Source organism: Amblyomma mixtum, chromosome 4 (assembly GCF_055824585.1).
Source record: "Amblyomma mixtum isolate Tamu chromosome 4, ASM5582458v1, whole genome shotgun sequence".
NCBI classification, from domain to species: domain Eukaryota; kingdom Metazoa; phylum Arthropoda; class Arachnida; order Ixodida; family Ixodidae; genus Amblyomma; species Amblyomma mixtum.
The window spans coordinates 92,148,369-92,220,457 of NC_143015.1; the positions used below are offsets into that span (position 1 = coordinate 92,148,369).

The window sequence follows — 72,089 nt, forward strand, 5'->3', positions numbered from 1 at the left end:
CGATTGAAAGAAGAGAAAAAGAGGTGCCTGGTGGAAGTGTCCAAAATAATTTCGACCGCCTGGGGATCTTTAACGTGCCCTGACGTGGCACAGCACATTGGCGGCGGCCGCGTTCGAACCCGGTAACTCCGGCTCAGTAGCCGATATCGCCATAAAACTGTCGCCTCAGTACGAATGCTTATATTACTGTAAAACTACGACCGACGCATTCTTGCCCAGGCGAGAAAAACTGCGAAGCGAGGGCACCGCAGGTGAGCAGTGATGGCGCATTCTCCGTCGTACCTATACAGATCCGACTAGTGTAGTGTGCAGAGTCGAGAAGAGGGCAGTTTTAAAAATATAATTTGAAAGTCTTCTTACCGAAGACTTCAGAAGACTTCCGAATTTCCGAAGCGCATCATGTTTGCCCAAACAGATTTTCGCCTAATGTTTAACTGAGCTTTAGCACCTTCACGCTTTACACGGAGCTGTGGGAAACGCGCGAAGGTTTTACAATCTCCACGAAGACGTAAAAAGCTGCTGTTCCAATTATAAAACCTGCGTTAACGGCAATGTTGCCATTGGGGACGATGAAGTGCAGCTTTCTTGGACTTTACTTTAAATTGTGCTAGGAAAATGTGAAATATTGTATGGTACTGTTTTGAACACATTACTGGGATTGGCCTAACCTTCCTGCGCAAAGCAAAATCTTGCTTTCAAAGTTTGCCCTCCACTCGGACCTGGTTGTCAAGTCTGCCATAAAAAAAAATCAATACAGTGCGTTTTCGGCAGTAACTATGAGGCACCTGTGGAAAATTGTAAGATTTGATGTTGTGGCATGGGACTCCTGGAAAAACAACGTACGCGTTCGCAATGATATGGAGAATATGAATATGAACTATTTAGCTTCAGCACCAAGTGTTCGAAATGAAAATAGACTGGCGCAATTGACATAATTACTGAGATTTTTACTCAGTTTCAACTACGACGAGAAATAAAGCACTGAACAAAAAAAAAATAATTGCCTACAATTGGCTGCTTTTGCTACCGTTCTGGCTACTTTCCTGAACTGCTCAACAGGAACACGTTTGACTCCAGTACCGGCTAACGTATCCCCTGGCAGCATACATGATGACGCCGCCGGACGCTAACACTCAATGATTCGTGCGGCGTTGTGGTATGACAACATATCAACAACTGTCACCAGTTATCCTAGCGTATCGCTGTTACTCTAATTTCCGATTGATCATCATCATCATCAGCCTGACTAGGCCCACTGCAGGGCAAAGGCCTCTCCCGTGTCTCTCCAATTAACCCTGTCCTTCGCCAGTTGCTGCCACTGTATTTCCGCAAATTTCTTAATCTCATCTGCCCCCCTAACTTTCTGCCGTCCCCTGCTACGTTTGCTTTCTCTTGGAATCCACTCCGTTACCCTTAAGGACCAGCGATTATCTTGCCTTCGCATTACATGCCCTGCCCAAGCCCACTTCTTCCTCTTGATTTCTACTAGGATGTCATTAACCCGCGTTTGTTACCTCACCCACTCCGCCCGCTTTCGATCTCTTAACGTTACACCTATCATTTTCCTTTCCATAGCTCGCTGCGTTGTTCTTAACTTAAGCTGAACCCTCTTTGTTAGCCTCCACGTTTCTGCCCCATAGGTGAGTACCGGTAGGATACAGCTGTTGTATACTTTTCTCTTCAGGGATATTGGTAAGCCACCATTCATGATCTGAGAGAACCTGCCGTATGCGCTCCACCCCATTCATATTCTTCTAGTTATTTCCCTCTCATGATCCGGATCTGCGGTCACTACCTGCCCTAAGTAGACATATTCTCTTACTACTTCCAGTACCTCGCTACCAATGGCGAACTGCTGTTCCCTTGCTAGGCTGTTGAACATTACTTTGGTTTTCTGCATGTTAATTCTTAGCCCCACCGTTCTGCTCTGCCCGTCTAACTGATTGATCATGTTTTGCAGTTCTTGTCCTGAGTGGCTTAGCAAGGCAATGTCATCAGCTGATATTCCGATTGATATTTAAGAACATTTTCAGTTTATCTAAGTTGTCCAGTCTTCTTTACATTGGTAAAGTGAATACAGGGTGGAGGTCATTCGCGGTGCGTCCTGGTGTTTTTTATTCGTTTCACCAAAAGGACCACCGATGCAAGTCAATATGATTCTTTGAAGCACATTTTGTGGTCGTTTTTGCTATCTGCCCAATGTATACAGGTGTTACTCTTCTGTAGCTCCCTTAGTTTTCAAGGTCTCAATGTCAGGTCAAAAAACTCTGAAGGTTCTTTTTGCCTCGCTTTTCTGCTTCCAGTGAGTGATTTTACGTTTGCTGATATTACAAAGTCGGCAAGATAATCAAATTTACATTTCGTCCTTAGCCCCAAGTTTTTACCAAAACCTGCAGTTTAAGGATATTTGAAATTCCTTATTTTCAGCTGATACACATGGAAGAAAACTTTTTTCGACAGACAGGAAAATGCTCAACATTCTCGGGCAAAAGATTTTAAAACTGGAAAGTTGTAATATACTGTGAGAAAAATATTGAAAGTATTGGTTCGTTCTTCGATATGTAGCAAAATCTTTCATTTAAAGTGTTTCCATCGACCAGTTCTAACAGTTAAGACTGCCAGAGAAAACCAATGGGGAATGCTTTTCACGATAGCAAAATAATAATACAAATGAAAATCCAAAACTGATGTCGAGTGGCCTGTGGATATATTGATTGTTATAGAGGACTGTTACATCCTATGAAAAAAATGGCGTTCATAAACACTTTCCCGCTCAAAAATGCTTTTGTCCATAATTTTTGGGTATCAATAAAAACGGGCTCTGGACTGCCCGCTCCGTTCAGTGCGGTTGAGAATGCGAGCATGCTGGAGCGTTTCTTTACCTATTGCGACTATAGCCGACTACAGCATTTACAGCATTTTTCTCAAACCATGTACAAGTGCGTAAGAAGCTGTGGTCATCAGCAAAGTTTTTTGTCAGTCTGCTTCCTTGAAACCCCGTAGGTTACATTGCTTGTGTTCGCTCCAAGATTGTTATAAGCCAAAGTCTGTTTTCTTGGAAGGTTGGACAGCACGTTCTTCTTGTTTCGCCTGTCGCACCTTTAGAACAGCTTTTTTTGCAATTGCGCAACCATTGTGATCGCAGTGCTCATAAGTGCAGTGACTGGTACGCCTTTTGTTATAGCATAATGCTACTGCTGCGCAGTATGTGGAAAACTACTGCACGCACTGAACGCATCAAGGATAAATATGGTATGCGTTCTAGGTTGGTCTAAAGTCGATGCCTTCACCTGAATCACTCATCGTACTAAGGTTTCCTGCTTACGTCAGATGATTTACCAAAGAGGGAACCTACGCATAACACTTATTTGTAACTTCTTCAGCTTCAAAGCCTTATGTTTTTTGTTGTGCGCGAATTTCATTGTTTTATGCACCTTCTGACAGATTTGTGCCTCGAAGTAAATCATACACTTTTTATTGTCCTTTAGTTTAACTCTTTTCTAATATGTTTGCAACTTCCTCAAAACTTCCAGCTGCAATTTTCATATGAGACTTCAGCTTTCATATTCTGCGTTCGTTATAGTTATGATGCACTTATTTGATTCACCCAAGCAAGGGCCTGTTAAAAAGAGATGAGTATTCAGAAAACAGGTATCGGCTTAGAGTTGACGCAATGACGCGTTTATTCGAATGCATTTTTGACTCTCTCTGGAGCTACTTGAGCTGCTTGAGCTACTTGTTCATTGCAAATGTGTACTTCATTTTTAAAAAAGCTGTATCCATCTTTGGCATCGATTTAGTGCATAGTTTTAACATGTGTTCAAGTAACAGTAAAAGCAAAGGTTTCTTTCCTCATTAACAGCTATTCAACAAAGAAGCACGTAATATTTACGTACACCACTTCTCCAGTTTTACCAGTAATTCTATCTCGTTTCGCGTTTGTTTCAGACGCGTATGTCGTCTCATACGTAGCGCCTGTTAAAATATAGGCTATGAATAGACTGTACCTTTTATTTGTGCGATTGGGGCGGAAATCAATGCTTGCACTTTGTAAGGGAAAACAAGTGGTGAGTTATCATGTTGGATATTTCAGAGTCGTGCACAGTCTTGTTGATTTTCGTTTCCAGAATGTCGAGTAAAGGCGGCACAATAAAAATAATGAAAGCCTCTATCTGGAGTATGCAACCCTAATCCTGGACAGAAAAGGGAGCTGTGTTTAAAAGACACAAATCATTAAAACTGAATGTGTCTCAATCCTGAAGACATACGAAAGAACAACAAATCTCATGTGTCATTTTCAAACCTCTCTGCCGATAAATATGGGCCAAAAATGCTTCGTAATCAACAATGATTTATTGCGTGGCTTCAATTCCAAATGACGGCTTCAGTGCAGGTAACTAACACTCCTGGCAATAGCTAGGCAGTGTGCCAAAGAGTTCTACTGGAAGTGCACCATGGCGTATGAGTAGTGGGTTCGAATGGAGCGGAAGAAATGTAGAATTTAAATATTTACGTACTACAGCTACAGTCTTCGATTTCAGCAAACCCTTGGTATACTGTACTAGATTACGTCTGACCTTCTGAGGCTGTGCAACGTCCGGCAACATTTCATTGCACGAACGCTTTCAAAGTCACCTGTACCGAGCCCGGCTCCAAACAGGAAACTCGCGATTAGCAGCCGACACCTGTAGTCGCGGACACAACTCAGCAGGTCTAAGCACCGCTACCTATGGTATTTGCATCCTTTTATGAACAAAGAGTTAATACTTTGTTTTGTGCTTGCCAGCTTCACCCATCTTCAGTATGGAAATTCAGCCGCCGTGGTGGCTCAGAGGTTATGGTGCTCGGCTGCTGACCCAAAAGACGCGGGTTCGATCCCGGCCGCGGCGGACGAATTTCGATGGAGGCGAAATTCTAGAGGCCCGTGTACTGTGCGATGTCAGTGCACGATAAAGAACCCGAGGTGGTCGGAATTTCCGGAGCCCTTCACAACGGCGTCCCTCATAGCCTGAGTCGCTTTGGGACGTTGAACCAAAATAAACCAGCATCGAAATTCATAGCGTAATCAATCCCGGCCTCGCCAACCATTGCGACGTGAGCCACCGCACGAGGATTACGCAACTACCACATGCACATAGCACGTGCCTCTCGTCGCGCGCTAACAATTCCAAAACATCATGTAGTCGTCATACGCTAATGCGTGACAAATTCAAAAATCGCGAAGTCACAAAGACGAACCAATAACCGGTATATCGCCACAATGGGTCTTTCGCTGGTCAATCTTTCATTATCTGTCACTGGAATGCACGTACCGCATCAAAGCTCACTCACTGACTTCATTAAATAGCCAAAGCTTTTTTTTTTTCATTTATTTAACCACCCTTCGTTCATTTTTCACTACATATCCAATTTATACCGTAAGGCAAATAAACAGCGCCGAAAAAAAAACATGTGCCACCAATCATCGACATTACCATGTGGGAGTCCCTAACATTATCGTTGTTGTTGCGATGTAACACAACATTTAAATACAATAAGCCGCCGCGGTTGCTCAGTGGTTATGGTGCTCGGCTGCTGACCCGAAAGACGCGGGTTCGATCTCGGCCGAGGCGGTTTAATTTCTTTGGAGGAGAATTTCTAGAGGCCCGTGTACTGTGCGATGTCAGTGCACGTTAAAGAACCCCAGGCGGTCGAAATTTCCGGAGCCCTCCACTACGGCGTCTCTCATAGCCTTAGTCGTTTTGGGACGTTAACCCTCAACAAACCAATAAAAAAATTTTGACTACAGCTATACCGCATCTTTCGACGCCAGGGGGAATTTTATCAAGAACCGGGTTCTGAAGCAATGATATCATTAGCATCAAATGAGAGCATGTTGAAGCTGTGTTTCATATTTCTAGAAAATAAGTTGATTACAAAAGTTTCTGAGCGCTCATGAACCTTTGATGCCGGCGCGAGGTGTGGTTTTGTAGCGATAGCTACACTACGCCAGCCGCTTCGCGAGGTCAGCGTGGCTGCGCGCTGAGCCGTGGCACCACCGCTCCGCCAGCTGTGCGCATGCGCGGAATGACGTCATAGCCCGCAGCTGGTGTGCGCGCCGCGCACCGCGCCGCTGCGCCAATGGCGGAGCAGGCGCCGCCAGTCTCGTCAGTGTTCGCATGCGCGGAGTGTCGTCAGAGCACGCAACTGGTGTGGGCCCCGCGCGCCTACATTACGCTAGCATTTCGAGCCTTCAGCGTGGCGGCGCCGTGGCGGGTCACGTGGTTGGTCACGTGGTGCGCAGCAGCTGCCGGCGGCACGGCGCGCCGGCGAAACCGAGTGGGGAAGGAGTGGAGAGAGGGAGAGAGTGAATCCACGTCCAGGGACGAAGATGAAGGAACGTCCAGCGAAACGGAGCGGCGAAAGGATGACTGCATTCGGTTTGGTTTGGTATATTGGGGTTTAACGTCCCAAAGCAACCCAGGCTATGAGGGACGCCGTAGTGAAGGGCTCCGGAAATTTCGACCACCTGGGGTTCTTTAACGTGCACTGACATCGCACATTAGAATTTCGCCTTCATCAAAATTCAGCCGCCGCGGCCGGGATCGAACCCGCGTCTTTCGGCTCAGCAGCCGAGCGCCGTAACCACTGAGCCACCGCGGCGGGGTGACTGCATTCGACTGAGCGAGTTCCACTCGGCCAGCTGTAGCTATCGTGTCACTCCAGGTTTTAACAGAGCTAAACCACAGCCAATTTTTTTCATTATGGTGAAGCGCTGGTAGAGCGAAAAACAATGGCTAAGGGACACCTGCTCGGGATGTAGCATGTAGTACATATCTACCCTCCAGGTTAGCTATTTATATGCACACACAAGCCTACATGTAGAGGAGGCGTTGCAAGTTTAGTTACAGATGTTCTATTCCTTGTACCACTGCCGGATGTTGACGGTATACAGGCACTCTGGTGCACGATAACGCTCGATCAAGCCGACTTCTTTGCTGACACTTTGTTCTGTCGGCCTAGCACAGGCTTAGGTACTCTGAACTTGTTAGCTCATTACATAGAACGCCATTTTTCCGCATCTATGAAAACTATTCCACCTGGTGACAACAAATTTCCCGGCATATCGTGGAAAACGTATGATAGTGCACCTACAGACATGGATAGCAAAGCAGCACTTCTTCTCTTGATATTTGGTTTCCTGTTCAACGAAAGCATATATGAACCCGCAAATGTTGCTCCAGCAATCCACAAAATCAACGGTCTGACGTTCATAAGTGATACTAATCTGTCAGGGAGCATTTCCTGCAAAATTGGTAAAGATATTTGGGGCTAGCTTGCTGTACTCCTACAATCAAATCAGTCACGAATACTAATATATGATTATATCGAAGCATAGCTCTGAACAGCACATTTAACTTCAATCTGCACATAACTAAATTAGCCGGTAAGCTAAGGTATCCCTTTTTTGTCCTATTAAAAGCCGGAAAGTTATTTACACTTCGGACACTAAAACTCTAATATTGCCTTTTCCGCAGCCAAATGATTTACTGTGTTTAATCTTGGAAATTCACTTTACTGTGCACTAACCAAATACTCACGTTACAGAAAAGAGCCATTATAGTATCATAAAACATAGCAAACCCTTTGATACATCCGCTCCTCTTTTGCTAGATTTAAATATTATGTCGTTATGTGCTGCCTGAAGTTATAAAATTCTCGATCATAAATTCCAATACCCTGTTCTGTCTTTATACATATATCTCGTCCAACGCGGAATCATTTCAACTCCTGTTTTAACCTTCCGATTTTTCATAACGCCTACGATAAAAGAACCGGTTTTCCCCTTTCTTTCTTTTATACGGCCTTGAACCTTCCTGCCCTCTGGACACTATCGTTCCTTACAACCCCGACAGTTCTGAATGCACCTTCTTCTCCGATGCTGCCAGCTGGCTCGCTCCTTGACGTCCGCCACTCAAGGCCTCCGCAAATATGAGTCAGACCAAGGCAAGCCCACCTATGACTTTCCCACTGACTCGCTCGTCTGGCTGTCAGTGCCGGCTACATCCAAATTTGAGGCTAAGTACCTTGGTCCCTACCGTGTCGTGCAGCGCACGTCTCCTGCGGCCTACACAGCCGAACCGGTAACGCCCTCCTCGGACCACCGCCGTCGCGGCCGCGAGATTGTTCACGTGAGCCGGCTAAAACCGCACTACGACCCCATCGTCATCTGCTGGCCTTGAGTCGCGAGAATGGATTGCTGTTTTCGCAGGGGTAGTTGCAATGAAGAAGACAGTGCGCCAGCACCAAGGAGGACGAAGTGATTTGTACGGCCTCAGACACTGGCGGCCGCGCGCGTCGAGAGCTCCAGCTCGCTCTTGGTTTCGTCCTGGTGCCGCCGCTACTCGATCAGCCTCTGCCACCGTTCCACTGCCAGCCCTTCCAGCTGATCAATAAACCCCTCTTCACCATCATCTTTGCTGCTACCCTAATATGGAACAACCTTCCAGTAGACTTAAAAACAGGACACATCTCTGTCGCCGAACTAAAAAATTTCTACCACTGTGACCAAAGGAGACGCCAAGAACTAAGCACCACTAGAATCTCTCCACGAGTGGAGGAAAACTTCTAAGGTTCCCTCTAGGCGCGTTTGAGCAGTGCGAACTTAGTGACTTCCTTGCTTGTCGCCTCAGGTTACGTTCTGACATTCCCAAAAGTAACCGGTCAAAAGTGGTTTGTGAATCTGTGTAAAGCAAGGTATACAATTTTCCTCACGTTTTAACACCTTTCAGTTTTGAGAGGTGCCGTAATGGTTCCGTTACACGGATGAGATGCAGAAACCTGTTGCTCGGTTACTTTTTGCAAAGGGGGTGGGTTTTCAGAAGCTAACCGGACTTGCCTAGCGAGCTCGTGGATTCATTCGTTCCACGGAAGGGATATTCAGGGTTGGTGCAAGGCATGGCTTTTCTTGAGCGTTAACATTTGCGGCTCCTGCAGCTTTCTTTGAAACCACAAACGGCGTTTGCTTGTGGACAGCGAAATTCTGCAGTTCGGCCATGTACGTTTTAATGCGCTCCGTAGGACCAGACTAGTTTTCAATGCTCGCCTCCATGGACAGGAGGAATTCCCAGTCTCGAATAGAAGTCAGCAGGTTCCACACCTCCAGTAGCATATGTAATCGGCTCAATAATGGTAATGTATTGTCAAAACTGGTCCTACAGAGAACCGGAGTTAAACCACTCCTTTCCAATGTTGGGCCAATTACCTGTGACGCTTGTACCATTTATGAATGCTCTACGTCAGGTCATGCGTGCGTATACTTTATGCCACAGGTGGCGACCGTCACCAGACAAGCGCTTCCGGTCGTTTTTCACTGCCGCTTCGTTTATGTAGGATGAAAAACATGTTTTTAGGCTGTGAACGACAATGTTCCCCGTAAATGTTGTTCAAAAGGCTCGACGGGACAAAATTCGAGTCTTCCATATAGCTGAACGCAGCTTTCCACCCAATTTTTCGTAAAACTCTAGTTTGGGCGAGTTGGCTCATGTTGAAAGAAAAAACTGATAATGGCTCAAGAAACGAGGACACAGAAGGCTCACGGAAGGCGTCAGTCCTGTCTTTTGTGTGTCTTCCGCGTCCTCGTTTCTTGCGCCATTACCAGTTTTTTCTTTCAATTTTTCGTGTGACTTTCGTCTCCACTCACAATTCGCGCTTGCTGGAGAAAGGCGCAGTGGAGGAAGATTTCTCGAGGCGCCCTCGTTCGAGGAAACGCCGAGGGACATTCATGAGTCCCTAATGATCATAGAGTGGAGGAGGGGCTGTTTCTTCCCTCGAAGTAGCGTAGGTAAAGCTCGTCCAATACATACGTAATTGTGCATTCGGGCATGAATAACCAAAGCATTTAGGGGAATTCCCTAAGGTGGAGTAGGCTTTGAATGAAACAGCAATTGCCCACTGTCATCCACCCAAGTGTTTGACCTGGATGCGAACGTGTAATAACTTTCCTACTTAAGATCTTGCTACACCTCAAGAGATTCCCCCAACACTTTCAACTAGACCCACTCCCACTTCGAGTTGTTAATCTTGCAATCTCCTAGAGATTCCGGTTAGCGGAGTTCGTAGATCTCCTGTCTTGGGCAGGCGGTTGTCCAGAGTTTGAACCCTGGTTCCGGAACTAATATTTTTCCAACTGCGAAGTTTTCCGAGTGAGCTTTATATTTTCTGTTGTAAACCATTAGGCTACTTATGGGTGGGTGCTAAAGAGTAATTATCCTCTTAGTCTAGGACCGGAGTGTGCATCACTAGACATGTTTTCTAAATGTACGAAACTTGTTTAATAATCTGTACAGCAGTACATTTCGAGTTAATCAATGAAAAAGAGCAAATATACCCGTGTTCCTATCTGCCCGTTTTTAGAGCACGACAGACTTCTTTGTTTTTAATTTTATGAAAAATTACACCTTCTCAGCCAAGCTAAAATAAAAACTGCGAAAATAAAGCTGCTAAATAAAGCCCCCCCCCCCCCCCTCACTTTGCAACTTGGTAGATGGATTCCGGATGCGGTTGTCTTGTTAAATCACTGCATGTGTGGGCACCAAACAATCCTTCCTGAGTAACCCCGACGTAAGGGGCATATATTTGAGAGCAAACCAAAAGCTGTCAGTTGAAATATTCTGCACTCTGACAGCGCACCGTTATTATCAGGTAAACTTCCAGCGCACTTTCAAGGCATGTGTTAATGGCAGAGTAGCTTTTATTGCTGCCGTGTACAGCCCATCAGTCAGGCTCCGTGGCGCCTTATTCTAGGGAAGTCTTGGGTAGCTGCGTCGGCAGTCCCACTCCAGTAGCCTTTTTCCTCCGATACTCATAGTGGAAACTATGAACATCACTGAAGGCAACCAAGTGAAAGTGGTAGCCGAAGTTCCATGCTCTTTCCAGTATCTTCAGAAGGTTTAGGTGCGTTGCAGTAACACTGTATTTACAGTTCTAGTTCAACGTTAGCCTCTAGTTGAAGATTTCAATTATACACTGCTGTTGGATTCAACCGTCATGAGGGCCGCAGACTCCGCATAGAAGTTTTCGTTCTTTTCAGTGCAGTTGTTTTTCTTTGCATTCTGGAAAACATGTAACAGAAAAGTATGTTCCACCTTAGTGATAATTCGCTACATTGGCAGTTACGCATGAAAGGATCACTCACCACTTGCTTTACTTTGCGGGGTTGTGACCTTAATTTCGCCCATGTTCGCAGGAGAACATCGCTGCAGAGTCCAGGTTGTCGCTTTTTGCTGCTTATTTCACCTGGAACCAAAAGGAAACTATGATCGAAGGAGCCAGTATTCATAGATATCAGTAGTTTTGCCTACAAAGGTGTCGACAAAAGTAAGAATACTGTGCTTGCAAAACACGACAGCTTCGTATTACCGCAGTCATGCACATATCACATAAAGTAGTTTTTTACCTTGTCGACTTTGATATCGTGTACTTATGCACAGAAAAAAATTTCCTGTCGATTTGTGTACTTAGGCCAAATGCCAAGTATGTACGCTTGCAATTTGTTGTTCACTTCGCGGATGGAAGTTCTTTAGACAGCAATAATGAGTTAATGCCCAGATATGTGCCATTGGTCATTCTCTACTTTACATTCATATGGTGCTCATGTTATGATGCTCAGGTGGTCATGATGTTCCGCCAATGGCCCACAAAACGCAGGTTCGATCCCGGGCGCGTGAACTGCATTTCGGTAGAGGCAAATTCTAGAGGCCCGTGTACTGTGCGATGTCAGTGCACGTTAAAGAACCCCAGGTGGTCGAAATTGTCCGCTACCCTCCACTACGGCGCGCCTCATAGTCTGAGTCCCTTTAAGATGTCAAACCCCATAAAAAAACACCCCGTACTGTTCCACTTATGGCACAACTGAGACTTTGGAGAATGTACTAGTGGTGTGCCCAGTATATGCGCGCGAAAGACTAACGTTGCCCGAATTTTTGAACTGTTTTCATTGCAGGCCACTCTTACTGCTAGACGCATGGCCGGAGAGTTTGAAAGCTCTTTGGGCAGAGCCGGCGTTTTCACGCTTTTTGAGCCACACGGGCCTCGACTGACGATTCCAATAGCAAAAAATCTCCCTGTATATATTTGCATCTCTCTTCCAACCACATCTTCATACATCAATAGCCTCTTCTCTTCACCAGTGCAGAGTAGCAGGCTAGATAGTCATGGTTCCGGCCGACCACACTCCCTTTCCAATCAGTACACTTTCATACATGTGAGCGCGTGCGTGCGTGCGTGCGCGTGTGTGTGTGCGTGTGCGTTTGCGTGTGCGTGTGCGCGTGTGCGTGTGCGTGTGTGTGTGTGTGTGTGTGTGTGTGTGTGTGTGTGTGTGTGTGTGTGTGTGTGTGTGTGTGTGTGTGTGTGTGTGTGTGTGCGTGCGTGCGTGCGTGCGTGAACACAGAAGTGAGCATGATGACAGCCTACCAAGAGGTGACAAGCTCCTGCAATTGCCGCAAAACGGGCGTTCAGCTTAGTAATATCAAAGGCAGCAATCGGCATAAATCTCATGCTTCCTCCTCAAATTATTCTGATAAACGCTAGCGACTTTATCTGAAATACTCAAATGGAAGGGATGCAATCAATGCAGTGTAAATTTGAAATGCATGCATGGATTACCAGTGACTGCACTAATTAGTACTCCGATCAGAATAGTTGCAAATATGCAGAAGAAGCTGGTCCATAGGTGCGACAGGCGGAACATGAAGAACGTTGCTTCTGACCTGCAAAATGAAGAAACATGGAAATTCAGCATGATCTTTAACGTCCCCAGCTTCCTAAACCGTTCTTGGCTGGCAGTCACCATTCCAGCGCCAACAATGACGTTCACATAGACTCAGGGGCGACATGAACTAAGGTGTCCTCGAACGGGAATGGCTCCTCGCTCGCACACCGACGAAGACCGGCCGACCCCATCTTACTAACGGTCTCCTCAGCTTCACTCCCCGCCCAATTCTATAACTGAGCGTAAGAAACGAACGCCATCAGCAGCAGCATCAGTGGCATGTACAAGTATCAGCTCCCCCACTGAAGCAGCGCCTCTATCTGAACCGTCTCAGGAAAAACATTTATGGTTTTAACAGGGTTAACATGCAGTTTTATGTGCAGGTTAACCCTGGCTTTTGTATAACATCTCAATATCTTTTTTTGATTAATTTACTTCACCTCTTATTTTTGTAAATCTGTGATAAAATGTAACCGTAATAAAATGTGTGTGACCGTGTGCAATAGCAACTGATATCTTGTGTATAATTTTTTTTGTACCGCTGTCACTGGTGTCTGTCGCCGGCTTCCAGGCCTCGTCAAGCTGTTACTATAGCTTTTTTCCTGTGAGACCGTCAACATTGTAAAAATGTTGAAAATAAAGGTGAATTGAATTCAATTCACCCCTATTTTTACCTTTATATATATATATATATATATATATATATATATATATATATATATATATATATATATATATATATATATATATATATATATATATATATATATATATATATATATATATATATATATATATATATATATATATATATCAAACAAGGGAAGGGGAATGAGGGGCTCGTTATAAATATGAGAGAAGCCAACACCCACAGAAACCAAAGGACAGAGGGGATTTTTAATTTGTTTATTTATTTTGTGCTGTTCGACTTAGAATATTACTGAATGTGTTATCGCTTAAAGCTAATTGATTAGAAAAGCAGAAGAAAAAACAACCACATCCTGCCGGTGGGATCCGAACCCACGACCTCCGAATTAATTAGCTTTAAGGGATCACACATTCAGTAATATTCTAAATCGAACAACAGCACAACATAAATAAACAAATTAAAAATCCCTTCTGTCCTTTGGTTTCTGCGGCTGTTGGCTGCTCTCATATATATATATATATATATATATATATATTTGTTTGTTTGTTTTGTTTTTGTGGGGTTTAACGTCCCAAAGCGACTAAGGCTATGAGAGACGCCGTAGTGAAGGGCTCCGGAAATTTCGACCACCTGGGGTTCTTTAACGTGCACTGACATCGCACAGCACACGGGCCTCTAGAATTTCTCCTCCAAAGAAATTCTAGCCGCCGCGGCCGGGATCGAACCCGCGTCTTTTGGGCCAGCAGCCGAGCACCATAGCCACTGAGCCACCGCGGCGGCATATATATATATATATATATATATATATATATATATATATATATATTCGTCAGGGCAGGCTTACAATGAATCCGTTTCGTCAATATAAGGACACAGAACAAGCGAGGAGGTATAATCTCCGCCCTCTAAACAAACTTGAGAATGAGGGCAGGGGACCGTATAATAGGCAGCACGACAAGTCTCAAACGGGCCGCGGCTGAACAACAACCAGAAAAAACAAACGGGGAGGTGGAAATGGTAAAGTAGTAGCAAAGAACGAGCCTGAACAGCACAGCGATAGAAGGGGCAAAAGAGCGTTAGACCCGGTTCTCGGCGCACACGGAAGCCGCTACCCCCCCCCCCCCCCCGCCCCCCCTCCAAATACGCGCACACCCCCGCAAGACGCCGCCGGGTCCGAGCGGGCGGCCCGTATCAGGTATCCTGAGACGCTTGCAAGGGACGCGTTCGAGAGACGGCCAACACACACTTGTTAACCGCTGCAACGGCAACTTGCGACTGTGCCCTCTGTGTATTTTTGCTTCATTTCGTCGCTTTGCTCTGCTGTCAGGCATTTCTACCAGACAATCTGGCGCCCCTTTTCCCATAAATATACTAGGCGGTCCAAAACCGTGTCCCGCAGTGAGCTTCCCGTGAAAAAACAGCGTCCGTCGGGTAAAATACTGAGCTAGCCCGAGCGCGTAATGGGAAGGCAAAGATGAATTTGGGGGGAACAAAACAAAAGAAGGGAAGAGCAGAAAAAAAATTAGCTCTAGAAATGTTTAAAGAAAATGTAACACGGAAAATGTTAACGCACACACAGGAAGAGAAAAGAGAAAAAGAAAAACTTCTGATTAAATGTGGCGCCAAACAAGTATGACATGGTGAGAGCACTTTGATAAAGTTGGGCGCAGTGCATGTGGTTTCGAGATTTGCATGCACACGCAGGTTAAATCATTCTGAGATTATCGAGTTGAGTCGATGTTGGTGTAAGTAAATAACAAATGACAAGAAATATGTAGAAAAATGAAAATAAAAATGGCACGGAGAATAAAAAATTGAGCACAAGAAGTTATACAAAAGTTAACAAATTAAAAATAATAATAATACATGTGTGCGGAAAACGCGAAAGGTCTGCGGCCCGCGGAGCTGCCGCGTGGTCCCAATGGTCTAGGTGATAGATCAAAGGTGTCTATTTGGAATGAAACGTGGATGCTGGCAGGAGGTTGGACAAAAAAGTACTCAGGAAATAAACTGCCAGATTCCCTGCCATTTCAAAGTGTGTCTGCAGTTGTCAAGAAAAAACAAGTTCAGGCGTATTCTGATAATAACGCTGTCCAAGGCCTATGACATTCGGAATTTCCTACGTTGGCTCCTTTAAGCAGGAAAGTCTCCCGGGAGTAGCGTTCATGCCATGAGAGAACGTGCCGAATTTATGAATGAAGTACGATTCCCTTTGTTCCCTGTAATATGTGTTAGGGAACCCGGACTGGAGAAGGATTACACGGATGTTTTCAAAACTGTGCAGGGGCAGACGCAGGTGCCTGGAAAGGGGCAAGTTGGGCAGGGATGACACATGCGCTTTGTGGTTGTTGAAGCGGAAACGAAATGTTGTCTTGGTCTGACCAATGTACTCCTCCCCACACACCTCGCATTGAAGTTTGTAGATAACATTGCTCGAATCGCAGTCGAGGTCTTCATTTATGTGAAACGTAAAGCCATCGGACTTGGATTTTGCCAGTTTGGTGTCGCAAATGTGCGGACACACCTTGCAACGGGGTTTTCCGCATGGGTGGCATCCACCTCGGGCAGCGGTCTTCTTAGTTTTCGCGTTGACAAGCAAGTCTCTCAAATTCTTGTCCCTGCGGTACACCACTCGGGGTGGTTCCTGCAATATTAGTGACAGCCTATTACTCTGTCGGATTATATTAAAATTACGGCTTAGTATGTTGTTTACCCTGGGAGCAGTTGCGGAGTAAGTAAGGATTAGGTTTGTTTTGCTGTCTTTTTTCACCTTGTTCTCTGCCAAGATGGAAGAACGGTCTAGGCTGCGAGCGCGTTGAATCGCGTCTTCGACTATTTCCCCCGGGTATTGTTGTCGTGACAAAGCGTCCTTGAGAGTCCCCGCATGCTGATCAAATTCCTCGGTTGTAGAACATATTCTTCGGTATCTGTGAGCCTGAGAATATGGAATACTTGTTTTGCAGTGCTTCGGGTGGCTACTGTGAAAATGGAGATACTGCTGCCTATCCGTTGGTTTTCTGTATAGGGTAGTCGAAAGGCAGTTGCCGTCTACCGATATTTCCACGTCGAGAAAGTTAATCTTTGAGTCGGAGATACAAGCTTTCTCGACGTGGAAATATCGGTAGACGGCAACTGCCTTTCGACTACCCTATACAGAAAACCAACGGATAGGCAGCAGTATCTCCATTTTCACAGTAGCCACCCGAAGCACTGCAAAACAAGTATTCCATATTCTCAGGCTCACAGATACCGAAGAATATGTTCTACAACCGAGGAATTTGATCAGCATACGGGGACTCTCAAGGACGCTTTGTCACGACAAAAATACCCGGGGGAAATAGTCGAAGACGCGATTCAACGCGCTCGCAGCCTAGACCGTTCTTCCATCTTGGCAGAGAACAAGGTGAAAAAAGACAGCAAAACAAACCTAATCCTTACTTACTCCGCAACTGCTCCCAGGGTAAACAACATACTAAGCCGTCATTTTAATATAATCCGACAGAGTAATAGGCTGTCACTAATATTGCAGGAACCACCCCGAGTGGTGTACCGCAGGGACAAGAATTTGAGAGACTTGCTTGTCAACGCGAAAACTAAGAAGACCGCTGCCCGAGGTGGATGCCACCCATGCGGAAAACCCCGTTGCAAGGTGTGTCCGCACATTTGCGACACCAAACTGGCAAAATCCAAGTCCGATGGCTTTACGTTTCACATAAATGAAGACCTCGACTGCGATTCGAGCAATGTTATCTACAAACTTCAATGCGAGGTGTGTGGGGAGGAGTACATTGGTCCGACCAAGACAACATTTCGTTTCCGCTTCAACAACCACAAAGCGCATGTGTCATCCCTGCCCAACTTGCCCCTTTCCAGGCACCTGCGTCTGCCCCTGCACAGTTTTGAAAACATCCGTGTAATCCTTCTCCAGTCCGGGTTCCCTAACACATATTACAGGGAACAAAGGGAATCGTACTTCATTCATAAATTCGGCACGTTCTCTCATGGCATGAACGCTACTCCCGGGAGACTTTCCTGCTTAAAGGAGCCAACGTAGGAAATTCCGAATGTCATAGGCCTTGGACAGCGTTATTATCAGAATACGCCTGAACTTGTTTTTTCTTGACAACTGCAGACACACTTTGAAATGGCAGGGAATCTGGCAGTTTATTTCCTGAGTACTTTTTTGTCCAACCTCCTGCCAGCATCCACGTTCCATTCCAAATAGACACCTTTGATCTCTCACCTAGACCATTGGGACCACGCGGCAGCTCCGCGGGCCGCAGACCTTTCGCGTTTTCCGCACACATGTATTATTATTATTTTTAATTTGTTAACTTTTGTATAACTTCTTGTGCTCAATTTTTTATTCTCCGTGCCATTTTTATTTTCATTTTTCTACATATTTCTTGTCATTTGTTATTTACTTACACCAACATCGACTCAACTCGATAATCTCAGAATGATTTAACCTGCGTGTGCATGCAAATCTCGAAACCACATGCACTGCGCCCAACTTTATCAAAGTGCTCTCACCATGTCATACTTGTTTGGCGCCACATTTAATCAGAAGTTTTTCTTTTTCTCTTTTCTCTTCCTGTGTGTGCGTTAACATTTTCCGTGTTACATTTTCTTTAAACATTTCTAGAGCTAATTTTTTTTCTGCTCTTCCCTTCTTTTGTTTTGTTCCCCCCAAATTCATCTTTGCCTTCCCATTACGCGCTCGGGCTAGCTCAGTATTTTACCCGACGGACGCTGTTTTTTCACGGGAAGCTCACTGCGGAACACGGTTTTGGACCGCCTAGTATATTTATGGGAAAAGGGGCGCCAGATTGTCTGGTAGAAAGGCCTGACAGCAGAGCAAAGCGACGAAATGAAGCAAAAATACACAGAGGGCACAGTCGCAAGTTGCCGTTGCAGCGGTTAACAAGTGTGTGTTGGCCGTCTCTCGAACGCGTCCCTTGCAAGCGTCTCAGGATACCTGATACGGGCCGCCCGCTCGGACCCGGCGGCGTCTTGCGGGGGTGTGCGCGTATTTGGAGGGGGGGCGGGGGGGGGGGGGGGGGGGTAGCGGCTTCCGTGTGCGCCGAGAGCCGGGTCTAACGCTCTTTTGCCCCTTCTATCGCTGTGCTGTTCAGGCTCGTTCTTTGCTACTACTTTACCATTTCCACCTCCCCGTTTGTTTTTTCTGGTTGTTGTTCAGCCGCGGCCCGTTTGAGACTTGTCGTGCTGCCTATTATACGGTCCCCTGCCCTCATTCTCAAGTTTGTTTAGAGGGCGGAGATTATACCTCCTCGCTTGTTCTGTGTCCTTATATTGACGAAACGGATTCATTGTAAGCCTGCCCTGACGAAGGGAATACCATTCCCGAAACTGTTGGCAAAATAAACGTTAAAAGAACAGTCGCGTTTGTCGTAATACTGTACCTAAACTAGTAAACTGGGCCATTGGAACCCCTACTGAATATATATATATATATATATATATATATATATATATATATATTCCTGGCATTTTTCCGAACTAAACATTTACTTAATCAGGCAACAAGCAAAAACTATTGGTTAGTTCTAAGATGCTATTCGCGGCTTAGCACAAGCGTACTCAGCAGCAATGATTCGAGTTGTCTTACCCTGTGCTCGGCGAGGTGAAAGTGTTGTTGACCGGTGAGAAGGCGCCGTGCTGCGTTTCAGGGCAGTAGTCGAGGGAGACTGGAACCCGGGGAGGTTTTCTTCCACTTGTAATTATGTCAGCCATGTGGCACATCTGATACACAGCGGTAATTAGTGTCGCCAGCCCTGCACCCTGCGAGGGGTTTGATGGGATTTAAATCAGGATCGAGGACTGTAGGAGTATCATAGCCCATTAAAGGAGGCAAAATAAGTTTCATTTGTTAAATCTTTCATGTTGTGAGGTATGATCTATGTTGAGTACCTGCTTGTACTTCTATCGTGTGAGCGTGAGTAATCAAATACCAAATGTAACCAAACATTTCTTAACGGATTAGACAAAGATACAGACGCTCTTTGTACACGAATTGAGCAGCAGCTACGTTACGAGTATCTTGAGATCACCTCCTAGACAACGGTGGGTGATCATTTATTTTCAATTCGCTTTCTGAGCTTACTTTTTAAAAAAAAATTATTAACTAAATGCCAGGTATCAAGGATAACACACTATATGCGCCGATGAATCAAATACGGAACTTTTTACGGTAGATTTACCCAGCCGGAACTGAAATCGAAAAGTGTCGTATACCATATAGCAGTACCACTGCTGTGGCATAGTACAAGAGACATGAAAGATTGTCCCTAAGGTACTCCTATATATAGTCCTTCACCTGATTCACCGGGAACGGCCGCCGACACCAACCACACTGGCCAGTGGCGACTAGGAGCTCAGAGTAATAAGCGAATTCTAGAGCTAATGGATCGGATAGAAAAGGAGGCGTGTCACATCTGTCCATCGAAAGGGACGTTGGGGGAGGAGGGATGCGAGCTCTAACTTGTGGGGACGCCTGTATCAGATGTGGCTATCAAGCAAGCGGCCTGATAACATGTCAACGCCCCTTCTTCCTTTCCCTTTCCCTCGCTGCAGCCGCAGCTATAAATCTATGCGCAATAAAGGACCGGGCGTCTTTTCTGGCCTAGCTACTGATGTGTCGCGTCTCTGCATGAAGCGATCGATACATGGTGTCAGAAGTGGCCCGGTGTGCCCTGCTGGATTATTCAAGCAGCCGAAGCAATGGACATCGTGAAACCGCCGGGACCACTGCAGTTGACTGGGAATGTCAGAAGAAACTGGCTAATATTCAAGCAGAAGCTGCAACTGTTCCTGACAGCGACGTCGACCGCCACCCCAAAGTCAGCAGCAGTCAAAGCAGCGATCCTTCTAAGCGCTGCCGGCGACGAGGCACTGGACATCTACAACAACTTCAGCTACGCGAAAGATGAGTGCAAAGATGATTACGACACGCTGCTCAAGAAATTTGACAGTTACTTCGACGGAAAAGAAAACGAAGTCTACGAGAGGCATGTATTTCGTATGCGGGTACAAGGTGAGTCCGAGCCATTTGAGCCCTTTGCACGAGACCTCAGAACGCAAGCTAAGCTCTGCAATTTTGGTGGCCTTGAAGAATCCATGGTACGAGACCAGATTGTTTTCGGCACTGATAGTACCCCGCTCAGAGAAAAAATGCTACGAGATAAGAGTCTCACATTGCAGAAAGCAGAAGAGATGTGTAAGGCAGCGGAGACTGCCGCGCAGCAAAATGCTACCTGGTCCAAAGGCGACGTCCACGTTGACTACGCCGTAAGAAACCAGCCTGGTAAAGAAAGGCGGATTCGATGCAAGCAGTGCAACCAGGCGCACGCGCCGCGACAGTGTCCAGCTTACGGGAAGCGCTGCTACACTTGCAAAAGAATGAATCATTTCTCGTTGTGCTGCAGAAGTCGCCAAGTCAACCAAGTACAGGAAGAGGTGGAAAGCGATGAAAACTTCCAAGTTTTGGACGTCAGCATATGTAGGGTCAACAGGCAAGCAGGGCTAGATTGGACAATGCACGGCCAGATTGCCGGATGCGTCATCAGTTTCAAAGTTGACACGGGCTCCCAGGCAAACCTTCTTCCCCTCAGCATCTTTCGACGCATCTGCAGTACAACGCCCCTGCGCAAGAGTACAGCGGTTCTTACTGCCTACAATGGCAGCGTTATCAAGCACGTGGGTGTCGCCACAGCATCACTGCTCCTGAACAAAGCGAAGCACGAGACGAATTTTTTTATCGTGAAAAAAGGCCGACAAGCAATCCTTGGCTTTAACACATGCCTGCAATTTGGCCTCATTCCATCAGTTGTCGATGCCGTTAACATGCAGGAGGGGCATGAAACACCAGAGCAAACGGCCCCGCACCTTTTCAGTGGAACCGGCTGCGTCAAACGACACTACAAGATGGTCCTGCGGCCCGGTGCGGTTCCAGTCGTACAACCAGCTAGGAGGGTACCCTTCTCCCTAAGGGAACCACTACGTGAAGAGCTCAACCGCATGGAGAAGGCGTCCATCATCAAAAGGGTAGACGAGCCCACCGAATGGGTGAGTCCCTTGGTCATAGTTCGCAAAAAGAATGGAAGCCTCCGGGTGTGCATGGACCCAAGAGAAATTAACAAGCACATCATGCGTGAGCACTACCCTATGCCCGGACGTGAAGACATTGAGTGCGAATTGTCAGGGGCGCGACTGTTTTCCCGCCTTGACGCAAACTCCGGCTTCCACCAAATACCGTTAGATGAGGCCACGTCGCGAATATGCACGTTTGCGACTCCGTTCGGCCGCTACAGATTCCTTCGGCTCCCTTTCGGTATTTCGTCTGCTAGTGAGGTCTTCCAGAAGACGCTCGCAGAGATCTTCGACGGCCTGCCAGGGGTTCATGTATGTGTTGACGACGTGCTAATCTGTGGCAACAGCAAACAGCAGCATGATGAGCGCTTGCGAGCAGCACTGAGAAGGGCAGAGGAAGCTGGTCTTACGTTCAACCGTGAGAAGTGTGCCTTCGGTGTGAAGGAAATAACATTTCTTGGAGACGTCATCAGTGAACATGGCATACTGCCGAGTTCTGATCTAATTTCAAGCATTCAAGCTATGCCACACCCGAATGACAAAAGTGCAGTACGCAGAATGCTTGGAGTCGTTAACTATTTCCGCAAGTACGTGCCTCGACTGAGCGATAAAACGTCCCTACTTCGCAGCTTGGTGAAGGAGGACGTAGTTTTTGACTGGAGTTCGGCTCATGAGCGTGAGTGGAAAGAGGTCTGCGAAGCATTAACAGCGCCTCCTGTGCTGGCCTTCTTCGACGCGAAGAAAGAAACCAAAATTTCGGCTGACGCATCTGGGCTAGGGTTAGGCGCAGCATTGTTGCAGAAGCATGGCAGTGAGTGGCGCCCAGTCATGTACGCTTCGCGAGCACTCACCGATAGCGAAACACGGTACTCGCAAATCGAGAAAGAAACCCTGGGCATTGTTTTCGCATGTGAAAAGTTTCACCAGCTGGTATATGGCCGCAAGATTGTCATTGAAACGGATCACAGACCTTTGCTGGCAATCGCGAAAAAGGCAATCGGAGATATGCCACCAAGGCTGCAGCGTTTCTTTATTCGTATTTTTCGTTATGACTACGAACTCCAGTTTGTTCCGGGCAAGGACCTGCTGTTGGCGGACATGCTGTCCCGTGCTCCTGCCGTCCGTGCCGTCCTGGAGTCAACCGAAGACGTCGACGTTCATGCTGTACAGGTCCTCTCAAGCATAGTAAGCACACCAACAAAACGGCGCCTGCAAAGTGAGACTTTAGCGGATCCATACTTGAGCAAAGTCTTGGAGCAGGTGGCACAAGGAACTAAGATTGAAGGAGAGTTAAAGCCATTTGCAGCAGAACTATCGGAAATTGATGGAATACTGCTGAAAGGATGCAAAATTGTCGTACCGAAGACAATGAGAGTGGAGATGCTGCAGAAGTTGCACGCGGGACATCTTGGGCTGAATAAAAGTAAAGCCAGAGCTCGGGGCCTGATCTTCTGGCCAGGAATGGGCAGTGCCATTGAAACGCTCATTCGCAAATGCAGCGCATGCCAAAAGTACGCCTACAAGCAAGCTTCTGAGCCTTTTATTTTGTGGCCAACACCCAAGGTGCCATGGCACCGGGTGGGAATCGACCTTTTTCATTTCGCTGGTGACATGTACGTAGTGGTGTTTGATGCGCATTCAAACTTTCCAGACGTTGAGAAACTCGCCGTCACCACTGCGCGCGAAGTCGTTACAAAGGTTGCGTCTATTTTTGCGCGGTACGGAATTCCTGCCCAAGTGTGTACCGACAACGGACCTCAGTTTGCTTCCCAAGAGTTCGCGGAGTTTGCACGGTGCTATGACTTTGTCCATATTACTTCGAGCCCTGAATTTCCGCGGTCGAATGGTTTGGCCGAGAAAGGAGTACAAATAGTCAAGCGCATTATGAAGAAAACTGCAGAGTCTCGTGACGACTTCTGGATGGGTCTTTTATCATATCGCGCGTCCCCATTAGAGGACGGACAATCACCGGGAGAATTGTTGCAGGGTCGTCGGCTGCGCACTACTCTGCCTGAATGCAGCGTCGAACAGGAGCGCCCGGTAGTCAAGCACCGCCAGTCGTCCAAGGGCAAACTACTGCCTCCACTGCAGCAAGGAGACACGGTGCGGGTTCGTGACGACCGCCAATGGTCGCGCAAAGCGATGGTTCTCCAGAAGGTGGCTCCACGATCCCACATCGTGAGAATGGACAACGACCGTCTTCTAAGGCGTAATAGGCAACATCTGCTGCGAACCCAAGAGCACTACAACGTCATCGATGACAGCGACGACGACGTGGACATCCGCTCCGAGGCTCCAAGAACTTCAAGTCCTGGTACCGCCGATGAACAGGGTGAGCCACGTGATGGACTTGCCACAAGCACTCGGCTCACAGCATCAGGTGCAGCTGGTGGATCAAGCATGGACTTGCCACGTGATGGACTTGCCACAAGCACGCAGCTCACAGCATCAGGTGCAGCTGCTGGATCAACCATGCCAGCCATTCCACGCAGGACAACCCGGCCACGCATGGAACCTAAACGGCTGACTTATGATCACAAGTTTCGGCAAATTTCTTAGAGCATTGTCAAAACTGATCTTTTCACAGAGGAAAGAAGATGTATCAGATGTGGCTATCAAGCAAGCGGCCTGATAACATGTCAACGCCCCTTCTTCCTTTCCCTTTCCCTCGCTGCAGCCGCAGCTATAAATCTGTGCGCAATAAAGGACCGGGCGTCTTTTCTGGCCTAGCTACTGATGTGTCGCGTCTCTGCATGAAGCGATCGATACACCAACCACACTGGCCAGTGGCGACTAGGAGCTCAGAGTAATAAGCGAATTCTAGAGCTAATGGATCGGATAGAAAAGGAGGCGTGTCACATCTGTCCATCGAAAGGGACGTTGGGGGAGGAGGGATGCGAGCTCTAACTTGTGGGGACGCCTTCGTCCCCTGCGTTCACTTTTCCGCATTGCACCCCCTACTGTAGTTAGCTCCTCCGTAAAGCACTCCCTTTAGTTTGATTACTCTAGCTAACAGGGGAGGGCGCTCGCGTCGCAGCGACAGCAGCGCCACGGATGGCGTGTTTTGCCGCTCGCGCGCGGGGGAAGGCTAGCTCTCTTCTCCCTGGGATCGGGAAGCGACCGGACGTTTCGCTCGCAGCTTCGCTCTTCGCCGCGGGCGCCTCTTGGTCGGAACTTGCTCCCGCCGAGCCCGTCCCGTCGGGCCTCGAAGTTTATCCCTTTGCCCTACCGTGGGCGAACGTTCGCTTGTAACCGTGCTGGTGAGTCGGACTTCCTCGATTCCTCGGTGTATTTTGTTGCTAGCTGGCGTTATTGTTGTTATAGCAATAAATGCCTTGTTTGTGTCAGCCAGTGTGTCGTTCCTTTTTTCCCGCAGAGCACGGCCCGCCGTGGTCGGCGTGCGCTCGGTAGCGTACGCGACCACGGGGTGGGGTCCGCGCGGTTTTGAACTGTGTCAGCCGCGCTTAAACGGGGAGAACGGATTTATCTCCCCCCAGTTTTAAACCCCACAAACTGTACAGCATAGAAGAGCTAAAATGATAAGGATGTTGAACCAGATAACACGGTGGGTGGGTGCTTGGGCTATGGTAAGAGAACGGCAGGGTGGGGGAAGTGTTTATAGCGAACGCTACAGATGTTTGTGCTGCTGTTTCAGGATCGTCTTGCAATAACGTTCCTCGCCTTCCATGCGCACGAAAAGTCACGTGATCGGGGAAAGCGATATATTTCTGTTTCTTTCATCATCAGCCTGACTACACCCACTGCAAGGCAAAGGCCTCTCCCATGTCTCTCCAATTAGCCCTGTCATTTGCCAGTTGCGGCCACTGTATCCCCGCAAACTTCTTTATCTCATCCGCCCACCTAACTTTCTGCCGTCCCCTGCTACGTTTGCCTTCTCTTGGAATCCACTCCGTTACCCTTAAGGACCAGCGGTTATCTTGCCTTCGCATTACATGCCCTGCCCAAGCCCATTTCTTCCTCTTGATTTCAACTAGGATATCATTAACCCGCGTTTCTTCACTCACCCACTCCGCCCTCTTCCGATATCTTAACGTTACACCTATCATTTTTCTTTCCATAGCTCGCTGCGTTGTCCTTAAGATGAACCCTCTTTGTTAGCCTCCACGTTTCTGCCCCATAGATGAGTACCGGTAAGATACACCTGTTATATACTTTTCTCCTGAGGGATATTGGCAAACCGCCATTCATGATCTGAGAGAACCTGCAATATGCGCTCCACCCGATTCTTATTCTTCTATTTATTTCCCTCTGATGATCCGGATCTGCGGTCACTACCTGCCCTATGTAGACATAATCTCTTACTACTTCCAGCACCTCGCTACCAACTGCGAACTGCTGTTACCTTGCTAGTTTGTTTGACATTACTTTGGTTTTCTGCATGTTAATTTTTAGCCCCACTGTTCTGCTCTGCCTGTCTATCTCATTGATCATGCTTTGTAGTTCTTGTCCTGGGTGGCTTAGCAACGCAATGTCATCAGAGAATCGCAAATTACTCAGGTATTCTCCATTAACTCTTATCCCCAATTCTTCCCATTCCAGGCCCCGGAATACCTCCTGTAAGCAGGCGGTGAATAGCATTGGCGAGATCGTGTCTCCCTGCCTGACACCTTTCCGTATTGGAATTTATTGTTGACTTTGTGGAGACCTATAGTAGCTGTCCAATCGTTATAATCGTCTGTTTCTTTATGAATTGCATAATTCTTTGCCACTGTAAAACGCTAAAAAGTCCACCTATGACTCTTTTCAATGTATTACCGATACGTGTCTCACTTTCCTGTGTTCACTTTTCCCGAGTCTGTTTTTCCTGACCCCGTTTATTTTTCTGTGTTCGTCCGCGGGAGGACCTGCGTGACAATAACCGACCCTATTCTAACCTTGCCCAACCCAACTTTGATAACGATATTACGTCCACCTCCTTATAAACACACAATCTTCATGTGACAACGTATAGCGTACACTATACACATGACCGCGTAGATAAGAGGCTAGGTGATAAATGTCACCCAGATGCGTTTCAAAAAAGAATAAAGAGACGGCGTAGACAAACAACATAGTCTCGAAAGCTTCTCTTAAAGGCCTCTGCCCATAGATCATACTGCAGGCTTCAGCTCACCTGAATACCAGTAACATTCTTATATACACAACCGCACTTTGAACGCGTGGCGGCGTATAGCATTCATTGCATACACTAGCCACGTAGATATCTGGCTCGGTTATCCTTCTTAATCAGGCGCGCATGGGAAAGGAAAAGAAAGGAGGGCAGGAAGTACAAGACGAATATGACACCCTCTAAGAACATACTGGGTTCTATAAGCCTCCAGTCGTATAGCGCTGGTGCACCGTTGCGTAACGAAAAAGGATTTGCATGGTGTAGGGGGTGTACAGGGGGTGTGCGGAGGAACCCTAAAACTGTTTTCTATTTTGCGCAGTTGCCGCGATGGCTCGCTCGTGATGCCATTCGTCTACTGTTAGGTTAGGTGTGTGTTAAGTATTTCTTGTGGATCCTGAGCAAAAGGGTCAAATTTGTTCAAAATTGATGTTTGAATAAAATTTGCTGCCAAGCGAAAAAAGCAGCTGCCCAAGTGAAGAGCCGCAACGCCGGAGACCCGTGGCTATGCCGTGCTTTCACCAGATTTCCCATTGCCTCAAAAGAGTGGCCAAAAAATATAATGTCCCGGTGGTCTTCACGGCGCCCAAAAAGCTTTCGGGCATGTGCAATATGGTGCCGGGAAATGGAAAAAAGAATGAGTGCCGTACTATGCACGTAGACAGGTTCGTTCCCTGGAATACTGGGGTGGTGTACCAAATACCCCTCACATGTGGGAATTGTTACATAGGACGAGCTGGACGTTGCCTGAATGTTAGACTTCAGGAGCACCGCGCAGCCGTTGAATCACCGGCGGGGGGCGGTATACTGGCAAAACATTGTTGCCATTGTCGTAACTACACGCCCATGTTCCGCGACACAATTGTACTGAAAAAATGAACGACCCAGCTTAGCGGGGAAATTTTTGAAGCGTACTGCATAAAAAAAGATGACCATTTCATAAGCACCACCTCAGTATCCTTATGCAAGAAAGAATTCAACTATCTAGATGCTAACTTGTGCCACGCGCGCCCACATGCATGTATAATGTGATGGTGTGTGCTGTTTATCGGGTGTGATAATGAATCTTGTATAAATGGTGTTTTCCTTGCAGTAAACCTTAGTTGAAGTTCCGCGTTTTCTCCTGTCCTTTCCTCTCTTCGTCTCTCGTCGTTTTCCGCGGTTGCAATATGCACTCCATTGGAAAAGTAGCCGCCGGTCAGCCTCAGACAACCGCTGGGCAGCGTCCTGGTTAAACACCCAACAACATAAAAATGTCGTCTCGGGCAATCCTGCCATCTTTAAAACTAAGCATCTCATACTGGATATTTTCAGCGTATGAACACGCGGTAGCTCGCTCCAAACAGAACTGCTGTCGATTCAATTGCCGACAGCGATAGTTTTCACGAATAAGAACTTGTGGTATACCCAGAGACATACGTCGGGCGTATTTGCCAGAATTCAGCACCTTGATGGTCAACCCGCAGAATTGATGCTACCATAAAAACTGCTTCAGCGGTAGTCATTCCATTACCCGCCACAAAAAAAAGTGGAAATTTTACATCGCGATTATCACCCTACTCTCTTCCTTAGTGAGTCTGTGAAACCAGCACTAGCTAACTCCTAAGGTCGCTGCCGTATGAGTGGCGATTTATCGCTTGCAGTTATGACTATGATAGTTCACCCCTCCAGTAGGGCTGCACCGTACTGCGCTGGGCTGTTTCGCCGTCGTGCTGCTTTTTCCCTGCGCTCTCTCGTCGTCGTGCTGTTTTTTCGCTTTGCCGTTTTGTCCGATGTGCTCTTTTGTCGCTGTGTCGTGTTTTCTCTGTGCTCTTTTGTCGCCATGCTGTTTTTTTGTGCGCTGTTTTCACGCATGTCTCATGCGCTTAGTTTTTGTTCGTGTGGAGAGCAGCTTGTATTTCGTCACACACTGCACGCATTTAAAGAACGACTCTTTCTTCCGCTCCAAAATGGCTAAGACAACATTTTGCGCGTGGCTGCAAACTCCACATTGCTACTATCCAATAGACTGCTAAGATAAAAGCTTCATTAGCAAATAGCAAATGTTAGTAACTCATTATCTGGTTACCATGGTTCCCAGAGTAACTGTCGTCCGGCGCAGCTAACAGTTTGTTCCTGAAGAAAGTTTTATCTATTTTAGCTATACATTTGTGAAATCTTTGAGTGTTCACTGAAACAACAAGTCTACGTAGTTAATTTTTTAACTGCGTTAGTGAAATCGATGAGCTTATCTAAGCACAGCAATAAACATAAAGTCTACGCGTAAGGAAGAAAACGCATCAGAGCATTACACACTTACCTTCGAGTGGACAAACGGAAATAAGACAGCCAGAAGGCACAAACCCACGTATGGTGCCGTGATTGCAGAGTACACCATTATTAAAATCTGAAACGGCCACATTTAAGTAATACTTTGCGTCATGAACAGTGATAACCCTAAAAAATTTCTGATCGCAGGATCCGCACTACAGGTTGTCAAGGGAAAGCACACGCGACAGAACGTTTCTCACAAGAAAATGCAAGAGCTCAGACTCGCTCGCAGCAGTGCCGGTAGAGCGATCTCAGGAAGGCTCGGAATAAACGCGGTCACCCGCAAAATCCAGTCCATCGTCAGAAAGGCAATCACGGTAAAGCCATTACCGAAACACATGCACATCGTCCACCACGAAGAAAGACACAAGGTCAGAGCACAAGCCCTAGCCAAGAAATTTGAGGGTGACCGGATGTAATCTACGTAGACGCGGCCGTTTACCCAACACCCCAGAAAGCGTACGCAATAGCCGCGGTGGCTAAGGAAGGCCAACTCTTCGCGAACGCGACTGCACGAACAAACTTTTCAGAAGTAACCGAAGAAGAGGCAATTGCCTTAGCGCTGACAAACCCGCGAGCGGGAGTGATTGTCAGCGATTCAAAAGGAGCCACTGGAAATTTTGCCAAGGGCAGAATATCTCCCATCTCATTGGAAATTCTCAAGAATTAACCGATAGACCAAGAAACACGTGGAACTGATGAATGAGGCAGCGCACGATAAAGCTCGAAGATTTATCGGCCGGGCTGAGGATGCTAACTCGGACGTTGGAATGTCAAGAGGCGGCCTTAATACCTCACGCGAGATCACGCAGCGCAGGCTAGAACAGATAATCTTTCAACCTCCGCATAAGAACCAACCAAACAACAGGAGGTACTATGGAGACAACTCCAAACTAAAACTCTCCTACGTAACCCCGCTGTCCTAAGCCATGTGTACCCGGATAGATTCAAACCGGAGTGCAGCAAATGCGGCGGCAAAGCCACCGTAGACCGCATCTGCTGGGGCTGTATAGCTCGTATTTACAACTCCACTTCATTCGTAAAGTTATGACATACATGAGCAGAAGAAAAATCATGAGATACAAGCTGTAGTCAACGTCAACGGAGACGTGCCAACCAAATTATCGAAGGTGGATCATTCACCCATTACGGTTCTTTGACTTTTGTTCTGGCTCTTATTGGCACAAGTCTGCCTCCTTGTATGTAACCAACTTCGTGAGTGAAGTTCACTTGTAAGTCAACTGTTTGCGTCTACACTTGTTGTCTTGTGTGCCTACTAACGCTGTTCAGTAAAGGATACCCTATGATACTCGGACTTGTCTTTGTACGCTACAAGAGCCAACAATACAACACCACGAAGCCCAACAGGAAAACTATTCTTATGTATTTGTAATTCCTCGGGAGCCCGGCGCACAAATACTGTTCCTATGAGTTTTGTGTTTATTCTATAATAGTTACATCCACCTTCAGTTACATAGCTCATATATGCGAACCACGACAAGAACAACAACCGAATGCCATCTCAGAATCACACTCATCATAACGAACCCATGTCTAACTAGGAATGAATACACGGATCTTCAAGATACAAAGGCGCCACAATCTCATACCTGTGCAGGAGCGGAATACGTGCAAATCTGGGAAATTCGCAGGAAGTTTCAAATGCAGCCTTATTCGTACTGAACGCAGTTTTTCCAACAACAAAAAAAATCACAAGGACGCCTAATTACCTTGGGCGTTGGCAATGCGATATCATTAGAACCTGATGATGCCTTGCAGAGAAGTGACATCGCTTCCCTCCAGCCAATCGGAATTGTTCGATCTGCTGACGTCAGTTCCGTCCAGAAAATGGGCGAATATCGCAACCGACGACACAGTTTTTTCCACGATGAGGATTTTAATCGCTTCGCATTAAAACATCGTTGCTATAATCTATAGTTCTCTGCTGCGCGCGATGACAGTTATCTGTTTTGTTTTTTTTTGTTGAACTCATTCTCTGCTCTCCTATCAGTTGCTTTGTGAGAACAGTGCGTATTAAACTCAAAGGTCTCGGTGTGTTTATTGGAATTCTTCTCTTGCAAAAACATCATTACTAAATGCATAACTGATTCCTCAAAGAGCTGCTGAATATAGAGGGCTACTTACCCTTGTTACGGACCCCATGTACACGACAAGGGTGCTATAAATGGTCATTATCAAGCCGAGCAGCAAGGCTGTAAAAGGAAAGGGCAACAGATAATAAATTTTCGATGCCGACAAGCCATTCGCTAGTAAACACATTGCGAAATTTTAACAGCTGAAGCAGTATTAGCCAGCATGCTTGCAGTATTTAAAACATTCTGTGAGGCGTTCCGACCAAGAAGGCTCCCAAGATTTATTTCGGCTTGTCTTGCGGTACTAATCAGCCATAACTTAGGCTTTCCGGCCTTTCAACAATAGAAGGGCCTGTGGTTGCTCAAGGGGAGGGTGAAATTGAAATAACTTGCAACGAATGAAATTCCGCATTCGGAAAGTAATTGCACGCCACTCATAGTACCGTACAGTTGGCGCTACTTTAATTCTGTAGATCTTTTAATAAGTATCTGTACAGGATTTTTTAATGAGAAAGACACTTGTGAAGACTTGATTCAAACGATCTCACAAATTATCACATTATATGTGTTATTTTTCCGAAAGAAAACAGCTAAATACATAGGCTAGAAATCTTAATGCTCTAATTCGGTAAGGTAGCACCACTGATGACTTAGAACGACTCGCAAAAAAAAGAGAAAGACTTTGTTTGAAGACCCTCATGCTGGCGCACTTCCGTAAGGTGCAAGATGTGGTTGCTAAGTCCATGTAGGGCTAGAGAGTTCTTTGTGAACCCGTCAGTCCAGTTTGGAAGTCGGAGTTGAAGTAGAAAGAGGGCCGTTGAGTGGTTGAGTGGCAGCTATAAATTACAGTCGTTAGCTCATTACCTTCCACATACCTTAAGCGCATTTCAAAACACCACTGACTATAAAAGAAAGAAACTACAGAACTACTTTTTAACGTTGTAAATACTTGTGCACAAATAATATCATTGTTATTATTTACTGCGTAGTTCAGCTCGGTGTGCTACTTGTGTTTGCTTCTTTGTTTGAAAGCGTGTCATCTTCAGCTGTCTGTTTGTTCTTACTTTTTTTTCTCTGTACAGGTAGGAATTTCAAGACGTTTGTATATCACTGCCTCTGTTCTATGCTTTGTGTTTTTACCATTTATTGTTATAATATACTTTATAGTTACTGGTGGTTTAAAATTAGTTGTCATATGCCCTACGCTTTGCTTTGTATTGGTTTCCCAGACTTCGTCAACCTGCGTTAGCAGCTTTTTTCCAGGAAACCATCCAGAAATGTCTAATGAATTTTGTGTGATAGACGATGAATTCCGCTAAGACTGCTGCTCCTCCTCATCAGCAGCAACAGCAGACTTACTTCTGCTCTAGGGCATGCATGCTTCCCACTGACCTATAATGAACACTCTCATGCGCCAGCAGCGGGGACCCTTACACCGCAAGCTTCCTTCATCTTACGTCTATAATACGTTGCAAAAATTTCTTTGGACACATTTAATAGACAATTTATAAAATTATAACCATATACTTTGAGGACACTTCAGTTTACAAGCTCTATATAGACTGCCCATTGACAGTGATACACCGTTTACAGATTTTTGTCCACACACTTTTAGTAGCCTTTTATCTGTAGACTAAGAATAAAGAAAACGAAATATCTCTAGGACAGAAATAGAGTCTAAAAGAGGTCTAAAGAAATTCTATCGACCATCTTTATAAGGAAGCAGCCTACCTGCGGCCCTCTGCTATGCTTCTGTCCTATTGGGAACCGCAAGCGACCATCCGTACCGACCCTCCTCATGACATGCACTGCGCATGTCTTTTTCTCATTTTGATTTCGCATAGCATGTCACCATATGCCCTTTTTTTACGGGGGGAACTTTTGCGGGAATCTGTTGCTTGCAGAGAATTTCTTGTGCTGCTTGCTTCTAAATAGGCTTCTCAGCATCATATTTTTATGCTTCTTCTCATTTAAATACGAAGCATACAGCTCCCACCGCTGCTATGCACGCGCGCTAGATAGGAACGGATGCAAAACAAATCGATCAACTTACCACTGCATCGCGTTATCAGGAGCACGTGCTCGTCAGCTTTGTTGTACCCCCTGGAGATGACGTCCACATATAAAATTGTTGCTTGGGAATTAATTGTCGACGATACGGTGCTAGAAACACACAAACCAGCATTACGTGTTAATGAAATCAATCTCGCCGTTTACAACACAAACAATATTAGCTTACTGCATAAAATTAACACAGATCCCAGCTCAAAAAAGGTAGCACAAAGAGCTTCAATGTGACTAAGATAATTAATACGCCAAATGCACTCACATTATTCAAACGAGTGATGCGAATCATAGACGGCACTTAAAGGTGGTCTAGGGAAGTTTTCGAGAAAAGCGTTGCAATCTAGTACCCGAAGATGAACGGCTTCAATACGTCACGGTTCTCGCAAAGCTTCAAAGCCATCCGCAATATACAACGCAGACTAATTGAAGCCCACCTGACATTCTAGTAGGATCCTATAACGTCAATCCGATCATTACAATCACCCCTGCGTTGGATATCTGGTCATGCTGGAATCGAGTGAAACGAGTTAGTTTACCTCAAAAGCGCTGTGAAATGGACATCTGGGTGCTTTCGATTCCGTGGACAAATCCAAAGTCAGTGGAAGACGCCGCAGCATACAAAGAGCAAACACCTGAATTCTACCAGAACACCAGGGAAAATCGCTCAATTTTACCCCATCCTGACAAGTCACTCAATAAGTAACAAGCACATGTAGTTCGCAAGGTCCTAGCTATCCCTCACCTAACCCTACTAAAGCTCTACAACTTCGGATGACGTGGCATAGCTCACTGTCCTAATAGTTCAGAGATCATGGCAGACACAGAAAACGCTCTCTACTATTTCTCTCACCCTACCCCGCCTTCCTGGAGTGCATGGCTTCACTCAGGCTCGGCGGATTATCAGCGGGCCTGGGCAGAGCAAGCGCTCTTTATCACTAGGCTTGAGCGCATACCTCAAATAAAGTTTTTTTCCTCCTCCTTGCTCCTGCCCTCACCGTTCGATCATGCTCTCCGTGAGCCTAGATGACAACGGCGCTATGTACGAGGGTGGCGCTGGTGAACTCTTGAGGTTAGGCTAGACTCAACATAAATACTCCCAGAGAGTCTAAGAGTGGAGATCCGCCGCTCGTGTACACTTTGCATACGCAAATTTTGTAAGTCGTGGGTTCGGACCGCACTAGCGACATATGGTTGTTTTTTCTTCAACTCTGTAGGGAATTACAGAAGGCCATGTTTGCACCTTGCGGGCGAGGCACTCCGTGGAGACAGAAGAGATCAGACGCTTTCCTGCCTCTCCAAAGGGGACTAGTGAAATGGCCCACTTGGGAGCGCTGCGCACTCGTGTTTCCCACAGAGGTCGCCAATGCGCATCGCCAGCACTGCAGAAGGCGCTCATTGGCTGAAAGGGAAGACGGACAAATGCGCCAAAAAAGGCGGGAACCGGCCGCGGCGGGAGAGGAACAGCACCGAGCAGTGATAGCGGGAGGATGTCAGGTAAATAAACACCTTTGCCTCATTCCTTCCTTGTCGCCATCTTTCCCCGACAGACTACACAGGTCGAAGATGATCTAAGTATACAGCGGCCTTTTGGGAAAGCCCAATAAACCTTTAGTACCGGGCAAAGCGTCTTAATCTATGTCGTTTCCTTCTTCGCATAGCCGCGGCAATGCCGTAAAGACAGCCGCACTTGGCGTGCGCTACTTGGGGCTCGGAGTTACCGGCCTAGGCCTCAAAGAAGCTCGACGCCCTAGTGAGAACCCCCACAAATGTATAATCAATTATATTTCAGCCATAAAAATAATTACTCTAATAATTTCCCATTGATCCACACCACAAATGAAAAACAAGTTGAAACATTCCTTTATGCATTTCTTGGTTTCGAGGAGTGTTGGCTGCCTTCGTATGTATGTCATAACGAGCCCCTCACTTCCCTACTCTTGTCTGCTCGGTTATCGCAGTCTGTGCCGTAGGGAGCGTAAGAGGGTTCTCACATAGCGTCTGCCTTCACCATTCGATCACGTTCTACTTGGCATTCGCGGTAGTACACAGAGTACTACGGTCCCCGCTATGGAAGTGGGTGGCGGTGGTGAACACTCTTGAGGTTAGGGTACATGCAAAATAAATATCCCCTGACAGTATAAAATCAGGCAGCTGCCTACGTAACTCAGTTGATAGGGCGCTGTACTCAAAATTCAGAGGTCGTGGATTCGGATCTCACTAGAATGATGTGCTTGTTTCTTCTTCTACTTTCTAATCCGCTATCTTTCAGCAACAAAATATTTACTCAATTTCTCACTGATCCATGCCACAAAAAAAAAAAAGAAGAAATATCCTTCTCTGCTTTCCTTCGTTCCAGTGACTTTTGGCTGCCTTCATATGTATGGTAATGACCAAATTCACCAGAACTTACGCATCGCAGTATAGTTGCCCGCAAAACTAGAGAGATGAATTGCAAGCTTCAATTTCCTCTTAATGGCCTTCTGACCTCCGATATGATACACTGTACACTCTCTATACTTGCCAATCTTTCTTCTACCACTTTACCTTGTTCCGGCGCAAACGACACCAGCCATAAAGAGTCCGGCAAGCCCAGGTATCTTAATAAGCTCCGTGCTGATATAGTAGGGCACGATCTGAAATGAGACGGGGGAAAAAAATCCGGTCTGAAATTTTCGGATAAAAACACTAAAATTTCTAAATATTCAGCGCAGTCAAATACACACTTTCAAATGCACGCAAATGTACGTTATTTGGGCAGTATTACCCAAACCACACTTTTCACACTTAGCAAGAGCATAGAAGTGCTTCGCATACAAACGGCGTTAATACAACAAAGACGTTTCAAAAAGAGTCGCATAGCACGGGACAAGGCTCACATGGTCGATGCTGGTAATTGCTCCCCTCAGGCCTGGGTCACAGCCGCGGAACCAGATGGTCATTGCCACTCCCATAAACAGGCACACAACGTATACCATGGCCATCATAATAGATGAAGTTACAGCGGTTCTGCGCAACATGAAATGGGATGTTAGTCACGAATTAATAACATATCACTGGGGGACAGATTACATGAGCGCTGGAGGAACTGCGAATGTGCAACGATTAATTACCCCCTTTATTGTTTCCTAATTTGGATGAAATTTTTACGTAGCTAGAACGTGAACTATGGTGCCGGCCTTTTTTTTTATTTTCTCCTTGACTTTTAACAATAATCATACGAAAACAAATGCGATGTTTAAAGAAGTATAGACACCAGAGTTTTTCTTACGTGCTTTCTTCTTTCATATGATGGCTTAGAATTTAGTATGCACAGAGTTCCTACTTGTATTCGCCTACAGCCACTAGATAATTTATAACTAAATTTCGCCTTGACGCTGTTTTCGTTTCATCAACCGAACGATGGCTGTGACGTGTGGTTGGTGCTTAGGTCACGTGAGACATAAAGAAACTTTATATAACTGCTGATACGTCATTTTTCTCATTTAAAATATTGATGCCGATTTGCTTAAGTGTTTTAGTAAATTAAAACTGCATATCAGAGGTTTAATTTAAGTTTTTTTAGTGCCTCATGTGACCCAAATACCAACTACACGTCACAGCCAGGGTTCGGTTGACGAAACCGGAATGGCATGAAGGAAAAAAATTAATTATAAATTGCTTAGTGGCCGTAGGCGCATACTACGAGGGGAACCATGTAATCTAATCCCAAACGCATAGCTAGAAAAAAGAAAACATGCAACTAAAATTATGTGTCTGTGGTCATTTAAGCTTTCGGCTTGACGCGAAAAACTCACAGGAATACCTCATTGCATTCTATGTTGGCAGTGGGATAGCATTATGAACTCTTGATGTTTTTATCTGTGTTAAGTTACTTCCAGTTTGGTGACGTCATTTCCCTCAGGCAATAGGAGAATTGTAAGAGTAACGAAACTTGTTTCCCCCCGATAATAATAATAATAATAATAATAATCTTTATTCATGCCTACAGGTATGAAAAGGAGTCGAGGGAAAAAGCCACAAAGCTTGACAGGCCCTCGACCCCTGGTACTCAGATATCGGCAAGCAGGGTTTTTCTTTTCACAGGGTTCTTTCCTGGCACGGCACAAGCGTACTTCACAAAGACAATATTACATGTTGATACAAAAATAACCCTATGAGAAAAGAAAACAGGAATAGATACACAGTTAATAGAACTAAGAAAAAAAGAAGTAAAGGAAAAAAAAGAAAAGTTATAAACATGATTTGACATAATGTACAAAAAGGGCCTTACAAGATATGACACTTAAATCAGCGTTGTTGTTTTGCAGTATAGTGAGGTGTTTTGGTAGTTGATAGGATAGCAGTTGTCCATAATTGTCCTCGTAGTTTCTATATGTCATGGAAAACTATTGCGTGTGTTATACGTCTGATTATTTCTAGTTAATGAGGCCAAAGTTTGCAGTTGTTGCATATTATTTCGTACTTCCTTCTTAAAGCGCGATAATAACTGAAAGCTGCACAAGGAAACGATTTTCAGTGCATTTAAAATTATGAAATAGTTGGTGGTGCTTTCTTCGCCATTTAATTGGAATAAGCATCGTATGGCCTTTTCTTTTTTTGAAGAACAAAATTTTTTCCAAGATTACCAAGGGACGTGGTACCCCAGACAAGGTGACAGTATTGTAGCTGTGAACAGAATAATGAGTTATATATAAGTTTTTTAATGTTGTTAATGAGATCGTATTAATAATCCATGGAGAAGCTAGCGACGGTACTGTTTTGGCAAGAAATATAACACGTTCGCGCTGGGATACTCGAACGGCTGGGTCTTGTCGACGCTTAGGCTTTAGCTCCTGGTCATGGGTAGGAAACTGTATATTCAGTTTCGGTTTCAACCACTGCAGTGCAACTGGGGAGCAGAGAAATGTTTAAAAGCGAGGAACTCCTACACACTCAGCATTGGTGCATTATTGTGCGGCACACAATAATTTTGCCAAAATAAGCTTGCGTTTCTGCATATATAGCGTTTCCATGGTCCCACCTCCCTCCACCTCCGCCGGCCTACCTTTTTCATCTACTTTCGGCATCTGCCTGCATCAACATCCGGTTAATCTGCCTCTCCGGTGTAACTTTCGGTTCAAAAAAAAAATTGTTAGGTGATTCTCGGTCGATTGTATGAATGCGTTAGTATTTTGTATTGCTGGTGATTCTGTTGTAGCTCCGCCTTAAGGGAAACGACTCGATAGCGTTATTGGGTTAATGGTCATATATGCGGCAATGGTGATTTTCTGCTTAACATTCATAGATCGCTTGTATTGGCTCGTGAACGAAGAATTACAGAAATATCAACAATGTACCGTGTCAGTTGGCCCTATTTAATGTCTAAATTTTATATTTTACAGAAATATTGAGAAAAATGACAAGCTTCGCAGGCTGCCGGAAGGTGCCTTCCGTTATCAGCATCAAGAGAGTTTGCATTCTCTTTTAGCCTGTAATTCCCACACATATTCATATGTCCAAAGTAAAACGCCACAGGTGAACGGCATATTATATGTTTCACGTAACTTGAACCAAGGATTTAAAAAAAGTTGTAAACGCTGAAACCAACGATACATTGTTCGCCATCATGTGGCCCTCCTCAGAATATTTTTTTATTGCGCTGGAATAGTTAATTAACTAAGATGAATGATGCAAATTTTCAAATGTTCATTTTAGTGCCAAGAGCGTTACGTTAGGTTGTAGAGCAGGTTTAGAAACAACCGATCCAGTTTATTGTATCATCGTATCTCCTACGGGGTCCTTTTTTCCGGTATATAAAGAAAGCCCGCGAAATATGAAAAACTACCACGTGACTGCGCTCGTGCGCTATCGTATTGCAGCGCTCTCAACGGCGCTTCGAGCAAACGGAGCGTGCCCGCTGACCGCGAAGTGAACGGCCGGCGCTCTTAGCAGAGGCTTGACAGCGGGTCAGCACTTTCCGCAGCGGCGCGCCGGCCGTTCACTTCGCCACGGTCAGCAGGCACGCTCCGCTTGCTCGAAGCGCCGTTGAGAGCGCTGCAATATGATAGCGCACGAGCGCAGTCACGTGGTAGTTTTATGCGAAGCATATTAACGTAGGTTTCGGGCCTTCGCGCGACGCCCGGCGGTGGCCACCACTGACCTTCAAGTGACCTTCAAGTAGGTCACGTGACATGACGTCACGTGATGACGTCACACCGGCTGCAGATGGGGCCTCATATCGCGCCGTCGGTCGCCTCCCGGCGGTGGCCACCATTGACCTTGAAGTGAGATCACATGATGTGACGTCACGTGATGATGTCACACCGGCTGCAGATGGGGCCTCATATCGCGCCGTCGGACGTCGCCTGGCGGAGGCCTCCACGCTTCGGTTCGCGCCGTCGCGCGCGACGCGGCGGCGGCGCCACCATCGCTACATCATGTGATATGTGACGTCACGCCAGGGATGAGGCGGCGCGCGCCCGCCGTCGCGTCAGTCTCTGCGCCCGCAACCGCGCCAGCGTTTTGGCGCCGGGCGTGTATGCGGTCAAGATGCCTCCAAACGCTAAGGACATGCTTCGCATCCACTGGGCTTAACCTTGATAAGCCTCCAATTTTTGCATATTTCGCGGGCTTTCTTTATATACCGGTAAAAAGGACCCCGTAGGAGATACGATGATGCAATAAACTGGATCGGTTGTTTCTAAACCTGCTCTACAACCTAATGTAACTCTCTTGACACTAAAACAAATATTTGAATATTTGCATAATTCATCTTAGTTAATGAACTAATTAAACGCAATAGAAAATATTCTGAGGAGCGCAACATGATGGCGAACAATATAGCGTTGGTTTCAGCGGGCTGCAGTTTCCCGCTTTTTTTTTAAACCCTTGGTTCAGGTTACGTGAAACACCCTGTATATCATTCCTATAGCACATGGGACGTAAAATTTTCCTTCGTGTTCACCGCATACTATCGTCGCCAAGTCATAGTCTGGCACTCAGGCGCGGAAAAAACAATATCGAGACCGTGTCGTGATTAAATTAGGTAGTATGAAAATTTTTGAGTGAACATATAGTAAAACGTCCCATTTCTTAATGTTAACACGCACCTGAACAATGGGCGTGCTTTTTGACATAATTTAACTTCTTAATGACTCGACAGCTGCCGGAAACACTAGACGACGCCGGCAGTATGCATAAAGTTTTGTGTGCTGTTTCTTTATAGGTCAGGCTGTGCATGATGTAGAATAAGTGAAAACGAGTGGTAACATTTTATACTATAGGAATTCTTGGGGGAAAAAATCAGCCGCATGCAAATTTTATCAGTCTCTTTGTGATAACGGAACATAGTTTAGAAATATGGCAATTACGGTGATTAAGTACACAGTTTATTGTCCGCGTTCCGTACCTGCCAAGTCGCTTTTTTAGTTCATGTGCCAAGTCATAGAAATTACTGTTGGCGCAGCACCCATGTTTCGGAAAATGTTGATTCATGTAAAAACTTTTTTTGCAGCTTCGATTGGTTAATCGTCTTAAAAGTTCCTATTACCTAAGCTTTATAAGCCAAAAACAGAACTGCAACTACTGAACTAAAAACGTAGTTTTGATGATGATGATGATAGGGACTTCTTATGGCGCATGTGCATCCGTGGCCAAGAGCACCATGGCACAAGGTATATTCGCATTGCTCTAGGTGAGGTCAAAGACCCAGTTCCCGAGCATTTCACCCTGATTAAGCCGAGCGCCAGGCCAGTGGAAAGCTTGTACCCATTGTATCACCGGTGGGTACCCGGCAGCACTCGGGATCGAACCCGACACCTCCCGCACGCTAGGCGGATGCTCGACCACTAGGCCACCACTGCTGTACAAAACTGTAAAGTTTTTTCTCCAAGGTGGCGAAAAACATCAAAGCGGAATAGGCCGAAACGCTAGGAGCTGTCCTGAATTCCTGATTATAAGCACGCGAGCAGCGTTGCTACTCCATGAAGAAAATCAGTGGTCACATGAAACGTTAACTCCAGTAACGTTTTATTGCCAAGGCCCACCAACAGGCAGCGCGCCGTAGCCACCTTGAAAGCATCAGAGCAACACTTCTTGCACTACTCTACTCCTAAGGCTCTCCTCGGCCAGGCTGCAACGTACTATTACATTACGAAACAATACCCTAGCAATCATGGGCCCAGTGGCGCCGTCGTATAAACAGCGATCATCGTTTATGCAGTGTGCTTTCAGAGTAAGGCATGTTCTAAAACGCATTTGTTTCTCCTGAGGTGTTTCTCCATGCTCATCAGGGCTACTGGAAAATTTTCTCATAATTCTACCATGTCTCTTGAGCCTCTTTGGTCATTTTCTCTCTTCGGCGCAGTACGTTTTAGTTAACAAAAAGAAAAAAAAAACTAAAGCGACAGTCAGGACGCATATTGATAAGCTAACTCTCGAACGTGATTTTTTAAACGCCATTAGCTACTAGGTTACACCACATTTTACCACAAGGGCATGTGGGCATGGACACTGGAACCACACAAGAATGTAATGCGCTTCTCACATGCTAGCACAACTAGGAATCAACTTACCAGGTCTATGACCTTTATTGAACACATGAGTGTTTTTAATGACACTTCTACATGCACAAACATCACTGGTTAAAACTTTGTTTGAACCAAGGTTAGCAGCATACGAAGAGATAAATATTTACTGTCATAGCATTAGAAGTCCCATCAGAAGAAAATGCGTCCTCGACCACAAAATTCGGTCTTGCTAGAGGGAAAGTGACGTCACTAGCGCGGCAGTATTGTCACTCCGGGTAAAGGTGTCAACAGTTACTAAAGCTAACACACTGCGAACACATACTAGAATCAGGTGCCCCTGTGAATTTCCTTTTTGAGTTTTGAGCATCAGAGTTGCTATTTGCTTTCGATTCAAACTATATATTGCTTCGTTCAGTAATAGTGGCAGTAATAATGGCATGTATATAGCGATAAAAGGTCTGCATATAATTATACTCCTAATGAGCCCAAGCGCTATTTGCTATCGAAGGTGCTTCACAACGTAGAACGTCGACGCCCCGGTTTTTTTTTTTTTTACTGTCACTGGCCAACGGACTCTGTTTATGTTCTCTTCTTGCTTAGCTCCGAGCATACTATGTTTATAAAGGGTAACCAGCAATAAAATAATTACGGCGCTTATTACCTTTGTGCGTCCTTCAATGTCCGAGATGCCAGAAGTCTCTGGACAACCATTTGGTCGAGACACAGCCGGTGTATTGCAATCGCCGAAGTTCCCAGAAAGCAAGACCAAACGGTCTCATCACTAGTCAAGTCGAAGCTGAAGCTGCGAGAAATAATTATTAAACAATTTAATCGCACTCTTCACGGATCTTGTGCTAAGCTGAATACTGCTTACATAAGCGTCTTTGACTGCCACGCTGATGTTTAGGAAAAAAGTGTTTCATTTGTAAAGCCAAGCGTTTGAAAGCTGATATCAACACTTTATAAATAAGGACTATCTTAAAAAGGCGGCTTTAAAGCAAGCCCATGTCGGAGCGTTTCTTAATTGTCGCTATTTTTTTCCTCAGGCTGCGCTATTGCATTAAAACTGTTGCTCGAAGATTCATGCATTTTTTTAAGCGATGTTGTTTGCCTCAGGGCATAGAACGGTGTGTAATGACAGATGAGGATGCCTAAATAAATGAGCAAAGGCTCGCTGATCTAATGAAATCGAGCAGTGAACGATGATGAGGTCCTTGTGTCCAAGCCGTGTATGAAGCACTATTGTTGACCGAAAGACCCGCTGCCGTCAGGTGTGCCGAATTCTTGTCCGCTTCAACTCCAGGCAAACGCACAATAGGTGGTGAATGTCGGCCTCAACATTTCGGTTCTTACAGACTGGACACCCGGGGCGGGGACATAAACCTTCGAATTGCGGCCAATTTCGTGCCACGGCTGCAGTTAGGGCAAGCCCGACCCGGATCCTCCGAAGCGCTACCCCCTCTGCACGCTTCAGACCACGGGGGAGGGATGTTGCACACGGAGGGATCAGAGCACGTGAGCGGCGCCGGAGATTTTCATTTCTTGTTAAAAGGAGAGTACTGTCAGCCAGAGTGTGGACTTGAGGCAAAGACGAAGTTGGTGTCGCAAGGCCGGTCGCAGAATCTGCGCGGCTTTGAGAACTCAGGAGGTCTCGTGGGACCGACTAAATACGGATTGGCTGCGGGATGCGTGCTATTAGGATCGAGGTAGCGTGGTCGGGCCGGAGAAGGGACGAGGAAGGCAGGAGACGGGGTTACGACGAGATAAAACATGGAGGGAGAGCTTTATACAGGAATATTTACATTATTTACAACAAGAGTAACTGAGAATGACTTCTCAGTTCAAGGAAGCTTTTTCGCTAACGGTAGTGCACTGGAGTCCACACCACAACACCCAGTTAAATAGTCTTCGTATTTCCCAGATCCCTGTTTGGGGAATATAGTTCGAAGAATGACGTCCAATCAGACGAACAGTTGTGGACACTGTTGATACCACCCCCGGCAGGGGCGGTGCTGGCTGTCCCGCTCTCTCGCAGCTCGGTCGATGGGAAAGGGCTGTGCAAACTGGAAATGAACCTCCAGCAGTCTACTAGCAGGTGAACGACCTTCCTCGTGCACATGTTTGACGCTTTCCTGCCGGATGTCTAAAACACGAGACGTCGAGGACACAGCCTCTTTCAATTAGCACATCATCACTCTGTCCGTCAACCCGAGGGTCGACTCGGCCACCGGACGCCGCCACGTCGCCACCACGTCGCCGCTGTTTCTGCCGCTGCTGCCGTCTTTGCCAGCCCCCGCCGCATCTTCGGCCTTCGCTGGTCAGGGTCCGCTGCCTTAATCCACTTAGGCAGGAGGGGAGCGCGAGCTGCGTTAATCCACCCACGCAGGAGGGGGGGGGGGGCATCCCCCCAAACACAACAGTGCCGCGAGACGATGGATGTCCCGACAAATGCCTGGGGTGCGACTGACGCGTCGTAGTAGGCGTGTGACGTGAAGGGCGTCGGTGCGAGTGACAATGCGGGCCGTAGGTAGCATGGGAAAAACGACCACAGAGCAAAGTTCCTCTTGAACCGCAAGCATCTGCACACAGAAGGAGGCAGGAGGTTCTGGGAGGCGAAACCTGGACGTTTTGTTTGCAAGGGCAATAAATTCCAGTCGCTGTTTCGCAGGCCTTAATGCTTGCGTCAATGTATAAAGCGATGGAGCCATGCGGCAGATGGGCATCTTGTTCTGATGGGCATCTTGCATTTTAAGTTCACCGCAAAACCTCTTCAGAATACTGTGCGTCAGAAATGTAGTCACCTCTATATTTCTCATTGTTAAAAAAATCGGTGACCACAGATTGCGGACTTTCCGCACAGAATCAATAAATACGGACGCTTCTAATTTGACCACTGCATTTTTTGCGTATATTAATATTTGTCCTATGTCCTGCATTCATGCTATTACTAAGCCTCTTGTATCTATTTATATTTTCTAGGGGTGTGCGAATATTCGAAATTTTCGAATATATTTCGAATATTATATTTTCAGTATTCGAATTCGATTCGTAATCCAAGTATTCGGGTTGTTTCGAATATTCGGCCTAACGCGAATATTCGTATCTAGCCGAATATTCATTGTGAGCACAGGCGTTCATTTCGGCCCGCAAGCCCTATCGACAGATACATAACAACATGGCAGCGCCTACACGGAAGGAAAATTCTTTCTTCCTCCAAGGGACATGCCGTAGCTGACTGCGCTGCCATGCAAAAGTCTCCGGACCACGTGTTCCTCTAACGAAGCCGATAGCTATGCTATTGGTCGGCGGGTGGAGACCGCACTTTTGGAGGTAAAAGTTAAATTTTTGTTCTTTCATCTCCACAAGTGCGGTGTCCAGCCGCTGTCTAATAGTAGAGCTATAAGCTTCGTTTGAGGAACACGTGGCCCGGAGTCTTTTGTCCCCGACTGTACCTTGCAATACGTGCCAGGTCAGTGCCAAGTGAGAGGGCATATTCTGTGGCTGGAGGAGTCGTTTCAGTTAGAAGAGGACTATTTCTGCCTGACCATGTGGTGCAGCTGGTTTTCCTTCCCGACAACCTTTTACGTCATCCCAGCAACGCGTTTTTGTGCTGATGGCAAGCTAGCCTTAATCAATGGTGTGTACTAGCCATCTTCTCTGATATTTCCACTCTTCTAAGAATAATGTTCGAGACTTTGATACTTTTTGTGCAGCCACACACACCTTTTGTGTTCATTTAATCATCGATAGTTGAGCTGTGATGTTCTTGGATGCACAAATAAATGTTTTGGAATGGTTAAATGCTTCTTTCCTTGATTATTCGATATTCGATTCGATATTCGGAACTAAGTATTCGTATTCGATTCGTATTCGAAAAATTTGATATTCGCACACCCCTAATATTTTCGCCTTTAGTTTTACTGTGTGCAATAGTTTCTTTTTGCTTATTTTCTTGTATATCAAGTGGTATTAATCAGGTTCTCTTGTACATTTGTTGTTCTTTGTCCCCCTTACTCAATTCCCTTCTCTGCCCTGTGGGTTATTATGAATAAATAAATAAATAATGCACGCAATCAGGTACGGGTGTTTTTATGCGCCAGAATTACACTCTGTATATGCACTTACTCGGCTATATACTTTTTCACATCGATGTCGCTCAATGGTTGGACTGTCGAGTTTGAGGATAAGGAGTCGACCATGACCTTCGTTATGAGAGCAGTCGGGGCAATCATCATGACGAGGAACTGTACACAGTCCGTCCACACAACCCCCCGCAGGCCTCCCTGAAATTGAGAATACAGTTTACTGATACTGTAAATGAATACGAGAAACAGGCTCCGACTGCTCATAGTCACTGTGGGAAATCCGTCGAGTTTACATTTTGTGAGCGAAAAACCTAACAGCAAGCACTGAATTCTTCTGCTCCTAACCTGAAGTAAGTGTTCGGCATGAAAGCAAAATATCATCAAGAAATTATCAAGGTCTGTACGCAGAACTATTAGATCGGAAAATGGACCATATTGAGAAGATATTAGGATGCTTTCACCTTAGTTTTTGTAAATTTTATTTTATTTTTTTATATTAATTTTGACCGCGATCGAAAATTAATAATGTGCGGTGCACACGCTCATACTGAATATGATAATTTTGTCTCACGCCGCGATATACCACTTGTAGAAAAAATTAACTTAGTTTATACTTTAAACTTTAACGTTTAACTTTAAAGTTTAAAGTAAACCTTAAAGTTTAAGTTAACTTAGTTTAGGTTAAAGTTCGACGGAATACCATGTGACTAGCATGAGACATTATTAGAAGGCAAATACTGGGTCACTGAACAAGTCAAAAACAAAATAAAAATGACGTTTCGGGTCTCGTACGAGACCCTTGTTCACAATAAGATTGTCCCGGAAAAGAGGGGCTTATATAGGCTTCAGGATTCTTCGTAACCTTCTTCCGTACGTCAGATGAAACGTGCCTTCATTCTTGTTCATCGTGTTCGTTGTCGCCTGGATGACCAAGGACTCCAGATGTAATCTTGTAGTCAAGTTTCGTTCGGTTGCCACGATGGTAGCTTCGTCCCAGCCTATCTCATGGCCAGTGGTGTGCACGTTTTATTGTGAACAAGGGTCCCGTACGGGACCCGAAACGACATTTTCGTTTTGTTTTTGACTTGGTCAGTGACCCAATCTTTGCCTTCTAAGTAATTAACTTGCTTCTGTCAGAGAAGTATTGCTTGAAATAAATGCATACAACGAACTAACACACAAGGCAGCCGAGCCACCTGCGAAAGCAGCACGTTGTTTTTGCCAGTCCAGACACGCTTTGTGTTCCTTTATAGGAACCCAAGCACTCTGCATTTCAGCGGAAATTCAGCTGATTTTGCGTCCATCTGTTCTTTCCATCCTTCTTTCTTTTCATTCTTCCGCCTTCTTCAGACAGAGTAAACCAGATCATTAAGCAATTCCACTCGGCTACCACTCTGCCCTGATGGTCCAAAGGACGTTAGCTCTTAGAGATTTTTGGGATATTTTTCAGAGCCTTTTCTTGCTACTAAGCTGGGATGGCTGTAGGCAGAAGCAAGCAAACGCAGCTTAAATAATATAAAGGCGCAACAGCATCAATACAACTATATTAGATTACATGCGACATACCAGTGCTGTGTACAGCGTCCCAGACAGACCAATGGCTACGTTGCTCCATACCAATGGAGCGTTGAACACTGGAAAAAGACATCACATAAAAAAATGCCTAAATAGCAAAATTCTCTCGGCAGGAACATTATTATGCAGACGTTCCAAGCATACTTCTATAAGCTTACGAATTAAGTACCCTCCATATGTAAAATATAACGGCTGATTCATTTTTTATTGTCAAATTGGTAACAGGGAACAGGACTACTCGAGTACCGGGCTGCCGCTGAAATTCTAACCTTGCTTTTATTGCGTTAGAAACAGCACAATATACTTAACGTTCCCTCAGGCAGATTCCGGGGACGAGCACATTTTCACAGTTATCGGTGACTACTTTAATTTTCTTACGTAGATGACATTATTCAACAGCCATTTGGAACACAGCTTTATTCTAAAATAATTTCCAAATCTTTTTTTAGTTCAGAGAGATCGTTTATGCATGAAAAGTTTCAGATCACAGTGACATGCGCCTAGCTGACTAAAACAAACAGGTTGAGCATATCTTTTGATAAGTGATATTTGCACAATCTTTTTTTTTATTATGATGACTACTGTACCTGTGGCCAGTGCGAGCGATGCTGCGAAAATGGAGATGGCGGCAACACTTTGCTGGAAGAAGAAAAAAAAAATGAGCCGACGCCGAGGCAGCGATGGAATAAAGAGCGCTAACGCACCTAACACATGTCGCCGGTTCGAATCGCTGCCGCGAGCTAGACACTAACTGAACCAGTAAGGTTATGCTGCCCGAAACGCGAAATCGTATGTTACCACCCCGAACACTCTGCGACATACGGTTGAGCCGCAATTATCATCTGAAGATTCGCAACGAGATGGCATTGGGGACCACAGGTCACCGGTTCGAATCGCTGCCGCGAGCTAAGCTCTAACTTAACTAGTAAGTTTATGCTGCACAAAGCGCTGAATTGTATAACACCATTCGGAACATCCTGCAGGAAATGGTTGGCACATAAATTTTAGACGAATGTCGGGACTAAGTGGCCCGACTTTGGCGCTTGCCAGACAGGGATATATATATATATATATATATATATATATATATATATATATATATATATATATATATATATATATATATATATATATATATATATACATATATGGGAACGACGTATATTATATTCGTGTTTTAGTGCTCGGTCATCACGCTGCCACCTCTTAATATTCTATTCCATTATGTAACCACCTCGGTTACCATGGCAACCACAGAGATACAATGTCTTTGCTATAGAGGCCGCCATATTTGATTCTATCCGTGGAATCAGCGTAAGTCGGAGGTTTTTTAGAGCTAACGCTATAAAAAATGCTAACGCTAACACTCTAAAAAACGAAAATTATGGCAGAGGTGCACACTTCAGCGTTCTCCGCATTGAAGGACTTTTCTGTAAAACCGGTGATACTGCAATATTTTCGGTTGTTTACAGGTGTGCCCTCGCAAAGCGCCAACAAGTGAGTCGTTTAATCAGATACACGTTCCCGCAGATTTTCATTGTTACCCTGGCGCTTCCCGCAAGAAATATTGCTTTATGTTGAGTATAGAGTACTATAAATTTTGGCTATTTACACCTCTGGAACAAGAACTTCAAAAGCAACAAATGACACTGCATCGACTATTCAGGACACTGAATGCTAACGCAAATCCCTGAGAAAAGGAAAACAAAAAATGCTTATGGGATAGACATCGTCCTTTCGCATACATCCCAAAGTGTCCTGGTTGTGCATACTAGAACGTGCAAATCAAAAATGAGCCAATATTCCGGATTTCAAACATTTGATTCACATTAACCACAGGTTCCAAGAACCGCCTGGCCTCCTCAAGCAACATTTCCTCTTATGGGCCTACTTTATTTATGCAAACAACAAAAACATAACCAACACAATAAGGTTCGATGGCCTATATCCTCGTGAAACCTGATTGAAAATTCAGTTTGTTCCGCCGCCAGCCAAACAGTTTCGTCCAAAACCCTTTGTTCAAGCAGTTCATCTCAGAAAAGCCGAGTATCAGGTCTGGGGAAACCTTGTACCCATTCGAAGTGAGTACCCTGCAACATTGAGCATTGGTGATCGAACCCAGTACCTCCTCAGTGCGAGCAGGATGCTCCATCAAAGTTTTGTTTAATTAAAATACATTTCTCAAGTTGAACTTCTCCCACGAATGAGCAAACGCTTGCAGGCGTAGGCCCAACCGTTCATTCTCTCCAACTTTCTCTATGCTCGGTACTGTAGGAACCTGCGGCTTCAGAAACATGCACATCTTATGACGAATTGATAGCTAAGTATATACACGGCACAATGCTTATCTAAAAATATATAACTGTTTTCATGATGAAGCACGGTAAAGTAGAAATGTATGGACCATGCTCTGGGAGCAGGACGCTAATGCAGACAATACAATCAACTTGCAAGCATGTTGAGAGTGGCCCTTTTGCAACCTAATCCTTTAAAAAGTAACGATGTTGGTGAACAGTGAAAACCACCTAACACTTAGGCTGTAGAAGTGATGCGTTTTTAAAAAGAAAACGCGTCTGTTTTATAGACACAAGATTTTTATAATGCAAGTTGGCTCTGATGTATTTATAATGTATGTTGGCTCTGATGTATTATGAGCTATTATTATGATGAGCTATTATTCTATTGCTAAAAGCTACCAGCGCTGAAGGTTTTTACGGCGATCGCATCGCCGTACCATGCAGCCTAGTGAGCTCGGGAAGAACTTTTAGTAAGGACGCGGCGCGTTTTCACGAACGCCACATCCCCAAGCACAAGTCTAAGAACGAGCCTGCGCTGTCTGCCGAAGGCATACTTAGCATGCGTCTGCGTGATAAGGCTGTGCCGGACGCATCGAATCAAAGAGCGTATCAGTCACCAGTGCGTCTTTTATAATCGGTGATATAGCCTAACTTTTATCACGAGCCAAGTGGCGCTCGGCGATACGTTTAGAGCGAGAGTCCTCCTACTACGCGAGGTACAACTTCTGATTTAGCGTCGGTTTATTGCTGTGACCTTCAAAGACTAGCAAGGTCAAACTAGGTCTTAGTCATTCTAATATAGCAACGATATACAAAGTATGGCATGGGGGTATATCTAATGACGAACTAGCACGACCAGCAACAAGCGGTTATGTGACCTTTGTTCTTGACCTTTGACCTTGACCGGCGATTATAGACCTTGACCTTTGGAGCTGAGATTCGCATCGCCTGATGTGACGTCAGGCGATGACGTAGCAATGACATCACACTATTAATCGCTATAAATACCACCGGCTTTGCTTTCGCTCGTCTACTAGGTTCAGCCGGTTTGAACCTGAGCCAGTTTCTTTTTTTTTTTTCGCTTCGCGCTGAGACAATCGCAGCGGTGTCTGGCTAGCACCCGTTCCCTCAACGAGTAATCATGACCAAAGGCTGAACAATTCTTGTCGACTCACCGTAAGGATTATGTATATGGCACAGGTTGTCAAGGAAATTGTTTTGTTGAATCGCAGTCGCAGGTACTGTGGAAGTAAAACACCAGTAGGTTAACAGTTTCACACGCATAGAGATACCGCACTTACAGGGGGTCTTAACTGCTCGTTCCGATCGATGGAAGTACTTTAAAAGAATGATTTTGCTACATGTCAGAAGAATGAACCATTACCTTTAATATTTCCGTAAAATTATCTTACAATTTTTGCAATATTCAGACTTTTTGTCCGAAATTGTTGGACATGTGAAGTTAAGTGCAAGCAGAGCGGCTCGTCTACGGTGTATGAGCGCAACTTATTCAAAGAAGTAAGCGTTCTTTAACAGTTGACCTTACGCGAGACGGAGATACTTTCTAGCCGCTTGCTCTACCTGTCCTAGATGCCCCTTTGATATCTGTACTCGTGGTTAACAACTCCGAAGATACCATGGCGAAAGTTATTCAGTCTGCCGCTCCGACGAATAAACCTATCCGGCACACAAGCGCATTTTGTACTACTGAAGCATTGGCTTATGATTTCTAACTATTCGCGGTGAACTGGAGAGACGAGGCGCGCCACCCGAATGTTCTTTTCTCATTGATTTAACAGATGGTTTGAAGAAAAGCGATATTACAACCGCTGTGTTAAGGCGGCTCGAGGCTCTTGACGCTATGTGAAAGTATTTTACTGTTGCCTCGACATCGAAGTGTTACAGCAAGTATATACCGGATGCTTCCCCTAAGATGTTCTGAAATTTTGAAACGGGCTTTTTTAGTTCTATTGCATTATTCGACATAGCATTGTCTGCGGTGTAACTGGTAAGAACACAACTTAGACGTGCTAACTAGTAGGCTGGTGAACTCATATTGAGTAGTTACCTTTTTAGTTATTACTGTAAGCCTCCTTACGTACTGAGAGGGGTGTAACCCACCGCAAGTTATATCCTTATCAGTTTTTAGAATACAAAAAAAAATGGCTGAGGCTTAACTCGGTTAAGCCTGGAGAATGCGAAGCATCATCGTGTCGCGTAATTTGGAGGCGCACAACCACAGCGACGGCGCGAGGTGGGCCCCCGTTTCTCCACTGTCGTGACGTCATCGTGTCACGTGGTGTGACGTCATGTATCACGTGATTTGGAGGCGCACAGCCACAGCGACGGCGCGAGGTGGGACCCCGTTTCTCTACTGTCGTGACGTCATCGTGTCACGTGGTGTGACGTCATGTATCACGTGATTTGGAGGCGCACAACCACAGCGACGGCGCGAGGTGGGCCCCCGTTTCTCTACTGTCGTGACGTCATGTATCACGTGATTTGGAGGCGCATAACCACGGTGAAGGGCTGAAGTGTGTGGGGATACACATGAATCCCCTGCCCCATTGTAACGGCCGCGCGTAATTATCACGCGATGCTATGCGCGCGCCGTTCGGGAGGTTTTGCGAGGGAGGGCACTCACGCCACCCCCACTTCCTTCCTCGCCCCGCCGCGACGCCGCAGCGGGGACTTTCCCTCTTTCCCCTTTCACAACGGAGAGACCTCCTCTCCACAGCCCGGGAAGAAGGCGCGTTTCTCCCGAGGCTCGCTCGTCTTCTGGCGGGAGCCGTGCACACGCACGGATCAGAGATCTGCCACTGAGACCGCTGCCCTTATCGCCCGGCCACCGTGTGTGACTTGACCGCCGCGGGCCGTGAGCGAGGAACCACGCGAGGTGAGCGGAACCCTCTTCCCCCACATTTTTGCGTGCGTTCTTTCCTTTGTGTTTTTCACCCCCGTACGCGAGCGGAACACTCGCCCTCGTTACGGCGGTTGTATTGTTGCTGCTGCATTGTATTGCTCGGGAGCAATAAACGCTCATCCGAGTAGCATACTCGTGTTTGTCCCCTCTGGCCCGAACCCGCCGTGGTTGCGACTCACCGCACCGCGGGTTGGGGGTCACAGCTCTGACTGCTAGGGCTGGCACGCTGGTGCTAGAGAGCGACAACTGCTTCTAGCCCTTTGAGCGTTAGCACAAGAATAACCCCCATAAGTGGCAGCTAAAGTAGTATGCTTCGCATAAAACTCTCTCACCCTTGGAGCTGCGGCCCAACAAATTCTGGCTACATCGGTTCTAAATACAAGCGCCATCGAGAAGCTTGCCGGCAAAGCAACCTCTCCAGTGCATGTAACTCGTTGAAGTAGCCAAATTTGTTGAGCCTAGCGCCGAGGGCAAATGCGTTTCTTAAATTCGAAAAATTCCTATTCACATTACTCAGGGTAGGCAACAGGCCTCTCAGTAAATAAAGAGACTTATGGTAACAACTAAAAACGTTAACTATGCTCAATATTAGTTAACCAGCCTACTAGTTAGCACTTCTTAGCTATATGCTGATGTGCTGCACCACTGACGGTGCTACGCAAAAAAAAAGCGCTGTTCTAACTCGAAAGCCTATTTTTAAAAATTGCAGAACACCTTTCGTGAAACACCCAGTATTTAGAAGCTTCGTATTCACAGCAGTCGACTACGCAAACTTTATCACCCACAATAGCGTCTCCCTGACAAACAATGGGTGTCAGTAGCCTTAAAGGCTACTGAGCAGCAAGCAGGAACGAAGGGGGGTGGGGGTGTGTCGTCACCACTTCAGCGGGTACGCAACGCAGAAAGCACGTCGATGACCGTGGCGCACGATCCGCTGCAGCTTTTATGACCTTTCTGTAAGATCATCAATTTTGTCGCCGTGCTTGTTTCGTTTCCGATGATTACGCTATCTGTTCGTTCGTGCCTAGCACAGCCGTATCTAGGAAGCACATTAGAGGCGAATAACTTCTCTTTCACAGCGACAACTGCTGCTGCCTCGTCAGCGGCGTCAGGAGCATTTCCACGGAAGAAAAGAGTGAGGGCAGGATCGTGGAGAGAAAGAAGGGAAGGTGTGAGGGGAGGAAGAAAAATTCGCTGTGGCTTAGCTTGGTTAAGCCCGGTAATTGCGAAAGCAATATCCGTACCTACGCCATGGTTCGGCTGGTAGTGTAGCTGGTGATGGTGCTTGTGGTTAGACTTGCGGTGATGCATCGGTTATACAATCCAATCAAATCCAATGTAATCTAATCTAATCTAATATAATCTGATCTAATCTAATCCAATTCAATCCAATCAACTGCAAACCAATTCAATCCAAACCAATTCAATCCAATCTAATGTAATCTAATCTAATCCAATCTAAGGCCGCCGGTGGTGGCACCGCGACTACTCGCAGACGGCGCGAGATGGTCGCCCAGCTCTTCGGCGTGACGTCACACAGAGGTCATGCGAAAGGTCGATGGTGGCACCGCCGCGTCACGGCAAAGGCTTGAAAGTGCAAGTAGTAAAGCTTTCGCTTTAAAAGTGGCGACAAGAGGAAGAAGCTGAGGTACGTGCTGCGCGTGAAGAATAGATGAACCTTCCGTGTGAAGGTGAGATTAAGGACGTTGTGACAAAAAATAAACGAAAACAAAACTCCCCTAAGTGCGCGGGAAGAGAGAAAGGTGAGGTCTTGGTAACCACTCCCTAAAGAAGTGGGCGTGATACATTGCACTAGTACACCTAGTACAGCGAATTTCCCGAAAGAAAACTGGTGCCCAACAAATTTGCACAAAAGCGTTTTTGAACGGCAAGGAATTAATGAGCTCAATTTTTTCATACATTTTAAGAATTCATTATAGCAGTCAAGATATCTGGAGGTTTGCCGTCGGCAGGCTTAAATTTTTTGTACAAACGCTTAAGCTATCGTTAAGAAGCTCGTTCCCCACTGGTCTTCTATGCCAGTCTTAACTGCTGAATGCGAACGATGGAAACGGAATAAAAAGAAAGATTTTGCTGCATATCAGAAGAATCCGCTATTTCATTCAATATTTCTATACCACTGCCTTACAGTTTTTCAATATTCAACATTTTTGTCCAAATATGTTAGACATGAAAAGAATTACAAAACCGCACCTCTTATAGATCTGAATATATGGCATGCATCAGAAAAATACCAGGCATGTGTTCTGTATGGGCTCTACGGCATCATGGAAAACGCCGCGTGTACCGCTAATCATTCTACTCACATACCTGCAGCTATAAAACTATGGAACATGGCATAATATAAAGACAATTACTGTGTACATGTGGAGCTGCAGTGATACCGCAGCTGCTTTAGCGTAGCTAATAAACCGCACGAGCGAACAATAAGTGCTCCTGAAACTAAAGGTCAATGAGCAGGATACTGCTATAGGCACGTGTTTCTTTAATGCTTTATCCACACTAAAATAAGGGTTTTTTAGATGCATTTAAGTCCATGTGGAGCTCCAAACTTTCTGGAACCTTTTCGAACAATCGCATACCTGCACTCGAATGACCGGCATTTGATGTACGAGAATATATAATGATATCACGTGAGTAGCATATGGGGAACCCGTTGCGGAATGAGCCAGGAGATTTTTGATGAAGCGAGAACAATCCACTTGTATGGGCCGTGGCTAATTTCGCACAATTTCGGGCGGTGTACCGATCTTCCTCAGGTGTTACAAAAGTGAACAGGGAGTTGATCCGCGCTACCAGAGCGCTTGACGGAATAATAAACCAAGACTGTTCCCTGCTAGGATAATGACTGAATGAGCGATAGTCAAGAATGCACGAATAAAGCTGTGCATTCGTATAGATAGCGCTAACACATGTGCGCTCTTCCAGCTTGAAGCTGATCTCTTCGCGCTTCCGTGGGTTCGAATCCCAGTCGCCGCAATATTTCTTTAATTTATTCCGGTGGTTAAATCCTGATCAAGTTCTTGTGATGTTTGTCAGTTTGTGCCAAGTATCTTGAGATAACTGTGGGTTTGTGGCAAGTGGAATAAACGTCGCAAGATCTTGCTAGGGGTTCGTCCATCGGAACAGCGCTTTTGCAGTAAGAACATTTTGCTATTGCCGCTAAGATCATGCATCCATATGCCTATGTGTCGTTTCTTGTAGAGGGTATCAAGGGCTCAAGCCGCCCCCATGCAGCTTTTTTTCTCAGTTTTCTATATGAGTATATAAAAATAAATATTTTAATTGAATTCCCGTTCAATTCGACTTCACCGTACCGCTGTCGTTAACAGACGCGATGTACTGAAGCATACGCAGTTTCTTTTACTGCAAGCTTCACCACTTAACACTGTAGTCATCGCAATACAAGTGCTGCCTTTGCATGCTCGTCTTTAACAAAAAGATACCAGTGCCGAAAATGCAGTTTTCTGCATTCGTTGCCATAATGATGACCCATTTCTTTATAATGCATAAAGAAATGGGCCATCTTTTTGCCAACGAATGCAGTAAATTGTATTTTCGGCACTTGTATCTTTTGTATCTCATGCCGACTAATAACCACTACCCTCACTTCGAATTATATGCAGTCACGAACGCCTGAAAGGTGCCACATGAAGGTTATAGCCTGTTTTTATCAACGAATTAACAAGCTGAGAGGGCTAGCAATTCAACAGAAGCAAGGTCAATCTTTTCTTCAAGTTCAACCGGCAAAGCAGTTAGCAAAAAGCAAAGAGAATTGGGTTCGAAGAGCTCACCTCAAATATGGACGTCACTCGAAGGTCGTACAGTAGTGGCACGACCACGTGGGTAGCCAGCGGGAATAAAAGCAAGCAAATAGTGCCGCAATACGCAACGTGCCAACCGTATGCGTAGTAGTGTGCAGGGAAGCCAATCAATCCCGTCGAAGAGTAGAGCGATGCCACCGACGAGGCCGCTAACGGGAGCATCCTGAGAGCTCGGCTTCCGAGGAAAACCTCCCCTTTCGTGGCAGCTGCCTCCACCGAAGAAACTCCCCTCCTAAAGGAGTAATAGAGGCCTAGTAAGAGGTTTCCTGCCACGATGACGCCAAAGATGGTATATTCCAGGAACTGCACCATTGTGGAGCCTGCTTAACTCCTTTTTTCTGCCTGCGAAAAACCCCGCTTGCCGGTACTTGCTGCCACCGGTGAAGTACACAAGCGTTAGAACTGCGCTCTAATATTTTTCTGTGCGCCGTATGCCACCGCAGCCGCACCTGCTCTCTCTCATTAGCGTAGCAGAAGCCGGTGTCAAAACAGTGACCTAGGGTAAACGCACGTGTGTAGAGGGTTCCCGTAGAAACACCGGAGTTTCACTCTGGGAACGTGAGAGTTAGTGTCTGCGTCCAAGTACGTCATTTCGCTTGGAGCAGCACACTCGTAAAGTCCCCGTTCCTAGCAGATGGTGCCCGCATCCGTTTCAAGCAGTTGAGGCCAAGGGTGGAATTATCATGTCGCAGGAAGTTGCTCCCATGGTCCTGCGCAAAAACGCAAAAAAAAAGAATCGAGCGTCGACCACGTGTCGTTGCCTGCAACAGCGCAAGGTAATCAGTCGCGTTTCTTGCTTCTTTACAGGGACTTGCGTGCCCTGCTTCAGTATTTAATAATGCGAAAGCTATGTCGGCGAGGTCGTGCCCGTAAAACGCGTCGTCTGCAGTTGTGGCGCTTTCAGAAGAGGTAGAATCAAACGAATCATTGTAATCGATAGAGGATGATGTGATTGGTTTGGTTTGGTTGGGTTTTATGGGGTTTAACGTCCGAAAGCGACTAAGGCTATGAGGGACGCCGTAGTGCAGGGCTCCGGAGAGGATGATGTGAGGATGATGCGCAAGGAACATTATGTCGATAAGACGATTAGTTAATTATTAGAGCCTAAAATGTCGAAAAACCGTCGAAATAGCGCGGACGTCGATACAGTGAGAGGGCGGAAAAACAACCGTGGACGGCAAAATAGTGGGAAAATAGGCAAAGGAGTGAAAACAAAATTTGAAATGGATTGAAATGTGTTTGATGAAGGATAATTAATGGAGGGAAAAAGTTTGATCGACATAGATTATAATTAGTTAATTAATTGGAAGCAAAAGTCGTACGGTCGAATTCAGCTGGACGGGGGTATGGTAGGTGGACGGGAAAGCAGCAATGGCGCTAAATTTGAAAAACCAAAATGCGTGATTGAGGTGAAAATGGGTGGAATCAGAGTTAATGTGATTAATTAAGGTTACTAATTAAGAAAAATGTAAAAAAAAGTTATTGCAGTTGCTATACATAATCAATTAGGATTATTAATCAATAGCAATTAAATGACAATTCAATAGTTAAACAAGTCGTTGGACGGTCGAATAGGCTGGACAGAGATATAAGAAAACAAGCAGTGGAGAGGCAAAGAGAGGCGACGAGTGCCGAGAAGGCGTCGATGCTTTCGCATTCTCCCAATGTGAGCTGGCAAAGTAGTATCTAACATTTTTAAGCATGAAATGCTTTTAGCTCCCGTTGTCGGCATTGTGGTGACGTCACGCCGAGACCGAGAGCCATCATCCGGGCTCTGAAACAAGAACATCCGGGCACCGTACGAGACGTAACGAGATTCAACGAGACTCTCTAAGCCCTCCTACGGGACCGGCATACAAGCGCCGGTTGCTCTCCAAACGAGTCACAAAAAATAACTGCTGCCAGTGTCTTCTCAATGTTTATCAAGATATCAGTCGAGCTGTGCATTTGATAATGCACGGAATTATAATTTCCGATTTCTAATAACGCGTGCAAAAAGCACATACATGCCACAATACACTTCGTTGTCATGCGTGATCTGTTAGGGGCTTTGAGAGAAGGCCGCTTAGAGAAAGAGGGCGAGAAGGGCTTTCGGCGGAAAACTTTCGCTCCCTCCCCAAGGATGGCGCTGCGGTCCCACACTCACGCATGTAAAAGACCGGCCGCTTGGCCTTCAAGCCCTTTCCCCCTCTGACAGGCAGATGTATACACGCTCGCGGAGTATTGGAACGCGCTGCATATACATTCTTGTCAGGCCTGCGTCTCGTCGTGTCCGCGTACGCTTCTGCATCGTCCTGCATTTCAATGCCGCCACCGTCACAGCTGCTTAAGCCGAGCAATGGAGCCTGTGTTAGGCCCGTAAACATTTCATGCTTACTCTACTCTCGGTTACGGGAGAGGCGCAATTTTTTTTTCTCAGGCACACTCGCATGTTGTCCTAACTTTAACCACATTTCTACAGCGTGGGCTGTAATACTCGCATTACTCAAGGTCGCGTTGGTATGAAACAAAAGACCATTCAAGTGGGACCAGTGGTGGCACCATTGGTGCAGAGATTTTGGACAACCTAATTGGCGTACAATGTACTGTCAAATAATTGAGCGCATTACGGAGCATAACACTGCTATCGAATCAAAGCGTAGCGTATCACAGGGATTCGCATCGATGACCTTTGGTTCTCCAAACCGTGACGTCTTGAAACTTCAAATGTCCATTACGGCCGAACTAATTGACTTAGGACACTAGAAATGGTGTCGAACGATTTCTCTTCCTGCGCTGTGTGCGTTGGTATTAAAAAAGTACATATCTGGATATAACGAAAAATATGTACCGGATGTAGCGAAGATAGCTAATGACGCAATATTCGTTCGATATTTCTAACGCGCGATACTCATTCTCTGCCTCAACGTTTCGCTCTTTTTTTTTTGCCTCGGTGGTGGCCTAGCAGAGCGTACGCTTTAGGGGCGAAAGGTGCAGAGACCATCCTTTGTACTGCCCGTTAGTCACCGGGTTTCTAACGAGCACAGATTTTCCCTTAGCCTGATGCTCGGCTTCTACGGTGCGATGTATTTGGAAACTTCTGCCTTGAGCGTTCGGTATCCACGAATAGCTCTTAGCACATCAGTCCAGGGTGAAGAATCCAAGACGGTCGTAGAACCACCACATATTAACCTCAGGTAGAAAACGGCCACACAATCGTCTGAAAAAATTCTGCGAAATGAATAGGATGAGATCAGAGACCGAATGTAACGATATTCTTAAGTTCTAAAAACTTAGCCGGCTGTAAGTATCTGTACTAGGTGGACTGATCACTCAAAATTAGGCTCGGGTTTTTCTCGAAGTTATAACTTTTGGAATTACAGCCCACCCTACAGCTGGTGACGAACCTTCGGTAAGCGGCAACCTTACTCTTATCCTCGTTTCTGTATACGGGTTCGTGGGTCTTTTTTACCACCCCACTTTTTGGGCACCACTTTTTGGGTACCACTTTTTGGGCATATATCAGCCTTTTGTTCATTATATACATAAACAATCTCGTAAACATTGAAAACTCCGCTAATTATATTATGTATGCAGATGAAACAAGTATCTTTTTAACAGGAACAGATGCTAATGACCTAATAAAGCGTGGAAATCTTATTCTGAGTAAACTTAGTGCATGGTCTCTCGGGAATTCATTACTAATAAATTCTTCTAAAACAAAAGCTGTCTTATTCCGTCCAAAATCTGTCCCACGAACCTTTGATGAGATGCTAAAGTTAAATGACTCTGTTATTGAAATCTCTCCTGATGCTAAATCCTTGGGAGTAATATTTAATGAATTTATGCTTTGGGACCATCACACTGACTACCTGCGCACTAAACTCTCGAAGGCTTTAGGTATGCTAAGGAAGTGTATGTTTTTTCTCTCAATCCAACAAAACCGTCTAATTTATGTAGCCTTGTTCGAATCACATTTGCGCTACTGCCATTTAGTCTGGAGAAACGGCACCATGAAGGCAATGTATAACCTAATAATAGTTCAAAAAATAGCTCTACGAGTGATTTCAAAGCAGCCTTATGATGCCCACACATCTCCATTATTCACTAAACTCAAAATCGTGAAATTACAAAACCTGTATGACTTTAAGCTACTGTCAACACTTAAATCTGAAATACGTAAAGGCACACATACTCTCACAACATTGGGAAATTTGAAAAGAAACATCTTTACGCTTAATGAGGCACACAGAACTGTGGCATGTTCCAAGATCTCGCACAAATTATGGATTTCAGATGGTTCAGTATACCATTCCACAGATTTTAAATAAATACCACCTCACAACAGAGAAATTGCGCGCACTTTCTAAACTTGACTTGTATTCACTTTTTGTATAATGCTTGCTAATACTTCACTGTTCATTCCAATTCCTTATGAAATAGAGTTGTTTGAATTTGATCTCTATTGTTTGCAAACTAACTTCGTAGTCGTGATATTTGTTGCGTGAATCTGTGCTACTAACCTTTGTCAAAGCGTCCGCCGTCAGTTATTTGAGGTGGGGCTAGTCAAGCTACTAATGTGTAGCTTTTTTCCCACCTTCCCTACCACATCTCATGTATCAATTTTTTGCTTTGTGATAAATAAACTTCAAACTTCTAAACTTCTAAACTTCTTCCTCGAAACCGATCACGTAATTGGCGACCGGCAACACGGTTTTCGCAAAGGCTTCTTTCTCTACAGTGACCCAACTTCTGGAGACGATTCAGGACTTTGCCGCAGCCATTGATAACCGGTGTCAAATTGATGTCATTTTTTAGATTTCGAAAACGCATTTGACCGCGTCTCACATAGAAAGTTCTTGCTGAAGCTAAAGAATATCTTGAAAAACGATCTACTGGGTACGCCATATCTATCGTCTCAATCTCAGTCCATATCAATCGGCAATGCATGTTAGAGCCCAGCTTTGGTAAGCTCCGGTATCCCACAAGGCTCAGTACTCGGGCCATTGTTCTCTTTAATTTTTATAAATGACATTGTTAAAGAAATTCCTGTCAAAATCAGGCTGTTTGCCAACGATTGTGTATTATATCATGAAATACAAACTCCTGCTGACCAGCTTTTTCTTAATGACGCCTTAGCTAAAATTCATGATTGGTGCTCAACGTGGCAGATGAGTATTAATACTAAAAAAACAATTTCAATGTCTATCACGTGGATTTCAATGTCTATCACGCGGAAGAAGCAGCCATTACGTTTTGCCTATACTATTAATAGCCATCCTCTGTCTACCGTGGACAGCTACAAGTACTTGGGATTAACGATTAGCTCTGATCTACGGTGGAACAAACACATTTATAATATTAAAAATAAAGCTATGAAAAAACTTGGCTTTTTAAGAAGATCTCTCCGGTACTCCACGCAGGAAATAAGGTTTCTAGCTTACAAAACTTTTATCCGACCTGTTTTAGAATACGCCTCTGTTGTGTGGGACCCTTATACTAAAGAAAACATTAAAACACTCGAAAATATTCAAAGAAAGTCAGTGCGATTTATTTATAATCCATACAGCTGGCAGACGTCCCCTACCATGCTACTTGAAAAAGCAAATTTGGAGTCTTTGCAGCTCAGGAGATACCGCGACAGGCTTAATTATGTGTTCATGATTGTTCACAACAAATTAGGAATTAACAGCAGCAATTACACTGAGCTCGTCCCGGGTCGTTCGAGACGATTCTACCATTCTTTAAAAGTGAAGGAGTACTCATGCCGCACTGAAACATACAAGAATTCTTTCTTCCCCCGTACTGTGCGGGAATGGAATGTCCTCAAAGCGAATATTGTAGAGGCTTCTACTGTGAAGTCGTTTACGGCGTCGCTTAGGAATTCGTAACAATTTTTCAGCATTCAACATTTCCTTTTTTTAATTCTTTCCCCCAGAACTCATTTTGACGCGAGGTGTCGTCTAATATTGTATAATGTTGTTTCTTTTCCTCGTTCATTTCTTCGGTATTGTGTGCTGTGTTGCGTGTACTACAAGGAGGTTTTCTTTTTGTCAAAGTGTATTTTACCCGCACTCCTGCTTAAGGCTTTGCAATAAAGCCAGCAGTCTTCTGTAAATAAATAACATAAATAAATAAACATTTTTATTTCGTATTCATAGCACATTACATGGTTAAAGGATATGTTTAAAGGTTAAAGGATTTGATGCTTCACTGAATGATGTACCGTTTCATGCTGATGTATTCAATGCTTGTGAATAGTGCTATTTTCTATGAAATTTTATACCCTCTCTGTAAGGACCCTCACACGAGGGTTGACAGTATTCTTAAATAAATAAATAAATAAATAAATAAATAAATAAATAAATAAATAAATAAATAAATAAATAAATATCTAGAGCATGAGGCCCGAAAGTCGAAACTGCAAACAGGGCCGGTAGCTTGCAGTGGCGGTATCCCGCTTCTGTTTTGTTTTTCCCATCAACATCCAGGTGTGTTTTATTATCAACATTCGTCGCAGTGGTACAAGGCGCGCGTATGCTGCACAGTTTCACGCTGTGCGGTGCCGCAGATGTGGCGGACTAAAACGGCGCCTGTGTCATCAGCAGCTCCCATGGCTGCCGATATCCTATCTTTCATTATTCTCGCTCGTCACCTCATGACAACATGCAACGCGGGCTTACTGACCATAGCAGATTAAGCACGTTATAACTAAAATGTTCGCCGATCGATTCCGACAACGCGCACTTTCTTAAGAGGTTGCTGCAGAGAATCTCAACAATTGCGTCGACCTTACTACAAAGGACGAGACCATGAAGTTGTGCATTTGCATTAAGTCTGGTTCAACTACGGGCCATTTAGTAGCTGCAGCTTTTTTTTTCTCACACAAGCTTTCCCCTACACTAGTGGGACCGTGATTCACGTGTCCTTCAAATTTGGACCTATATTAGCTGGAAAGCTGCCAGAATAATTATTAGGGAGTTTTAGTATAGCGTTAGCGTGATAGCGGACCTAACTTAAATTACGTTAGCGTGCCGCAAGCAACTTATCCCCACAGACAGTTTTAGTATAGCGTTTTGAGAACGTTAAACGCCATCTGCTTGACATGGATGCGAACGGTCCTTCTAAAATGGTCGACATTGCCGCTAACTTTCCAAAGTACAATATTTTCGTGATTTTTAAACGAATTATTAGTGCAGCATTTATTTTCGTCTGCAAAATGACCCCAAAATTGAAATAAAATCAAATAAAAACGTAAAACAGTGGCGCCATCCAGTAAAGGTAATGTTAACTACAAGCCGTTGGAGCAAGAATATTTGCCGTCACGTGACGTCTAATGTTTAAAAAAGTTTTGTAAATTTAATATAAACTCACTTTACATAATTTAAGTATATAAAAAACCGCGAAAAAGCTTCAAATCTATTTTTGTCTCGTTCCGGATGTTTTTGCTAGGTTTCGGCTGCGTTTCGGGCAGTTGCAGACGGTAGCATTGCAGCTTGAGGTTCCATTAGGCTTGCGCACTCCAGAATCGAGAGCGTATCTCAAAAACTGGGCTGAATTGGAGCTTAAACTTCATCGTCGAAGCAAGGTAAGCGATAGCGAAAAGCGACAACACCAGTAGTTGCCGGTAAACATGCCGACCGGAATCGCAAGGACTGCTGAATCGGCTGAAGCGGGCGGCTCTCGCTTGGAAGGACGCCGCCATGTTTTCACGCTAAGGGCGCTAAATCCGCAACTGCCGTAACGCTAACTCCTGAAAATTGCGTTCGTACGATAACGCTAATTCCCCGGTAGCGTTCTGCGCATGCGCACTCTGGATCCGCTATTCCATAGAGTTTCTTACTATTACCTAGAGGGAAAGCTGGCGGCCCTGCACTTCAGCCACCATGGACGCCCAAAGCATCATGGGGCGGTGAGCTACTTGTTGCGGCACAGTCGTAATTTTTTGGGAACATGGAGTGGCACTACTAAGACGTTTCATTCCGAAAACGCTGTTCGTGTGTGCGTAGACGACTTTCGCGCGAATGCAGAGTGTACAAACCATAGTAGTGAGAACGCGACGACACACGACGCCAATAAAAGGTTTCACTTTTCCGAAATGCCATTATAAAACCTCTTATAGTATCTAAGCAACAACATCTTTTTTGAAAACATATTTACTTTTAAAAGTGCGCCTGTTAAGTACGAAATATTAGTTTTTATAGTGTTCATTACTAGGCCAATAGGAGAGCGAGTCGTCTGTTATTTTGGGCAAACTTTGCACTTAAATGCTTTTCTGCTCGTTTGTTGCAATCATTAGACAAGTTTTTCAATGTTAGGACGTTTGTAGTTATCAAACAGCTTTATTTTTTTATTATTTTTTGGCCAAATGTTGCAGTTCCGCAACAAGTAGCTCACCGCCCCATGATGCTTTGAGCGCCCATGGTGGCTGAAGTGGTCTCGAGGGGTCGCCATGCAAACTCCCATAGACGGGCCGCCAGCTTTCCCTCTAGGTAATGTAAGAAACTCTATGCGCTATTCCGCTACACACGCAATTACGCAACGCCCGCAATACTAAAACTCTCTATTATGTGCCGTTAGCGAAAATTAATACGTTTGGAATATAGGTAATATATTTATATTGTACTTTAAACGTATTTTGTATTTATGACCTAAAAATATCCTGGAAACAGGCTCCTGAAATTTCATGCTCGGTATTCTAAATATATTCTTAAAATTTGTCAAAAATATCTTACCTAAAGCATGCTTCGAGCGCGTCTCAAATACATGAAAAAATATATATTCGGTTTTAGCATCTTGTCAATGTATTAAAAGTGTGCATTCATAAATATGAAATGAATTCGTCCGAAGTATACTTCAACTCTAACACACGGGCAACCCTCTACACATATTTTCAGCACACTTCTAGCAGCCGTGGAACAGTCTAGTCGTCGAAATCGTGTTTCGGGAATCGCATTTGCATGCTGGAAATGTATTAAAAGTTTACTTCCGCAAATATGTTTTCAATTCGTCCGAAGTATACTTCAATTCTAGCAAACGGGTGGTCCTCGTAAACATATTTGCAGCACACTGATAGCTGCCATAGAACAATAAATACGAAATTAATTCGTCCAAAATACACTTCAGTTCTCACAAATGGGCAGTCTTCTAAACATACTTGCAGCCCACTTCATACTACCGTAGAGCATTCTAATGCTCGAAATCACGTTTCGAGGAACAGCCAAAAATCTTAATTTTCTGTCATACTTTCGTGTATGCTAACTTCTAGCAGAAAGACAACTACCACGCAATTACGTTACGTGTGTAGAACGTGATAGCATTACACCGGCAAGGGTGCCTTGAGCACTTCCGGGCCCGAACACATGCAAGCGAAAAGGTTAATTGAGGGTTTAACGTCCCAAAGTGACTCAGGCTATAAGGAACGCCGTAGTGAAGGGCTCCGGAAATTTCGGCCACCTGGGGTTCTTTAACGTGCACTGACATCGCACAATACACGGGCCTCTAGAATTTCGCCTCCATCGAAATTCGGCCAACGCAGCCGGGATCGAACCCGCGTCCTTCGGGCCGGCAGCCGAGCGCCGTAACCGCTGAGCCACCGCGGCGGGTCCGACCAGCGAAAAGGACCCTGACTGGCAAGGTCGAACGACTCCCATAGACGCCCGTGTATTTGTCGGTTGACATTTCGACTACTGACCGATGCCCGACGCAAGTTACGACTAGCAATTCGGTTCTAGATCGCCCCCAGAATCGAACGCGACCAGTACGGCACTTATGCGACAATTTGCGAGCCCGCAGTCTTTGCGCCAGAAACGCCTCACCGGGCAAGATAGTGTGTCGTCGTCTCCCGGAGGGTATATAGTATAAGGGAAACCAAGCATTACGTTTGTAGGAACACATTCAGTTGGCTGTCGTAACTTTCAGTCGGCACTTGCAGTGTGGCGATAATTTTCACGTTTAGGGGGCGTCACGTCAGCTTGCAACATCATCGACCTCTACATTCATGACAACGGCGCGTTTTCGCGGGAATATTTATTTATTTATTTATTTATTTATTTATTTATTTATTTATTTATTTATTTATTTATTTATTTATTTATTGGATGGGCAATATATGGTACTGCCCGTGGGGCAGGAGAAAAGGAGTTAAAAGGAGTTAATTAATCTCCTGACGAGGCCCTCGCCCCACTGGGCGCAACAGCAGCGATTACAAAATACAATTCCGGTTACAAAATACATGGAGACAGTACACATACAATTAGATATAGCAATCATCACCGTACAATAATGCACATGGAGCAAGTTCAAAAAGAAAAACGCATATCACAAATATAGAAACCAGAACCCAATAAGTTTGCAATGAGAAATCATTATTCGTACGTGTTTGGCCAGCTATTTGGAGTGAAAAGAAGTTGTATTCTTCGTTTGAAAGTTCTCAGACTTCTACATGATTCTGCGGTCTCGAGAATGTCTGGGTAATTATTACATAGTTTCATAATTTGATGATTAATTTGTCGGTTTAGCATAATTTGTCCTCGGTTTTTCTATGACAATGAAAGTCCTACGCAAATTGTGGCCAGTATCCCTATTTAGATAACAAATCGACTGTATGCAAATCGACATGGATCCTTATGCCCATTGCTTTAAATGTTCCATCTACGAAGTCGTTGTGTCGACGGGTCAGTGATTAGTTCTGCAGTAGAACAATTTCAATCAGTCTCGTCCGGTAGAGCCCGCTAGTAGCCCTTTCTTAAGCCAAACTGACCCTATTTTTTATGTAATGTATTTAATGCATATTTCCATGTATTTTAGTACAGAAGAAATAATTTATAATATGTGTTAATGTACGGTAATTAATTTATACTTCAATCTATTTTAATGTATATTAAATATACTAAGCGGTCAAAAGCGAGGCGATCTAGAACCAAATTGCCAATGGTAACTTGTGTGAGGCACCGGTCAGGTATTGAACTGTCAACCAACATATGCATGAGCGTCTATGGGAGCCGGTCGGCCTTGGGTGTCGGGGTCCTTTTCGCCGGCATATTCAGGCCCGGAGGTGCCTAATGCGCCCTTTCTGGAATAATGCTATCACGATCTCCACATGTGATGTAAATACGTGGTGATTGTCTTCCAGCTAGAGGTTATGATAGACGAAAGAACGACAGGAAAGGGAGAGTTTTCACTGTTCCCCGACGCATGATTTCTGAGGACTATATTGCTCCACGGTAGCTTGAAGCGTGCTGCAAATATATTTGCGCTGAATGCCCATTTGTTGCAGCTGAAGTATACTTTAAACAAATTAATTTCGCATTTATGAAAACACCCTTTTAGTACATTGACAAGATGCTCAAACCGCGTGCATATTTTTTCGAATATTCGAAACGTGCTCGAAGCATGCGTGAGGTGAAGTATATTTGACTTTTTGGAATATATTTTGAATACCAAGCATGAAATTTCAGGAACCTATTTTCCGCATATTTTTAGTACATTCATAAACACAAATTATGCTTAAAATGTACTATAAATATCCCGCTGTAAATTTCAAACGTATTTTCAGAACATGATATTGCTGCTGGCCTGTGTCTTATGCACTAGATAAGTCTTCAGTGCGGACCTAGGGATGGGTCAACAATGTAATGTCGATTTCAGGCCCGAAGACGCTAGAGTGCATCTGAGAGTATTCTGATCCTCCAAGTCGAGCTAATTGTAACAGAAACTTGTCGGCGGACTGCTAACAAATAAAAAAATTTGAGGAAGCGAACGTACTGTGCATACCCTACAGAAAACTATCACATGTATTGGTATGTGTCTGACGTGAAATCAAATCTGCTGCATACTTGTTATACTAGTAGAAATGTTTCTAGTATGAATTCATATGTGCTACAAGCCAGCTGATCTGTGCCCGTTATTGGTTCCTTATGAATTGATACTTAACGCATACCTGTTCATATGTGCCCCGGTGTGATACATGTGAACCTAAGGGGGGGCGCGCAGCAAATGTTGAGATACACGGGAACACACGTCAGTTCTTGTGTGCCTCATATCAGCTCGCACCTGCGTCGGGTTATATTGGCTCATGCAAGCTTCGTATAAACTCCTGCGTGTTTTGTGAAATACACGCGGCTCCAAGCGACGAAACGGGGTCTAAGAAAAAAAAAAACTTTTTGCGAAAGAAACGGTGCCCTGGCCGAATTGTCATATGTACTGAAGGCTCAAGTATTCTAAATTCATCGAAATCTGCATTTGTAATTCGAGAACTGAATGGGGAACGAGAATTTATACCTTCTCAGGCAAGATCATCAGCGATAGCTGAAATTAAACGCAATTTATATAGCACTACAGGTCATAGCTGAGGAGGCAACAGATCAAGCAGCGTCTTCGTCCTCTGTCAACCAATATCCCTCAAAAGAAAAGTCTACAACAGCTGTATATCCTACCGGTACTCACCTATGGGGCAGAAACGTGGAGGCTAACAAAGAAGGTTCAGCTTAAGTATAAGGACAACGCAGCGAGCTATGGAACGAAAAATGATAGGTGTAACGTTAAGAGATCGGAAGAGGGCGGAGTGGGTGGGGGAACAAACGCGGGTTAATGACATCTTAGTCGCCATCAGTAGGAAGAAGTGGGCTTGGGCTGGGCATGTAATGCGAAGGCAAGATAACCGCTGGTCCTTAAGGGTAACGGAGTGGATTCCAAGAGAATGCAAGCGTAGCAGGGGGTGGCAGAAAGTTAGGTGGGCGAATGAGATTAAGAAGTTTGCTAGGATACGGTGGCCGCAACTGGCGAAGGACAGGGTTAATTGGAGAGACATGGGAGAGGCCTTTGCCCTGCAGTGGGCGTAGTCAAGCTGATGATGATGATGACAGCTCATGGTATCAGTGCGAGATCCACGTATGTGGGTAATCTTCAGTGACTCACGGTACTCGGTAATAGAAGATGTTTCGATTGGGCGGAAGGCTTCTTTAGACCAGCGTTCAATTCACAGCGAACACCATTCTATACGGCCTCCGCGCCTCAGGCCGCCGCATAGAAGCGGCTACTATAATACCACAGAAAATCGTGTCCATGCGACCATACTGCTTTAGCGGAAGCTTTAGCAGAAGGTCTTGTGGTCGAAGTGTGTCTTGCCAAGAACAAGTGAAGAGATGGCCATGAAGCGAGGTTTGTTCAGTAGAACTCAGCAGTCGAAATGGTGGAGAAATAAAGGCTCGCAAATATTTCCTTAACCTTTTCGAGTATATTTCCACCTTCATCTGGAGCCATATTTCTTTCTCTCGTTGCAGTTGTAGCGAGTTGCGAAGCCGACCGATTTTAAAAGGCGGAGCTTGTTCCCGTTTGCCTTTCCGTTGGCGGTTTTAGGAAGCTGTTCCAGAATGACGACTCCGCCATACAGGTGTTTCTAGCAGGCTCTTTGGCCTGAAAATAAATCGCTAAGGTTCTGCTACAGTTGCAGAGCATGCTCACAAAACACAGTGAGGCCTTTCCGGTGATAATGAAAAGGCAGCGAGTTTTTGTATAAGATAACGCATTGCTCTAAAGAGCTTAATTAGAAATGTCTGCTCAGTCAACTGACAAAACAAAACGGAAAAGGGAATTAGTGCGAATTTCGCTGTTCGCAGCTGCGCTTAACCGCATGACTCGCTTTTCATCTGATAAGATAATAAAAAGAGCGAAGTGTTGCTTGACGTTCGTAGATAGCCATGGAGGAGTCGCGCGTGCTGGGACCAGTGCTTCGGCTCTGTATCGTAGGCGGCTGAGTGAATCTGATTATTCTCATCATCAAGAACGTCGAAGGGGCGTGTTGGCGGAGGACAGCGCGAGGAAACGTGCTGAGATTGAAGCAGAAACTGAATAAGAACGAGAGCCTCCTCTTCCGCTCTGTAATTAAGCCTGAGGACATCATCATCATCATCAAGCCACGGTCAGTTGGGTTGAACCCCAACCAATTTTTTTTTTCAGAGACAACTAGATTTAGGGAAGGCGGAAGCGAGGTATATCCACATCGGTCACCTGAACTTTGCATTTAAAGTACAGCTACCAACAGTCCGGAACATACCAATCCCCACTTGCTTTTTCCTTCGCCACGTTTGGCCACTTTAGCCTCGCATACTTCCTAATGTTACGTGTCTCCTGCAGCATTTGTCTTCTCTCGTAATCTCCCCAGTCCGTTACACCACAATATCATCTGTTGTTGTCCCTGATAGCCTGAGTCACTCTGGGACGTTAAACCCCATAAAACCAAACCATCTGTTATCTATTCTTCCCATCTCCCGCTGTGGCCATAACCACTTGCTTTTTATTTAAGCTCGGGTTTGTTCTCTAACTCAGACTCCTCGTTTTCGATATTTAACGTGGCGTCTATCATTACACTTTTCGTACCTTGCAGCTCTGTTCACTATAAAAACACACTGGTTGTAAGAACACTGTGTGCATAGCGAAACTGAGACTGCCGGCAAACACAAGCAAGCTCAGTATTGCCGAGTATGTCAAAGAGTGGTAAAGACTGTTGTTAGTGGCTATTTATTGTTAAGCAAAACAAAAATAAAAAGGAAGGAACAAACATTGCTAGCCGCGAGATCTGCCATCGAAACCTGAAGCACCTGAGCTGCGGCTAACGGGAATAAAAGGACAGAGAGAAGGAAAGAAAGCGGGGAGTGATAGTAAGAAAGGATAGGAGTAGTGGGCAAGTATTCGACGGACACGGGCGAACGCGTAACTCACTCACACTTTTCACGAAGAAACCAGAGGTAGCTGAACAAGCAGCGATAGCACTAGCTCTCAAAGACTCAAGCTTCACAACTCCCGGATAAGAAATTAACCCGCAGCCAGTCGGTCACGTTACGCTTGCTCCAAACGAACTCATACCCCAACCCCTGGCACATGAAGCACATCGACCCAGACTACGACGGACAACATGTGTGTGACCAGTGCAGTGAACGTGTAGACTTGACCCACATGCTTTGTGGTTGTGCATCAGGTGACGCCTACGCCCAGAACAAGGAACATTGGGACAAAGTACTAAAAAGTGCTTCACTTCACGACCAGCTTCGGGCTGTCCAGGAGGCCCGCGCGGCGGCGGAGAGCTTCGGGCTCTCTGTGCCTACGTGGGAGCTGCCCTCTACACCCGGCGCCTAGCCTAGTGTCCTTCAGGACCCCTACTATGGGAAATAAAGTTTTACCACCACCACCAAAGAGTGGTGAAAATCATTTGCAAGAACGCTTTCGCACATAGGCTATCCATCCGTGATATGGAAAGGGGCTCATGCATACCAAAGTGTATCGACCATTCCCATTAAGCTGTGATTGGTTCATCAAAAACAGAAGTTTGCTGAATCATTCATTGCCCGTACTTCACGGCACTTTTTCGCACTGCTTTAGCCAACATTGTATATTCGGATTCTTTCTAACGTTATATATTTTGTACAGTGCATTTAGTTTTCTATGTTTTCGATATGTGTCTCTTTTTTTCACCCATCCCCTGTGTAATGTCATTGGCACTGAGGGGTAAAATAAATGAAATGAACATAAAGTATTCCGTGAACATTGGTCCTTGACGGAGGAGAGAGAGAGAAAAACTTTATTATGGCAAGTGTGTTGACCCCCCTTGGGTCCATGGACCACCGCACGGTCCCACTCTACGTCGGAACGTTCATGTGGTGTTCAAGACATCGACACCCCGAAGCACCGATGCAAGCTGCGATGGCGGGTCCAGAGACGAGAGCACGACCTCCCAGTCCTTGCAACTTCATAACGAGGGCTGTCCCTACGGGG

At 45.3% G+C, this 72,089-nt stretch overlaps 1 protein-coding gene across 1 annotated transcript; it reads right to left on the reverse strand.

Annotated features, from left to right (window-relative positions):
• Positions 1–10,777: 10,777 nt before the first annotated feature.
• Positions 10,778–56,740, reverse strand: LOC149347423 (sodium-coupled monocarboxylate transporter 2-like). Its single transcript, XM_089587092.1, has 15 exons — positions 56,310–56,740; positions 50,747–50,812; positions 47,862–47,913; positions 47,266–47,333; positions 45,740–45,897; positions 42,276–42,416; positions 35,984–36,113; positions 35,652–35,740; positions 33,094–33,203; positions 31,093–31,160; positions 28,937–29,023; positions 19,030–19,202; positions 12,646–12,749; positions 11,177–11,277; positions 10,778–11,093 (listed from the first exon to the last, which is right to left on the reverse strand). The coding sequence occupies exons 1-15, from the start codon at positions 56,649–56,651 to the stop codon at positions 11,001–11,003; spliced, it is 1,782 nt and encodes a 593-aa protein (XP_089443218.1). The 5' UTR covers positions 56,652–56,740; the 3' UTR covers positions 10,778–11,000.
• Positions 56,741–72,089: the final 15,349 nt, after the last annotated feature.

Bases quoted from the DNA above. Each gene is read 5' to 3' on its own strand.
- LOC149347423 (XM_089587092.1), bottom strand. From the start codon at position 56,651: ATGGTGCAGTTCCTGGAATATACCATCTTTGGCGTCATCGTGGCAGGA. The intron at 50,813-56,309 runs GTGAGCTCTTCG...TTACTTCCACAG, and splicing joins GAGTGACGTCCATATTTGAG to TACCTGCGACTGCGATTCAA. The intron at 45,898-47,265 runs GTATGTCGCATG...TCTCAATTTCAG, and splicing joins GGACGCTGTACACAGCACTG to GGAGGCCTGCGGGGGGTTGT.